Source organism: Camellia sinensis, chromosome 10 (assembly GCF_055761805.1).
Source record: "Camellia sinensis isolate YWXY chromosome 10, ASM5576180v1, whole genome shotgun sequence".
NCBI classification, from domain to species: Eukaryota; Viridiplantae; Streptophyta; class Magnoliopsida; order Ericales; family Theaceae; genus Camellia; species Camellia sinensis.
The window spans coordinates 7,149,983-7,222,071 of record NC_138970.1 but is presented as its reverse complement, the minus strand read 5'-3'; the positions used below and the strand labels follow the sequence as shown (position 1 = coordinate 7,222,071).

The window sequence follows — 72,089 nt, the reverse complement described above, 5'->3', positions numbered from 1 at the left end:
TATTAACAATAAAATCATGCTTAACTGATATGCATGATTTACAAATGATTGCGTATATTTGACAAAATAATCTCACCTTCAAAATCTTAAATTGAGAGTAGGGGCAATGAACACCCACCAAAGAAAGGTTGGCAGATACAAAACATCATCTATCAAAACATTAGGTCATTTGCTAATGCATTTGCCTCCAAAAATAAATAAATTAAAATTAAAAAAAAGAAAGAAAAAGAAGATGATTCACATTTCAAACTATGTGATAAGTATAATTAAACATCATTAAGTTGAGAGTTAATCACACAATAAACATTGGATTTTCCAGAACAATGCCCACATGAAATTTACCTAGAAAGTTATTTTCAATTTCCAAGCAATTCCATTTCTGGAAAATGGAAAGGAAAAAAGGACTGCATGGAGCCCAAAGAAAAACCCTCGTACAGCTTGAAATGTGTAAAAATTGACAAACAAATGGGAAACTTCCAAGGAACACATTGGAATGGAGCTGGAAAAATATCATAAAGGCGAGGAGGTACCAAGTGAGAATTGGACTGTGGGGTATTGTATCATGTGTATCAATTGAAGGTCCTTTCCCTGCCATCTTCAATTAATGGTCACTAATGTCTTTGCCATACACTTACATTTCCTGCATTGGGTGAAAATTTCTGGACTTTTATCCCATGTCCTATTTGCCCATGAATCCTTCTACAGTCAATTTTATCAAAGGCCATGCTAACAACACTTTTGTGAGCTGTCATCTAAGAAACATGATACTCCAAAATAGGTGTTGTGTTCATACCTAACATGTATCGAATACTAACATGTCATAGACATCCATACCAATGTGTCAAAATAAAATATACAGAAACAAAGAGGAGAAAAATGAGGAGGAAAAAAAAATAAAGAAACACACGCCTATATATACATTGATGCCTCTTATAGCTTTGTGCCCTAATATTTTTTTTTGTATTCTTGATGTATCCATATCCTAATTTTTTCCAAACCCTTGTGTCATGTGGCCATACTATTGTTGAACTAGGAATAATGTCAAAAAGTCATAATCTCAATATGTTACATGAACTCTTCAAAATAAATCAAATATCCGTGTTGGACACCCGACACCCGGACAAGAGTATGGAATATATATCGAATATTTTTTAACGGATATTTCTTATATAATTATATATAGCACAATTTTTATACACACATATTATTGTATAATTGTTATAAATACTTTTTTGACACTGTAAATTATATATAATACCATTTTATTTCACATACTTAATTAAAAATATAAAAATATGACATTTTTTTGCTGAGGCCACGTACCCTTAAATTTATGGTTTGATGAGTCCGACTTTTGGATACATATTCACACCCGACATCGGTAACCCGACTCCATGTAACATATCTGAATTTACTTTTCATATATTCTCAAACACTTTTAGCTATTTTTTATGCACTTTTTACACATATATGGAGACTAGTGACAGCCCCTTGGATGGACATTAGCATTTCCCTTTCATCAATACTGAAGAATTGAACAAACAAGCAAATGGATAACTTTTACTTCTTGAATTAAAGAGGGATTTTGTTCCCGAAAACATGAAAATCAGCAACTTCATAACCAAATAGAACAAAGCAAAACAAGATTGTACATTTCTCTTCTCACATGCATTTTGTTTGATTGATCTCAAAATTCAAATCCATAGAATCCCATCACAATAGTTTTCTCTATACCAATATTGGCTTTATGGACATTTTACGCAAGAGCAGCCGCTTGAAAGTACAATTATTTATCTATTCAATCAACAATTTACCACATGAATGCCACATTCGCAGCGCCTATTCCACTGAATTGCTAATTTGTCCCGTCTTTCAGTCGACTTTATCTTGCATTAGATGAATACATTTAGGTAAAAGACTATCACTTCACCAGAAATAGAATCAACAAGTGACAGTGATAAAAATGTAAAATCCTGTTTCCTTTTTAACTTTTTTAAAGTGGAGAGCTAGATAATATAACCTTTGTCCCTTTAAATTAAGTACTGCTCTCAATTTTCTTCCATTCAATTCCTTAAAGTCAGTATTATGTAGGGATAGTTACAAATAGCTTTTTAGTGCCATAGTTCATACATCCTTGATTTGGTTGGCCAAACCAATCAACAGATCATTCCTTGATAACATGAAAGACCAAATAGACCTTTATAGATATACCAAAGTGAATTGTACCAACAATGGCAGCATAGTCCTTTCCAGTAATACTCAAAGTGGATGAAACACTACTAAACTCTCTTTTGCTTTTAAGTGAAGTTGTCCCTATCTCTCTCTCTCTCTCTCTCTCATTTTAACTTTGAGAAAAGCAATCAAAACCTCACCTTTTTCTTAATAAAGGAAAGATATGTCAAAACAGACAACTTTAGCCTAAATGAATCTCTTTCATAGATTTATGTATCCTACATGACATGTTGTAAATTCAATTACCAAACATTTAACTGAGATATTCTCTATGGAAATGCTGTAGAAATAAATGAGAGAAAGAGAGACCTTTCAAGAACAATCTACCATTGTTGGAGATTCAGAGGGCTCCATTTGTAAGCTCTGCACCTTTAATGATCTTTTCTATTCATAGAAAATGTGGAGCTTCATGCCTTAAATGCTCAGACAGTCATGCAGGGGAGCATGTCTTCCATGTAATGTTTTTTTCCCATTGGCAGTGCCTTTCTCTGCTTCAAATCAGTAACATTGACAAGCTTCGGCATGGCACATGGAATGCAGGGAAACACATTAATCACAGGGCTACATGAATCATTTTCATCATGTTACTCTATCAACGGCTATACGCTCATTTAAGTTAAACACGTTCATATCCATTTTTATTACCACGGCTCATATCAGTTTAGGTCTTTTTCCTCCCCTAACGTTTTCATTTATGTGAACTACAATTTTGCTTTTGAAATTTGTCCTTAGATATTGCATGATAAATTCTTTTTACATGAAAAAAGAAGAAAAGGAAAATAATGAAAAAGGAGGTTCAAAACAATTTTCATTTTCCCGTTGTTAAATAATGTTAATCTTTGTATTTACTCATTTCATCCCATTCACAACCATATAATACTATAGTCAGTCAGTAGGCTTTGTTACCACTAGCCTATTTCTTATACAACTAGCAGTGAGTGTGATGCATAGTTGAGTATGGTGCTCCATTTGGAAACTGGGTGGTGTTTAAGTTGTTTTGGGTTTAGGTTTTGTGAATGGGCTGGACTGGGGTTTTTTTTTTTATTTATTTATTTAATATTGGAATGAACTGGGAACAGGTTTCGATTGGGCCTGACTGGTCATAAAGTGTGGGGCCTGGCCTGATATAATTAAGGTGCACTTTGGGACAATGGGGTATTAAATATGGGCTGGATTTATTGGGTTAAATAGGCTGGGCAGTGGGTTGTGTTGATATTTGGGCTATATTTGATAAAACCTGTCTTCCTTATCTTATCCAAATTCAGCTATATATGATTTTCATACCCACCAGCTCTGCTCTACCTGTCAAAATGGCTACTCTTGTTTGGAAACCTTTCTTTCTGGCAAGCCCTTTTGCGGTCCTCTCCCTATCGGTACATCCTTGTTAACTCCCAATGCCATAAGGATATCCTCCCCAATCCAAATAGATGGGTCACGTTTGACGTAAAATATAACCCTTTTTCCTACAACGTCGTCTTCTTCGAAGAAGATTGATCAAAACCTAAAGTGTTACCATCCTCAACTCCCACATTACCTAAATATAGGTTTGGCCATGTGAACATAAGCAATAGGGCACCCTCTCCCTACAAGCCAGTTTTTCAATGGTTTATATCATTTGGTATCAAAGCCAACCATCACATTGTTTGGGATAATCTAAATAAGTGTACTTTTTGACATTTTATGAAATATAGATTAGGTTTGAAGTGATGTATTAGAGAGGTAATGTGACTTAAATAAGATAATATAACTTAAATAGAATAGTGACTTTTTACCAAACCAAGCCTAAGTATCTTATGTCTCCCTAAGCTTTCATTGCATTCAGTAAAGACACAGATAAATCCTAAACAAATTCAACTCTCTCTAAATGAATTAACCTTGTTTGAAATCAAAATGTCCACTAAAAACTAAGGCTCTGTTTGGTAAGAGTTTCGAATTATAGTTCTATCCATTGATTTGAGTGTGTTGTTTGTTTTGAGCTTTCAAATCATAATTCTACACCCATTAATTTCTTAAAACTCAATTCAAAACATAATTATTACTTTTCAAAACTCATAACCAAACACATAATTCAAAACTCAATTCAAATCAATATTTTAATTTTCTAAATATTTTAAATATTTAAATATTTTAAAAATATTTTAATTTTGTTAAGATTTTAAATATTTTAATATATAAATATGTTACGATTTTTTTAATTTTTTGAATATTTTTAAATATTTTAATTTCAAAATATTACCATTTTAATTTTTTAAAATTTAAAATATTTTATAAAAATAAATTCAAACTTTATTTTATATAAATATTTTTAAATATTTTAATTTTGTTGTTATGTATTTGGTTACGATTTGAGTGTAGAGTTGTGAAAGTAGTATGAAGTTTCGAGTTATGTGTTTGGTTATGAGTTTTAAAAATAATTTCTTAATTTAGTTTTGTTTTATGTGTTTGATTACGATTTAAGTGTAGAGTTGTGTTTAAATTTAAAATATTAACATTTTAAATTATTCAAATGTTTTGAATATTTAAATTTTTACAATTTTAATTTTTTGAATATTTATTTTGAAAAAAAAAATTATTTCCTTTGTAGTATTTTCAATTAAAAAATTGATTAATGTTATTTTCTGTTAATAATAAAAAAATTTAATTGAATTTTAAAAAGAGTTTGGTTATGAGTGTTGAACAGAATTTTCAATAATGTGAAAGGAGTATGTTTTGTTATGAGTTGTAACAATTTGAATTAAGTTTTAAAAACTCCTTCTAGAACTCATAACCAAACAAATTTTCTTATTTCACACGTCAAATCAAACTTTTAAAGTTCAATTCCACACTCAATTCAAAACTCAATTCAACACTCTATTCAAAAACCATAACCCAACAAATTTTCTACACCCAAATCATAATTCCACAACTCACAAATTCAAAATACAACTCATACTCTCAAATCATATTTATAAAATTCTACCAAACGCAGCCTAAACTCACTAACCCGCGCTAACAATCTATCAAGTGTAGAAAAGATTTTTTTTTTTTTTCATTTTTAAAATTAATATTATGCAACTAGAAATTAGGAACAAGATGAAAACCCAAATTGGGAACATTATAGATTAAACAACCCATTAAATTCAAAAAGTGAATCTATTTGTTGGGACTTTTAAGCAAAAGACCCAAATAAAGAAAATAACATTAAACCCTAAAATTAGTTAGTGCTACATTTTAGCAAGAAACACAGACATGATATATATAGACACACACAAATTTCAAAGAAGAGAGAGAACAGTGAAGCCCTTGACAGTGATGAACATAAACCCTCAAAATGACCACATCTGAATGATAACCCATTGAAGATCAGAACAGTAGGTCGAAATTACTTTGAAGAAAAATTATAAACAGTTACAAGAATGACCTTGTTTTGGATCTTCTCTTTGCAGATCATTGTCTCTCTCTCTCTCTCTCTCTCTCTCTCGTGTATTTGATTGGCTGTTTGTGAAAAATGCTGTGTTAAATTTTTTATCAAAAATAAATGACTAAATGTTTCACAGGAATGGACCTTACACCAATGTGAGATATTTAATCATTTATTTAGTAGAAAATTTAATATTCTTAACATTATTCATTGTTCCCTAGATGGCTCCGGTTAAGGAAAAAAAAAGTCCAAGAAATAAAAAAAAAGGCTAGCGTGTGTGGTTTAGGGGTGTACACGGTCCGGATTGGTTCGATTCTGAGAAAATTCAAGAATCGAACCGATCCTAATGGTTCTGTGATTTTGAAAATCAGACCAAACCGTTACACTTGTAAAACCGGACTAGAACCAAACCGAAAAAACGGTTCGGTTTCGGTTTCGGTTTGGTTTACGGCTTCAAAATTTTCTATTTACACAAGAATAAATTGTTAATATTAGCAAAATAATTACTCAAACTAATTACATTTAACTCATGATAAAAACTAATAATATTAAGGCATTACTTAATATTACATATCTATACCATCCTAATATCATTAAAATTATAAAAAATCAATTAATAAAAATAAAACTTGATATTATATATATATATCTTTTAAAATTCGGTTCGGTTCGATTCAGTTCGAACCGCAATTTTTTTATAAAATTCATTAACCGAACCGTTTTTACAGTTCTCATATTTCTTAATCCGAAACCGAACCAATTCTTAATAGAACCGAACCAAACCGCATGATTCGGTCTGATTTGGTCCGGATTACCAGTTTGAACGGATTTTTAAACAGTTCTAGTGTGGTTGTGTTTCGAATTGTGATTTTTATAATAAAAAAAAGAAAATTAGGTTTTTCTCCGATCTGTGATTAGATTGAAATGTGTTGTTGAGATTGTAGAGGTTTATCACAGGTCTTAATTATGTTTTAATTTATTTGAAAGAGAAAAATAGAATTAAAATTTATTTTGTCCCATTATTTCTCATCTAAAACCTTTATCCTAAATGTTGTTAGAATATATTTAATATTTGATTAAATCAAGAGTTCAAACAGCCCAAAACAAAGATTCAAATAACCTAGCACAACAGCAGCCCAAAAGGTTCAAAAAGTTCAAGTGGAAGATATTCAAATTAGTAATGATGGAAGTACAACGGCTATAAAGGTTTAAAAGGCCAAAAAGTTCAAGCGGAAGATATTCAAATTTGTAATGATGGAGTGAAAGATATTTAAATTGGTAATAATAGAAGTACAACGACTATAAATTCAAATGACTACAACGGCTATAAACGGCGATAATTTTCACTATATATACCAAAGCCTCTAATGTAAACAAGTTACAAAAAACCTGAAAATATTCTTTGAACTATAATCACTCACATCTATTCTCAAAAATTATAAACTGAGCTTTATAGCATTAAACTCATCTTTCCTGTGTGAGATTTACAGAAAAATCAAAGTTTCATTTTATATATCTATCTTTGAGATATATTTATTGTAAACTTTCTTTAAAAGAAAAAATACCATTTTATCTAATAAAAGTGTTGCAAACATGTGTTCTTGAAATCTTGAGAATGATTATGAATCACCTAAGATTTGCAAGGGTTTGAACTTATAAAGTATGTGCAAAATCCGTGAAGGATTGCTCCATTTGTAAAGAGGTTACTAGTACCCCTGTGAAGCTAGAAGATGGTGGAAAATCTCATGTGAAGCTTGAGGAGTGGATGTAAGCTTGATTGAAGCCGAACCACTATAAATTTGTTTGTCTCTTCTTCCCTAATCTCTTTACTCTTCTCCTACTGCTATAGCTATCTAATATTCATGTGTTAAAGATTTGATTTACCATGTATGTAAGTTATACTTCATTGTTATTTTGTTTGATTATTTACTGCTAAGTTCATCATTGTGCTTTTAATAATTTGTTGTATTAGTAGTTAATTTTATTGGAGTATTATTAATTTTAATTTGTAGAAACTTAATTCACCCCCATCTTAGGTTGCTTTTTGGGTAACAGAATCGTTCAACGTGTAAACCTCATCAAATATTTTATCTCTATAAAAACATATTGATCTACTATCGATAGCTACTTGATCGGATCAGATTTCTGTCAACAAGAAATATAATTTTTAAAATAAATTGTTGACAAAAACTTGATCTGATTAATTAACTATTGACCCGATTAACGTGATTTTTTACAGAGATAAAATACTCAATGAACTTTACACATTGATAGTGGGCCCCACAGACCCAACAACACTGTTCAATCCAAACAAGCCTAGCCCAACAACAAATTTCAAAACTTATAACCAAACAAATTTTTTCAAAACTCAAAACTCAATTCAAAAACCATTTTCAAAATTCATAACCAAACACACAATTTAAAACTCAATTAAAAATTCTTTTCAAAATTCAAAATCAAACTCTTTTCAAAATTGTATTTAAAAAAATTCAAAAAAATATTTTTTATTTTGTTTTTTTAAATTATTTTTAGAATTATGATTTAAGTGTGGAGTCGTATTTTAGTTATGAATTTTGAAAAGAGTTTTGAGTTATATTTTGAATTTATTTTTTTAAATATTTAAAATTTTTCCTAATTTTATTTTTTTAGGGTAAATATTTTATATTTTAAATATTTATTTATTTTAAGCACTATATTTCATACATTTGTGTGGTGTATTTTTTAAAATATTTTAAATATTTTTTTGAATATTAAAAAATTCTAAAAATTTTATTTTTTATTTTAAATATTTTATTTATTTTTAAATATTTTAAATTTTTTGTTACGTGTTTGGTTATGATTTGAGTGTGAAATTTTAAAAGTAGTGTGGAGTTTTGAGTAATGTCTTTAGTTATGAGGTTTAAAAATAGTTTTTGAATTGAGTTATGTGTTTGATTACGATTTAAGTGTAGTGTTGTGTTTTGATTTTAAAATATTAAAATTTAAAAAAATTAAAAATTTTACAAAATAAAATAAAATATTTAAAATAAGAAAAATTCAAAAAATTTAAATAAAAATTATATATTAAATTTTTTTTAAAAAATCACAAACATTTTTTAATATTTTAAAAAAATAAATCCAAAAAATTTCAAAATATAACTCACAATTCAAAATACAATTCAAAAATCTTTTGAAATTCAAAACATTTTTTAAAACTCTGTTAAAAACTCATAATTAAATAAATTTTTTTCTTTTCAAAACTCAACTTACAATTTCACACTCAAATTATAATCCAAAACTAAACCAAACGGAGATGAATTTCTTACGCTCCGTTTTATTTGGACAAAAATTATTTTTTATGAAATTTTTATTTCAATAAATATTTTTTAGGAAAAATATTTTTTTATATTTGATGGTGGTGAAGGTAAAACGAAGGTAAAGGTAGAGGTGGGATAATTGCGGCAATGATGGTGGCAGTAACTGTGATGATGATGGTGTGGTAGTGGAGGTGAGAGTGGTGGTGATGTGGTGACATTGGTAAAATTTTATTTCAAAAAATATTTTTTACCTTTTAAAAATAAAAAATGTTTTCTATCTAAATAAATTTATTTTTCATTGACTTTTATTTTCTATTATACCAATCACTAGAAAAATATCTAAACACACAGAGTGTTCATTAGACAAAATCAACAATGTACATATTTTGAGTGAGGCCATTAAACTATTTGAGTGCCGTTTTGGCAACGCAGCAAAGAGCTTCGTTTTGAGCAACTTTCCAAAAATGTCAACCCTTGCAAAAACGCCACTGATTTCATTTGAGAAGATCCAAAAAAGTCATTTAAAAATTTACTAAACTACCCTCTGAAACATTATAATTAATTAATTCAAAAAATTATTGACATGCAAAAAGTAAGGATATTTTAGTCATTTTAGAATGATGTGATACTTTTAAAAAATATTAAACCAAAAAGTAAAAAAGTCAACTTTTTACCAACTTCTCAAATTACTTCTCAAAAAACCAAAAAACTTGGTAAAAAATTAATTTTTTACCAACTTAACAACTTTCCAAAAAAGCAAAACAACTTAATAAAAAATCAAAAGTCAACTTGAGTATAAGATTAACATGTCTAGACCAATTATATTTTATATATTGTTGACATACTCTTTTTAAGTATGTGAACAAATTCATTTTACATCCAACGGTTAGGTAGTGTTCGTTTTGCTCACATAGTTGGGTTAAAAAAAGTATAAAAAAATAAAATAAATTAAATAAGTTAATAAGATAAAATGTCGTATTCAAACTATAATTATTTCACTTTTTTTTTTTACAAAAATCATAAAAGTGAAACCAAACGAACTTTTTAGTCTCAAGTTAAAAAAGTCTCAACTCAAAAAAAAAAAAAAAAACTAAAAAAGCCAATGCCAAATGGTGACTAGTTGTCGTTTGGCTAAGGTTTTTTGAGTTGAATTTTTTTTTTTTTAATATGAGACTAAGGCCAAGTTTGGGAAGTGTAAAAAAAGTCAAAAAGTTATTCAAAAAGTTAAAAAGTTATCACTATTCACCAAAAATAAAAAATTACGACTGCACAACTCCCAATACTAATTTTTTCCTACACACTAATTTATACAATTTTTTAATACATATTTTTCCATAAAAAGTCAAAAAGTTAACCCAAACATCCATATTTTTTCCCTCAACTTTTTAGTCCAAAAAGACAAAAAGTACACTTATTTAGGACACCTCAAACAACCCCTAAAAAGTTTGTTTACGTTAATTTTTTAACTTTTTTATTTTTTGTTCGAGAAAAAATAAAATAATTCACTTTGCTTAGTTTCACTTTTCCAAAAACACTTTTCAGAAAGTTATACTTTCTTATTTTCTGTGTTTTTTTGTTTTTACTGAATTTTTCTAATATTTTAAGCAATTTTTTTAATTTTTAGACATACCTAACTTAGATGTATCTAAAAAGTAAAAACAAAATTGTGAAAAAAACCTTTTAAAAATTCACTAAATACCAAAAATATATTTTAAAAAAAACGAGAATTCAGTACATTTTTTTTTGTATTTTTCTGTATTTATTAATTTTTTAAAATATTTTTTCACTAATTTTTTTACTCTTTAGATACATCTAAGTAAGAGGCATCTAAAAAATTAAAAATTTTAAAAATATTCACTAAAAATAAAAATAAAAAACACGTAAACAAAAAAACTCAGTTTTCAAAAAATTTAATTCAAAAAACTCAAACCAAATACCCTGATTATGATTTGGATGTGATATTTTGCTTTATTAACTTATTTAACATATTTTATCTTTTGTGTTTTTTTAGTCCAAAATGCCCTAACCAAACAGAGCCTAAAGTTGTTTATTTTGTAAGTTTTTTTTTTTTAAAAAAGCATTTATATAAAAATTAAGTTGATCAAATATTAATAGTTACATAATCAAACATATATCTTAAGTAAAAATATATATATATATATATATATCTTAAAAAAATAAATATGATATGACTATTATGTCTGATTATCTTAGACCGTGTTTAGTAGAGCTTTGTAATCATAATTCCATCACTCTGTTTGCATGCACGGTTTGAATAGAGTTTTGAAAATGTGATTCCATCACATATTTCAAAACATATTTTTCTTTCACGTTTGATAGATTCGTGCATGTTCTCTCTCTTTCATCTTCTCCATTCTGAAAGTAGAAGAGTTTTTAAATTTGGATCTACCCAGTCATTCTCTTAGACGTCTGGCCGGTTAACTGAAACAATGAATTTTTTTTTTTTTGTTTTTTGCAATTGCCAATAGCTACTTGTTATTTGGATATATATATATATATATATTTGTTTTTAATATTTTTGAAATATAGAAATTATGGGTTCGTTTGGTTTGTATTTCTGAAAAAATTTTGGGAAATTTTTTCTACAAATAAGTTTTTAAAAGTAATCAAACCAAACAAATTTTCCCAAAAAAATTTCTCAAAACTTGTAAACCAAACAAGTTTTCCAAACAAATTTCTCTCTCACACACATCAAATCAATCACTTTTTTCAAAACTCTCTCTCAAAATAATTTTCCAAAACATCTTTTGAAAAAAACCAAACAAAACAATTTTTCGTACTTTTTATCTCTAAAACACATCTCTCAAATACAAACCAAACATACTTATTTTTAGACTAAAACAACAAATTATTTTTTTTGAATTGAATGTCAAAAAGAGTTTGGTTATGAATTTTAAATAAAATTTTTAATAGAGTTTTAAGTTGTATGTTTGGTTATAAGTTACAAGTTTTTGAATTAAATTTAAAAAATTCTTTTCAAAATTCATAATCAAATAATTTTTTTCGCTTCATATGTCACATCAAAAATTTAAAATTCTTTTCAAAACTCATAATCAAACAGATTTTCCCTTTCCAAAACTCACAAACTCAAAATACAACTCTATTTTAAAACTATAATTCTAAAATTCTACCAAACACTATCTTAATTTTTTTTGAATATTTGTTAAGATAGGTCTCGAAATGAGCATATTGAAATCAAACGTGATCTATTCAATTGGATGTCTACTGGGAGAGAATCGATTCTCAAAAATAATAATAGTAATATTTTAGATCATTTATATCGAAATAACAATTCCAAGATAATTTATCTGGATGAAGCATTTTGAAAATTTTGCAACAAAAAGTTATCTTGGGATAAGTTATCTCATCATCTCTTCTCTGAAGGTAAAATAATTTCATATATGTGAGATAACAAAAAAAAAAAAAGAAAAAAGAAAAAAAAAAAAAGGTCTTGCTAGATATAATCTTGTATTTGTCTTAAATAGTTGGATTTAATTGTTATGCGAAACTTTTTTTGAAAATTCAATATGGATTTTTTTTTTGAAAATTCTTGCAAAGAGTATTCTAAAAATATAAAATTTATTAAAAACTGATACAAAACATTAAAGAAAACATTTTAAAGTTCATACAAAATATACACACAAAAAACTAAAAAATAAACAGAATACGATATAAAATAAAAAATTGTAAAGGTGTGCGAGACAAATTTCTATATATGCAATAGATTTAACTCTTTAAACACACTTTCTCATTACACCAAATTAAAAAAATTTAAAATTTCATTTTATTTGTCTGTTTTTCATAATAAAGTACAAATTTATTTAATTTTTTCAACCATTTCAAATTCAATTCGAACTTGAATGAAGTATTTTATAAACAAATGAAAGATTTGAGGTTGAATTTTATAAATGTATAAAAAGATTAATTATTGAAAATAGATGATAACTCTAGGGCATGTTTGATTGGGTGGATTAGAGGATGAAATTGGGATTATTAATCCGTGGGCCCAATTATCCTATGTTTGTTTTAACACTTTGGTTTAGGATTATTAATCCAATGGATAATTAATTCAACAAATTTGTAGGATTATTAGTAAACAAATTTGTAGGATTATTAGTAAACAAATTTGTAGGATTATTAGTAAACAAATTTGTAGGATTATTAGTAATGGGGTAAGGGTGAGATTATTAATCCAATTGGATAGTGAATACCACGCTAATTTAATAGGATTATTAATACTTCACTATTAATCTTGTGAATCAAACATGACCCTGAAGTAGAAGATTGAATAGATGTATGTTTTATATATTTTGTTAAAATCCTTGAAATTCATGATTTTGAAACTTTCAAATTTATTCTACACCTTAGATATTAGGGCTATTTGGAAACATGAATAAAAAGTCAAAAGCCAACTTTTAACTTTTTTGAAATCACATTATTTCTCACATAAAAAAGTTAAAAGAATAAAAAAAAAAAAAATTAATTATCTTCTCAAAACATCCAGCTATAGTACTAGTCAAAATATTAATGTCAAATTATTCATTTCAATTCCATAAATTCGAATGGAACCTAAATATTTAATTATACTAAAATCTTCTTTGATAGATTTTATATTCCAAAAATGTTAAAAAATTCTAAAATTTCTATTAAATATCTCACATTGATATGAACAGACATAAAATCCACATGATATAAGATATTTGATAAAAATTTTAATAGAAGTTTTGAAATTTTTAACATTATTCTTTATATTCTTTCTCTGCGTTCTCTATATCTCCTTTTGTGTGTATATATGCATCTTAGGTCTCGTTTGGCAATCGAATTTTTTAGTTAAAAAGTTACTAAGTTAAAAAGCTAACAATCCATACTAAAAAGTCAAAAATTTTATTTTCTCTTTACTTTTTACACATCTTTTCGTAAAAAATTAAAAAAATCATCCCAAATATACTAATTTTTTTTAACTCATATTTTAACCAAATAACTAAAAAATTATTAAATTAGCATGTTCCCAAACGGACTTAATATAATTTTGTTTTCATCTTCTATGGAGGTATGTGATCACTTTTAAATCATGAGGATCATTCTACAGAAAATCAAACTAATAACAGAAAAAGAAAAATGGTGGATTAACTTTAACATATCTCTAAATATAATTTAGACATTCAAATGAAAATTAAGTTGTAATTTTGTTAAGATTTCAACTCAAAATTATCCCCGAGTCAAAATCCCATATTCCGGCTAACAAATTTTTGGTGTTCATCTATTATATTAATAAATAAAAAAAAAACAGAGGAAAGTGATTAACATATTTGCAATCAATTTAAATACTGAAAATGGGATTAACAAATAAAATAAATGAATATAGAAATTTTATTGCATCATAATATATTTTATTTACTGTATATACAACAACCAACTCTCATCAAAAAAAAAAAAAAAAAACCCTCACAAAACAACTAAAAATTTCTCACATCAAAATTCACTCAATGCCTCAAGAAAGCGAGAAAAGAGATGACGAGAGAGTAACCAACAATGGCGCCGGAAACCGGCACTAAGAACGCCGCACCGGCGTCCGGCGACGGTGCCGGAGTCATCGCGGTATCCTGAGCCGAGACGACGGTGGCGGCGGCCATGAAGAAGACGGCGAGGACGAAGGCGAGGACGAAGCTAACTTGCGCCATGAGTGATTGCAAAAGAGAGATAAGAAAGGAGGGGCTTGTAGAAGAGTGAAATTCAAACGTTGAAGAACAGAGAGAGAAAGCCGAGGTGTTTGTTTCTTGAGAAAGTTGCGAGTGAAGAGAAAGAGGATGGGTTCGGTATTTATAGGGATGGGGTTTGAGAGCGTGTGTATCCCGCAATTAAGAGTGTGATAGGTGGCAGTGTCTGATTGGTTCACGGAACAGCTGTCACACAGCACCGCATAGGAGTGCGACACGTTGTATGAATCGGACTGGCAGCGGCTGGCAGTTCGCTGGCCGTCCAGCCGTTATAAAAAAGTGTATCTTTTTAAAAAAAATAAAATAAAATAATTTGTTTCAACTTATTTTATTTTATTTTTTTCCATCAATCTAAACACCTAGATCATAAAATTAAATTAAATAATTTATACTGGAATTACAATTCTGATATAATTTAAGTAGAGGAATGCATTTTATTTCGGAACAAGTGGTATCACGTCTCTCTCTTGAGACAAAATATATATATATATATATATATCATAGAAAATGAGGGAAATGTTAAATTTAATGAGATATAGGTTATGTTTGGCATTATTTTTTTTGGTTATTTTAGTTATAAAAAGATAAAATAGGCAAAAAAAACTAATAAAATAAAATGTTATATTCAAACTATAATTATTTTTTTTTTCCTTACAAAAGTCAAAAAAATGAAAAAGTCCATCCCAAATAAGACTTTTTAGCCTCGAGTTAAAACAATCAAAAGGCTAAAAAACCAACGCATATCCCAAATGAAAACGTAATCTTGTATGTGTCCTGAACAATTTATATATAATTGTTACTAATTTTTTTATTTTTAAAATTTTATATTCAATATAGATCTTATTTTAAATGTTTTAGAAAGATAATTCTAAAAATACAAAACTTGAGAGGCCCACACAACTTGCTTTTATTTATACCATATATTTAACTTTTTAAAATCATTTCAGAGTTAATGTATTTAGTAATTCATGTGCAGTCTCAACTAAGAGGTCAAGAGGTTAATGCTTATCATATGTAAAAATTTATTATTTACTATTAGAGGGTTTAGGAGATCAATCCTTATCATATCTAAACTATTAGAGGAGATTTTTCTTATCATTAGCTCTTCCTTGTAATTCTCTTATAGTTGCTCACCCAAATTAATGTAATTATATTGATATTTGTAAATACTTTTCTAATTGAAAAATAAAATGAAATAAAAAATCTTTTTCTCATAACATTTTAATTTTATCTTTGTACATCTTTTGTAATTTCAAACATATCCCAATCTCTAATCTTAAACTCTCTCTCTCTTCTTCTATCCATCTTCCTCCACTACAAAAAAATTGACTTTTTGCGACGGTAAAATACCGTCGCTAATACTCCTACTGCCGTCGCTAATACTTTTTGCGACGGCAAAATAACTTTTTGCGACGGCAAGAGGGGGGTCGCAACTGCAGGGGTTGCAAAAGAGTTTTTGCGACGGTAAGTGCCGTCGCTAATATTTTGCGACGGCATTTTTACCTTTTTGCGACGGTACCATGCAGTCGCTAATAACGTTTGAAATTTCTTGACTTTTTTGCGACGGCTCTATTTTACCGTCGCTAAAAAGGTTATTTGAGACGGCAAAAAACACCGTCGCCAATAGTCTTTTTTTTAAAAAAAAACACTGTTTTTTGCGACGGGTGGTGCCGTCGCAAAAAGTATAAAAAATGAAATTTTCTATTTTTTGCGACAGTGTAATACCGTCGCAAAAATATTAAAAAATAATAAAATTTCTATTTTTTACGACATATAATATCGTCGCAAAAAGTAAACCTGTAACAAAATTAATAAAAATATTAAAATTTTTTATTTTTTCCGACGGTGGTACCGTCTCTCTCTAAGAGCTAATTATTTACATTCCATTCACAAAAACATCATAACAGAAAATAAAAATAAAAATTAATCAAACCATCAAATTCAATATTTTACAAAGAACAATTAAATTGTAAATGTTCATAAAAACATATTTAAATTATAAAATTCACCCAAATCCTAAAAAAAATAAAATAATAAAATAAAATCTAAAAGAAACATATTTAATTGAATGTCAGACTCTCTAAGTGACTGAGAATCTACAGGAGGATTTGATTTTGCTGTTGCTGTGAGATTAATCCTGGGGGATCCAACATCTGAATCATCACCTCCAAAAGCCTAAATGAACAAAAAAACAAACATTATAATGAGGAAATAACAATGTCAGACCTGGTTAAATGTCAAAATAATAAAGAACAAATCACATTTTTTAAAGAAATAAACGAATGTTAAAAACAAATTATTACATTTTAAATAATTGTTGTTTCTATTCTTTGATCTGTGAAACTATTCAGCTAATCATTCAGCTCATATAATCTCTAAAGTGAGCACTAAATCCCTAGTCTTCCTCTTATTTAGTTTCTCAACCAAACCTGATCTTAAGGTACTGTTCTGAAGACACTGTTCACAGCATCCCAAAGGACCCAAACAGTCCTTTCCTTCTTTGTTCAATTAATTCTCCAACCCTTGACCTTATGATATACTCTTAACCCCCACCCACCCCACCCCCCAACATCCCTTCAAATATATTTCTTAAGAAATCATCATTCTCTTATTTTCTTTTCTTCTTTTCTTATTTTTATTTTTATGTTTTCAATCTATGTAAAGGACGTCAAAAAAAGGTTCTTAATTTAAAGAGAGAGTTTTTAACTTACAGATGAAAAGAGAATCTATTAACAACACAATCTGCTTAAAGGATTAAGACTTGCCTTAGAACAGAAAACCTCAATCCATATCCATTCAAAGCTTCATGGGTTTCAGATCACAAGTCTCAGAGCACATAAGGAAGTACAGAAATGAATCTAAAAAAGCAATCAGAGAACATTTCCTTGGGTGACTTTGTGTTTCATAGTTTTCAATATATTATAAACTAAAGTAACATTTATTCTCTATCTCACTGTGTATGTGTGACAAGCACATGTGGCTGGGCTATGTCCAAGTGAATCCAAAATGTTGCCCCCTTTATCCTTGATTAATGATTGGGTAATGAAATAAACATAGAATTTAACTTTTCATCATTTAATTTTTCTTCAGCTCTACCCAATTATTTATTACTTGTTCTGTTTGGACTCTTGAGGTTCCTCACTGAATAGGAGCACCATAAAATTTTTACTTCTTGAGGTTCCTCACTATAAAAGTATAGGTTATGGTTCAATTTGCACCAACTTCACAAAAGTGTCTTTCTGATTCTCTTTCAAGCCTCTTTCCAAATAAGACACTTTCGCATGTTCTACCATTGATTTCCATTTGTCTCCACTAACTTTTTCAACATCATATTTAACTAAAAAAAAAATTAAAACTATAAACAGCATTATAAGCTACACCAAACGACACATATATCTCATATAAAATGGGACTAGTGAGAAAATGGGCACATGCACATGCCCCAAGACCCATGATGTATGAAATAGAAATAGAAATCACAAAGAAGGTATTTAAACAGCTGCACCTTTATTAAACAAAATAAAAAATCACATTAAGAGCAACTTACATCAAAAATGTTCTCATACTCCTCCAAAAGTGTTGTGATGATGGCTTGAGCATTATTAGCAGCATTTGCGGCTGCAAGAAGCTCTTTGGAACAAAATCAAATGCAAAATTGTTGTATAGCATAATGGTAAAACTTGAACTCAAATATCTAATAAGAGACCATCTTATTCACTAAATCAATCTCTTAAAATTGTTAAAATAATAATAATAAAAAAAATTAAACAAACAAGAAAATAATGTGGCTCCAACAATAAAAGAAAACGATTCAATATTCTTAGAGTACCATCATAACATGTGCACGAGTTACTCCCAATTAATGAGGTTGTATAAAAGATAGATAAAATTGACTTTATTTATCAACGAACAGACCAACGTGGGCCAGGTCGGCAGGTTATACTCATCCTATTATTTGGTGCTCTTATTAGTTTGAAAGCACCATATCAACATGGTGAGTAGTAAGTAATTGCTTAATAGTTAGCGGGTAGTTTTTATGGTAATAGATTGTTCAAATCTAATTTAAAAACATAATCAAGTTTTAAATTTTTCTTGAAGTTTGAATTATTTACATTCAAACGAGTTTTTCTTTTATTACCTGAATTGAATTCTTGTTGAAGTGACCCAAATCAGCAAACATAGCCTCAGCCCCTGTCCCATTAAATTAACAACTTTTCAAATCAAAATCAAACTTATTTATATATTTAATAAAACCCAAAACAATAAGATTACATACAAGTGTTGACCATAGAGAAACAAACAAACATACCAGTTATGCACAAAAATATAGCACCAAGGAGAGTCCATCCAGTGACTCCATTTCTTGAAAAAAATATGATGATATAGTGAGGAGACAAGGCCTTGAAAACAGAGGGTTCATACTTAACAATGTTGTATACTCCAATGGCGATGTTTGAGCCTTATTTTCCTGCAAACAGAGGGCCTTATTTTCCTGCAAACAAGAACACAAATGATGTGTTTCAGTTAAGACATCAATAACGAACTATATATATATATGAATAAATTTACGAATACATAAATAGGTCACAAAATCGGATTTACAATAATAAACTTTGTAAATTTTTTGTCTATTTGTATTCTGAATTCGATTCTATGATAAGTTTCTGCGGTATTAGCAGAAGAGATAATAATTAAAAGATGCCCTTTCAAGAACAAGTGCGAATGGAGCAATAACGAGAGTGGCAACAGCATGACGATACTCTATGAGTACAAAATTGCTCACTCATTCCACGCTTCAAAGAAACCAAGGTGATGATGAACATGCCTGCATATCCAAACTGCAGGGTGATCATAGCCAAGTAAGGTTTTAGCTTTGTGAATATGAGGCTCAACATCCTTGGCTTTTGGCCTCCCATTTTCCTCTCCTTTTCTTTGTATATATAATCAAAAAGACTAAAATTTCCACAGTGAAAAGCACAATTTGAACGCAAATAGGATACGAACACAGAATCAAGCAAAATGAATATAATAGAGACCAAAATTGAGAAGAAGACTCGCAGCTTGTAATTTAATTCCAAAACACACAAACCACACAAACATTCAAATTTAATTTTCAAGTTTTATAAAATTAAATCCTAATCATTTAAAAAATCACTGTAAAGAATCTAGAATCATAACACACAGAACACAGATTCGATCGAGGCAAGAGAGAGAGAGACAGAGATTGAGAGAGATAGAAGCTTACCCGTGAGTAGATCGGTGCGATGAGAGAGTGAGACGATCGGTGTGATGCGATTCAGACCAAAACAAACACACAGAACACAGATTCAGATCTGTTGGTCCAACAAACACACAGAACACAGATTCAGATTCGATCGAGGCAAGAGAGAGAGACAGAGATTGAGAGAGATAGAAGCTTACCCGTGAGTAGATCGGTGCGATGAGAGAGTGAGACGATCGGTGTGATGCGATTCAGACCAAAACAAACACACAAAACACAGATTCAGATTCGATCGGGGCGAGAGAGAGAGAGAGACAAAGATTAAGAGAGATAGAGGCTTACCCGTGAGTAGATCGGTGCGATGAGAGAGTGAGACGATCGGTGCGATGAGATGAACAACGAGAGAGTGAGAGAGAGACAGTGATAAGATGAGAGTGATCGCCGATCGGTGCAAAACATGAAGATTAACAACGAAACGAGAGAGTGAGAGAGACAGTGATGAGATGAGATGAGACTGAGAGAGTGAGGTACAGCAATTAGGGTTTTTTCTTTTGTTTGTCATAGATGAGGTGAGTGAGATGGTGAGAAATGAACGGTTAGATTTGAAAGCGGGGGAACAAAAAAAAAAAAAAAAAAAAGTAGGAATTATATTAGATTTAAAATAATTTTTATAGTTGATGAATTTTTTTTTTTATTTGGTAAAGTTAAAAATTTATTTGTTTTATATTTATTTTAATGAATAAAAAATTATTATTATTTTTTTATTTGGTAAAAGTAGGAATAATATTTTCTATTAAAAAAAAGTTAATTTTTTGTGGTCAATGAAAAAGAGAGAAGATAGATGAGAGAAGAGATAAATGAATGAGAGACACAGAGAGAGAGAGAGAGTCAAATAGACAGAGAGAGAGAGAAGAGTGATGAATAAGAGAGAGAAAGAAAAGAGAGAGAAGAAGATGAAAAAATGGGTGAAAAGATATAGACAAAGAGAGAGACAGAGAGAGAGAAAAAAAAAGAGCGAAAATAGATAAATAAGAGAGAGAGAGAGAGAGAAAGAGATGAGCGAGAGAGCGAGAGAAAAAAATAAGAGAGAGAGAAGAGAGACAGAGAGAGAAGATATATGAAAGAGATAGAGAGAAGAGAGATGGACGAGAGACATAGAGAAAAAGAGAGAGATAGACAGATAGAGAAGACGACTTTTCTAAATTTTTGCTGATATTTCTTCACCATACCCTCCATCCTCACCTACCCAAGAGACGACGGGTGTCGGAGGGAAAGTCGGAGGGAGGGAAGAGAGGGTAGTCGAAGTTGAGAGAGGAGAGAGAGAACCAGAGGTTTCGCCATTTGTGAGAGAGACAGGTGGTTCGAATGGCATCAAGAGTGGGGAGAAATGAGAGAATGAGGAGGAGGATGAGGTCCGGGAAGTCATTTAGGTTAGGAACGGTGGTGGAGTCACCGGTTGTCTCCGCCGTCGCCGTCTATCTCTCGAGAGGGGGGTAAGAACAGAGAGAGACAAAGTGGTCGCTAAAAGTGCATTTTCTTGTAGTGGAAGAGCTCAGTAAATAGAGAAACGATGAGGGAGAGAGTGAGTAATGTGAACACAATGGAGGAGAGAGACAAACAGACAGACAGACACATAGAGAGAAAGAGAGAGAAACAAAAGAGTGAGAGACAAACAAACAGACACAGAGAAACAAAGAAAGAGAGAAAAGTGATAAGTGAGAGAGAGATAAAGAGAGAAAGAGATATAGAGAGACAGAGAGACAAAGAGAGAAAGAGATAGAGAGAGACATATAGAAAGAAAGCGAAAAGAGATGAACGAGAGAGAGAATAGAAAAATAGAGAGATAGAGAGAAAAGAGATGAGCGAGAGAAACAGAGAGAGAAAAAAGAGATGAGCGAGAGAGACAGAGAGAGAAAAGAGACGAGAGAGATAGAGAGAAGAGAGATGAGCGAGAGAGACATAGAGAGAAAACAAATGAGAGAGATAGAAAGAAGAAAGATGAACGAAAGACACACAGACAGACAGACAAACAGACAGATAGACAAACAGACAGAGAAAGAAGAGTGATGAGTGAAAGAGAGAAAGAGAAGAGTGGTGGTAGTTAAATGGCATTTGCAGTAGTGGTAAATGTAGTAGAGAAGATGGGTGGTGAGAAAGAGAGATGAGTGAGAGATGAATAGAGAAAAGAGATAGAGAGACAGAGAAAGAGACAGAATGATGAGCAAGAAAGAGACAAAGTGGTCGCTAAAAATGCATTTTCTTGTAGTGGATCGATAAATCGAAAGGGAGCTCAATAAATAAAGAAGACAGATAATTCAAAACTCTTTTCAAAATTTAATTCAAATCAATTTTTTAAATATTTTAAAAATATTTTAATTTTGTGAGAGACAGATAAAGAAGAAAGATAGAGAGACAGAGATAGAGTGATGAGCGAGAGAGAGAAAGATAGACAAAGTGGTTGCTAAAAGTGTATTTTCTTATAGTGGATCGATAAATCGAGAATGAGCTCGATAAATAGAGAAGATGAGAGTAAGAGAGTGAACAAGGCGAACATAGTGAGGGAGAAATAGACAAATAGACAAGTAGACAGAGAGAGAGTGAGAGGAGGGTGATGAGTGAGAGAGAGACAGGAAGAAAGAGATAGACAGAAAAAGAGATAGAGAGAGAGAGAGATGGAGAGATAGAAAAAGAGAGAGAAACAAGAGATAAGCGAGAGATAGACAAAAAGAAAGAGAAATAGAGCGAAAAGAGATGAGCGAGAGAGAGACACAGAAAAAGAGAGAGACAGAAAGAGAAGAAAAATGAGCGAGAGAGATAGAGAGAGAGAGAAAAAAGAAATGAGAGAGATAGAGATAAGAGATATAGGCGAGAGACACAGAGAGAATAAGAGAGAGAAACAGGCAGACATAGAAAGAAGAGTGATAAGTGAAAGAGATAAAGAGAAGAGAGAGAGAGAGATAGAGACAGAGAGACGGGAAGATGAAAAAATGAATGAAAAGAGAAATGGTATATCAAAAGAGTAAGACGACATTGTTTTTTTAAATTTTTTTTGCGACAGAAAAATACCGTTGAATTTATTCAAACCATTTTGTGACTGCATATATATGAAGCTATCTCAAAACCACAATCACTATGCTAGGTTAGAGTTTTCCAAAAACTCTTTTGAGAAAATTAAACTTTCTTGTTTTCCGTGTTATATTGTTTTTACTGAATTTTTTAAATATTTTAAGTATTTTTTAAAATTTTTAGACACACCTAACATAAATACACCTAAAAATTAAAAAAATTGTAAAAAAAATCTTTTAAAAATTCACTAAATACCAAAAATACAATAATTCAATACATTTTTTTGTATTTTTATGTATTTATTAATTTTTAAAAATATTTTTTCATAATTTTTTTATTTTGTAGATACATCTAAGTAAGGTACATCTAAAAAAAATATTTAAAATTTTAAAAATATTCACTAAAAAAAAACACGAAAGTCACTTTTTGCGACGGCAGAAAATGCCGTCTCAAAAAAGCAGAGTATTTGCGACGGCACCATTTACCGTCTCAAAAAAGCAGAGCATTTGCGACGGCACTATTTGCCGTCTCAAAAAATGAGAGTATTTGCGACGGTATTTAGTGCCGTCGCAAATGCTCTGCTTTTTTGAGACGGCAAATGATGCCGTCGCAAATACTCTGCTTTTTTGAGACGGCATTTTCTGCCGTCGCAAAAAGTGACTTTTTGAGACGGCAAGTGTGCCGTCGCAAATAGTCCCGTCTCATATACCCACTTTTCTTGTAGTGCTCACTCCCTTCTCATTCAATTTTCCATTAGTTCCGCTACCCCAAATGAGGACCGCAGAGGGTCGGAGGAAGAAGCCACAGGTGACGACATTGGGCGGGGAAGGGATGAATTGGGGGTGTGACAGTGGCATGTAAAAGATTTATTTATTTATTTATTTGCATTTAAATTTTGTTCAGTGCCTTAATTATTTGAACAATCTCAAACTATTCGATGAACAATCGTCAAACAATCTCATTTTGTTCAGGAATTAGGAACAAATTGAATTTCGATTCTAATTTTTCAAATAACTAATATCTACATTAAAATCATACAAAATACAACCAAATAACTATTATAACAAATGTGAATCAATAGTATCCCACTTGCAAAGTTTTTTACTACATTATTGATTGAGAACATATCGTAAACAATATCTTATGATACTTCAAGAGTAAAGAATAATTAGATAAATAGTAAAAGTTTATTTATAGTAATCAATCAGATCAATACAATAGATAATCATTCCCTCTAACTATCATCATGAGTCATGACAAAAGATCATGACCAATACTATCATGAAGAAGATCATCTCCATCACCACAAAACACACTCTTTGCAAGAAACAATGGTGTACCCAACGGCAATAAAACAACTTATCCAAAAACAAAATCAGTGCAAGAAAACAGCAACAAGAGAGAACAACAGAGAAGAACAAATCAATGTCTCGGAGACCGGCAACGCAAAGCCGACACCGGCATCCATCGGAGGTGACGGAGCAATGGTCTGAGCCATGGCGGCCGATGCACAGAACAACATTGCCATTGCCATGGCAATAAGGATATGAATTGCAGAGCTGCCAAAATTTGCCATTTCTATGTTTTTGTTTTGAGGTGAAAATAGAGAAAAAGTTGAGAGATGAATGGATAGGCTTTGAAGTGTTTGAATAGTTTTTGGTTTGTGTTTTGGGACATAGGATGAGTCTCAATTTATAGAGGCCTTTTTGGTGTGTGAAACCTTCAAGTAGGTAACTTGCACGTTTTTTTTTGACTCTTGAATTTTCATTTGGAAATTTAGTTTAATCCCCCAAATTCTAATTGTAACAATAAGGTTGTTAAAATTCAATTCATGTTTCAATGCATGACTAGTTTAGTCGCTCACTGTTAAATACATTGACAAAAAATTTCATACAATGAATAAATTAGTTCAGCCTTTGTTCTAATTCCATTTGATATCTTAAAATACAATTAAAGTTAAGAGACCAAAATAAAAATTAGAAAAAGTTGGAGAGTAAATTATTATGTACGTGTTTGTTTGAGTTTAAAAAATATAAGTAATGTTAGAAATTTACATATTTATGTTTATAAATTCACTCATAATAATGTGACATAAGAGTTAAGTTTATTATAATTAAGTGTGTAACAAATAAAAAATTGACACATATCCTGCTACATTATTGTGGGTAGAACTGTAAGTATTTTTTTAAGATCTCAAACAATTTTCAAAAAATATATTCTTAAAATTTTAAAAATTATTTCCATTCCCAAAAAAAATATGTAAAAATTATAAAAACTAACCCAATCAAAATAATTTACTCCATTAAAATTTAAGAGAAATTACAATTCAATGTAAACTTTTGTGAATACTTTCAGATATGTGGTAAATTTTATAAACATTTCAACTTTTAAATTTTTTCATAAATTCATTATTTTTTTTAAAAAAAATTACAGTATTGTAATTTTTTTCAAAATTTTTTTCTTTTGTGTTTTGTTTTGTTAAAAAAAAAAAAAAAAAATCAATTCTAAAGATATGCCTTTTCTGTAAAGGCTTATGCGACCCAGAAAAGCAAAGCCAACAGGTTGGCCACGTGTTCACATCATGGGTTCCACAAACGGTTTTACTCACCTGAATACTTCCCATACAGCAAAGCACACAGCAAGAAAATGTTTATCTCCAATCATTTACTGCCACGTCATCATTCATTGGTTATGAACGACGTGTCTTCAGCTGATTAGTTGGTTTAGCTTCTTCCTGTACACCTAAACGCTGTTGATTTTCTCTGCAAACATTTCTGGTGCGCTTGCCAAATCACGTAGTAGCTATTTTGGCGTGACGTAAGTGCAATGGTGTCCATTGGATTGTGGAGAAGTTACTGGTTGGTCAGGGTCAGGGCAGTGGTAGAACATCTCTAACAGTGCGTTAAATATTTTATTAAAGTCTCATTTTAAGGAGTCATTAGTTTAAAAGTTAAGAAATTATTTAAAAAATTATTTTTTTAATATTTTTTAATAAAATATCAAAAAAATATTTCGAACATAAATTTTTTTACCTCATATTTTAGTTAAAAAAATATTAAAATAACTTGTTTCCAAACGAGACCTAAATCTGAGTAAAAAAATCAATTTGATATCAAGTGCTCTAATGGAGGTTTGTGAAGCTTCATTAGTACACCGATCGACCTAGCGGATGTTCGGCCGGTAGACCGATCAGTGTAAATTTTTTATAAATTTTTATCTTAAGATGGTCATCCAGAAAGTCGACTGGCAGATGTACAGCCGATCGACCGATCAATGTAAGTTTTTTATAAATTTTTTCCTTGAGGTGGTTATTCGGTGATAAAAATCTAACAATATTGAACTGTGATTTGATGAAAGGCACATTGGTCCTTAATTTGATAAAAAAAAAGTGAAATCCTAAATTTGATGAAATCATTAGAACCAAAAAATGAGCTATTTTTTATCAAATTTAAATTTGATAACAGATTTGAATAATCATTATAGATGATCTTACGTGCCGCACTACATGTATTGTGATTGATAGAATAGATAAAATTATAATTTTGTATTAAATAATTAATAAATATGAAAAGATATAGGGTATGTTTGGTTTGAGTTCGGAAGATGAGTTTTAGAGATAAAAAGTACGAAAAGTTGTTTAGTTTGATTTTTGTAAAAGATGTTTTAAAAAATTATTTTGAGAGAGAGTTTTAGAAAAAGTGTTTGATTTGATGTGCATGAGAGAGATATTTGTTTGAAAAACTTATAAACCAAACAAGTTTTAATTAGGAAAATTTATTTGGTTTGATTACTTTTAAAAACTTATTTATAGAGAATTTTTTCTAAAAATTTTTGAGAAACACAAACCAAATAAGGTCATAGGGTTCGTTTGGTTTGTATTTCTGAAAAATTTTTGGGAAATTTTCTCTACAAATAAGTTTTTAAAAGTAATCAAACCAAACAAATTTTTCCAAAAAAATTTCTCAAAACTTGTAAACCAAACAAGTTTTCCAAACAAATCTCTCTCTCACACACATCAAATCAATCACTTTTTCCAAAACTCTCTCTCAAAATAATTTTCCAAAACATCTTTTGAAAAAAACCAAACCAAACAATTTTTCGTACTTTTTATCTCTAAAACACATCTCTCAAACACAAACCAAACATACCCCTAACATTTGTGATTAATTTGGGAACGATGACGTATACTCTGGATAAATCAATAATTATGAGTCGAGGGGGACAGCACGGAACGTTCCGTAGTCCACATCACATCAAATCATCACAGCTAAAATAAATAAATTAATTAATTAAATAAACGGAGAAGGGCAAGATCGTCTTTTTGTAATTAAACAGTGTTCTAGATTGGCGCCGATCATGGAGACGATGATTGATAAAATCGCGGAAAGGTTGTATCTTTACATCTTCCCCTAAATCATGTCTATTTAGGTGGGAATATAGCCGTTTTTTTTAAAAAAAAAAAAATTAAAAAAGATTTGGGGAATATAGCAGTTAAATGCCTCGAAAAAAATTTAATTTTTTTTTGAAAAAAAAAGGGAAAATTGGTCTAGGGTCCCTCTCCCACTTTTCATAATGGAAGAGATCCACAATATTATTTTATGATGTCTAAGGTCCCTCAACTCCCACACCCATATATCACAGAGAAATTTGACTGAAATCAAACCTCAACTTCCCACTTTTCTCTCTCTCTCTCTAGAATACATACACAAATATATATATATATATATATAGCTTCAATGGCGGTGATACAGAAAGGATTTGTCAAAACTTCCTCCATGCACTCAGCAACCGAGATTGGCCCACCACAAAACTAAGCATATACCACTGCCAATCATGACTTCAACTTCCCAGCTTATTCAAAATAAAAAAATAAATAAATAAGTTGCAACAAGAAACTATTTAAACATTTTGGGACATTTATGGAAATTGAATTGGCCATTCTCTTTTCTTAAAATTTCTATAAACAAAGACGTGCATATTAAAATCTAAAGCAAAACACTCGCTTTCATGGACACACATACGCATATATTTCCGCAAACACTGAATCGACATTACGACAGCAACAGCAAATCCAAAACCAAACGAGGACAAAGTGGAAGCAAGGTTAAAAATATATATATATATATATATATATATATAATTGTAGACCTTGATGATGCCTTTGAGGTGCTTAACAAGTTCAGAATCCGAAGAAGGCTCGTGAGAATGCTCTGAATCAATTGCTTTGGAAATTAGAGAATTTCTCTGGACCAACCCAATTTTCTCTGAAGCAGAGCACTAGTCCTCATTGTTGTCCAGAGAAATTTGGAATTTTCTCTGTGATGGTCCAGAGAAATTTAGAATTTTCTCTGTGATGGTCCAGAGAAATTTGGAATTTTCTCTGTGATGGTGCAGAGAAATTTGGAATTTTCTCTGTGATTTGTCCAGAGAAATTCTCTGGATCGAATTTTCTCTGGATTGAATTTTCTCTGAATTGATGTTGAGGGACCTTAGACATCATGAAAATATTGAGTGTCCTTTATACTATAAAATCTTAATACCAAGGACCTTAAAAAAAATTCCCCAAAAAAAAACTTGGGTAAATATTAATAAAATGGAAATGTTACCAGTGATTACATTTTAAAATTTTCAATATATATACCGAATGAGAAAAAAATAATTTTAAAATCATAAAATAATTTAATTAGTCCCTATCTTTTCTAACACCACGATTCTCCACCGTTCTATTTTGAAACAAGATCAATTTTAGTAAAACTTGTAAAATATTCATAATTTTTATTTGCACTTAACATAGTTTACAGTATAGCTGTCAAATCAGAATAGTGAGAGGGAGATTTGTCAAGTGTAAGACCAACGTCAATTCGATTTTTTGATGCGCAAAAAATATCTTTTTTTGGTTAAGTTGCAAGATGTTATTAAAGACAAAATCTCGAGCTTTTTTGTCTCGTAAAATTATCAGTTTAGCATTGTTTTTGCTATTTTTTTCATCTACCAAAAAGATAAAAACATGACCCTTCTACGAGTTCATCAAATATTCATGTTGGCATTGTTCAAGATTTGGTAAAATGTAAACTCACTTTTAGGTAGAGAAACGAAATTGTTTCCCCTTTTCACTTGGTCTGATGAAAGTTTTATGATAATTGGCCAGTAAGGAACAATGTTCATATTTGTTTCTGGCTTTCTCATTTCTAAAAATGATTTAAACAATTGTATTTGGAGAAAAATGAATGATGTGAAATGATCAATATATCTAAAGACTCCATTATCTATATACACAACATTGGCCTTGTTTGGTACAGCTTAATTTCAGCTTATTTCAGCTTTCAGCTTAATTTAAGCTATTTTGATGTGTTTGGTTTAGCTTATAGCTTATAGCTTATAGCTTTGTGGAAGTCAGAAAACAGCTTATTCTTTAAGTGGGGCAGGAGATGCTTTAAGAATAAGCTGGAAATCAGCTTAAGCTGAAAGTTATAAGCTATAAGCTGTTTAGCCATAAGCTATAAGCACTTTCCCACAGCTCTACCAAACAGGGCCATTAGAGAAGTGAGAGAGAGATTTATGACCAGACATGGGCCAAGCTAGTTTGGGTTTTGGTCGAGGTTTTAATTCGGGCAAAGTGGGGCCGTATGCTCGACCGATGTCTTAGCACGGTCAAATGTTGGATACGCGTTGGATTCTTCACCTGGTCAAGTTAAGAACAGATGTTGAGATGTTAGCTTGGTCTAGAGATAAACATTTCATCAAGAGTTGGCCGAGACTTGTCGCCGGTAGACTTGGTAGGCCAGGATCAGCCGTGCAAGAGCTCGTTGTGAATTGACGAGACTGGTTGAGCCGACGTTCAGGCTTATCTGTTAAGACTGGACAAGTAGTGCGGTCCTGAGGGAAGATTGTGGCGTTGTGCTGAGTACAACTCGGTAGGAAGTGCTACGTAGCATGATTGGATTGCAGGAAAGAGATTCCGTCATCCGTATGCGTCAATACCGTTAGGCAGTTTCACCATTGGTGTTTGGATGTATTTGTGCCTACACGTGGAGAGAGACAAGAGGGTAGTGCATCCATATGTCTAGTTAATGACGAGTAGGATGGTGCGCGCACAAACTATATAAACGACACGGCGCCTCCATGCACAAGTCTAGAACCCTTACATACTGAGACATTCTAAGTTATCAGAGCACTCTCTTTTTTGTCCTCTCTCTCTCTCTAAAACTATGCTAATTTAATCGTTGGGAGGGGTGTTCCGGCCACCACCCGCTGGGTAGCTCACCATCGTTGTGTTCTAAGGTTATTTGGAGTAAAGTGAAACCTGGACACGAGGAGTACGGAGAGCGAAGAATATTTGCTTCCCGTACAAGGAGCATCAAGTATTGATTTTAGTTTTAAATATAATTTTTAAAGCATGACATGTTTTGTGATTAATCTTACCTTAGTGCATGTTTATTTGTGATATTAAATGAGGGATACAAGGTAGAAAAGCAAGTGAGTGCCACTTAGAAAATATCTCGTATTTAATTGCAAGGTAATGAAGAGATTATCAGTATTTAGTGACAAAGATTGGACCTTATATTTTTTTTAGTTTGATGTTTGTTTAGCATGGTGTTCGTTTCAATTAATTCCTTATCGTGATCTACTACCATTTTTTTCTTTCAATTAATTCCTTATCTTTTGTCATGCTTGCTTGATAATAAATTTAAAGGAGATCAAAATCCCTCTCTCTCTCTCTCTCTCTCTCTCAATAAGATACCCTGTAATGTCTCCTACCTTTATGATTGGTACAGCTTCTTACATTGTGCACCATGTGATTGGTTCTGATATACAAGAAACTAATTATTTATCATATAATAAATCAAAAAACTAAAATCTATATTTACAAAATTACAAAAGAGGACAACCCTTTTCATTTGAAACAAATGAGATAAATTGTGAATATACCCTACTTAGGTTGTACAACAAGACTACGCATCCACGTTCATTAATTTACATTATGAAATTATAGACCCCTTCATCTTCCTTGAATTTGAATTGGTCCATTTACCACTTATATTGTCTTAATTTCAATATATAATTCAACACCTTGAATGGATTTTGTATTTCACCACGTCTCTCCTCATGTCAATATTTTTAAGTTTCTTTGACATATTCAAAAATTCAAAGTATTTAAAAATGGCTCATTCAAACAAATAGACAACGTGGAATATGGGCTCATTCAAATAACTAGGTTGTTGTTTCAAGTTGTTACAATTAATCAAATGGTTTCCTAATCATTATAACTAATTATTATATTTTATAAGTCAAGTAATATTCAATTGCTTTGTCAATTTTCAACTACTTGAGGGAAAGAGAGAGAGAGGAGTTACTTCCCCTATAGATATCTCTGTAATGGTTTTATTGGGATGAATTCAATGATCTATATGTTTAATACTAAACAAAATTGTGACTTTTAGTGGTTTTAAAAAATATGTGATATTTTATTACATTATTTTATTTTAATTTCAAATTACAATCATTGAATTATATATTTGATTGTCGTGACTTGAAGTAATAAAAAAATACAAGATCATTGCAGAAAAAACATTGTAGAAGGTCCTTATCATGTTACATATTATCAAAAGTATTTGAAAAATGTTATGGACCCCAAGTAATCTACCAAATTTTACACCAAATCTTTCACATGGGGTGTGGAATCTGTTAGAAATAGCTTTGGAAGTTTTGAAAAAATCTTATTTTTTCTTAATTTTGGTCTAATTTTTAGGTGTGACTCATGCGCCAAAGTTGGCAGGTCTAAGTGGTAACGCGTTCTATGCCATGTTGTGATTCACGTGATATATTTGGTTACTCAAAACCATTATCGGGTGAATGGAAAATTGAAGCCAAAGTGAGCTTCATGAAATGGAGTTTTTTGTGAAATTTCCTAAAGGTTTGGTTTAAGGTTTGTCTCACATTGATTTGATGGTGTGACAACCCGCACCTCTGATCAGTGTTAACTGTGATTGAGCATGATAAGTAACTGATTAGAATGAAATCCTGATCTGTTTGTATGAGTGTATTGTTTTAAATGTATTTCTATCTGTTTGATTACTGAATGATCTGTTTGTGTTTTTATTTCAAATTGCGAATTGAAAGCCTTATCGGCGACCGATTCAGAAATTGATTAATGTTATATGCTAATTAGGTTTTATAGGATTTTATGGTAGGTTTAATTAAAATATAATTTGGATTGATTAAATTAGTTTAAATAATGTTAAATTACATTAGTTTGAAATTATTACCTTATTGCCATTAAGTGGTTTAATTCAAGGCCACTACTACCCTCACCGTTTTACACTTGTTTAGCATCAACCTTCACTTCATCTCCTAGACCAAACGTGAGAGAGAGAAAATTGGGAGAAAAATTGAGCTCAACAAGGAACCTTGCTTGAACTTGGAAGAAATTGAAGGAAAATTGCATAATTAGGCTTCTGCATTGGGAATTTAAGACTTAAGGTAGGAAACTCACCCTCCTAATTATGAAATTGAGTTGTCACATGCATGGTTCATGAGAAATTAGTAATTTGAGTCAAGAATTAGCTTAATGTGTTAAATTAAGAGTCCATTCATGCATGCATGTCCTTATGTTGGGATTTTGAGGTTGTTTTCATAAAAATTCTTACATGCAAGTTCATATTTTAGTTGTAGTTCAAGAACTCACCATGTTTTAAAGTTCAAGCTTGCATTTGATTATGTTTTAGAGCATTAGAGTTCATAGGAACTCATGTAAGTTATGTTCTTGCATTATTCTTCAAGTTTCATTCAAAATTGTGTTCAATTGTCACACCTTTGGGCTTGATTTTGTAAAATGATCTTTGAAGCATGTTGTACTATGGGTTTCTAAGTGTTTTCTAGAAAATTAGCCCAAAAGAATTGAGTTTGAAGCTTTAGAAGTTGAGTTTTGTGCTTGAGGATCAATCTGGAAATTCCAGATTTTGGATCCATGCTCGAGCAGAGGACTTCACGCTCGAGCGTACACTCTGAGTACATGCACTTGAGCGTAGAAAGTCACGTTCGAGCGTGAAATACATATGCCCAGAAGTTCATATGTTTTGCAGTCCGTTCGAGCGAGAGAATTCACGCTCGAGCGAGGGTCTGAGTCTCACGCTCGAGAGGAAATCGAGTGTCCGTGTAGACACCCCATTTTTGACTGACCTTAAGACTCAGACGTCACCAATTGAGCGCTTGGTGATGTTGCATATCGCGCTCGTTCAGAAGTCTCAGAGTCGCGGCCGTGAGCCCTGCCTCCGGATTTTCGAACCCTCTTCTGTGTCTTGCCTCGGTTTGCGAACCAGAATCGGTTTTCTCTGTTTCTTTTCCTGAGGGGAGGGAGAGGTCCCGTAGACCATCTCTCAGTGGCCGTGGGCTACATTTTGTGGCTGTAGGCCATTTTTCCCATTTCGGAGCCCGGTTCCCGGTTTTCGGAACCGTCAGGCCGTGTGCCTCGGTTCGGGACCGCTTAACCATCTCCATTTGTTCTGATTTTTGGCATACATCTTATTTTCTCCCTTTCAAGGGACACTGGGGCCTGAGAAACCCACTTCGTGGCCGAACGCCACTTTCGGTGCTTGGCAGCCCATTTTCGGGACCCCGAACTGCGTGTTTTGGCCCCCGAGCATTCGTTTTGCATTGCTTTTCGTTCATTTTTGGCAGGTGCCTCTGTTTCATCACCAAGAAGGTCACTGGAGGGTGGGAGGCCAGCAATTATCTTGGCAACCACTTATATTCCATTTTCGCCCTCCGACGCCCGTTTTTCGCGCTTCCGAGCCAATGTTGAACACCTTGGGGCCACTTTCTTCAACCACAAACCACATATTTGTGATGTACACACATGGGAGGACCCTAAAAGTTGGTGGCCGGCCACTAATGTTGCCTGACCCTTTTGAACCCCTCCTTCCGGGCTAATGTTGAACAACCTGGGCCATTTTTCTTGAACTTTGAACCACATATTTGTGATGTACACACATGGGAGGACCCTAAAAGTTTATGGCCGGCCATTAATTCCATTTGAACCTTTTGAACCCCTCCTCAAAATGGCTTGTTCTCTCTCCTGTTTCAGAGTTTCCAAATTCGAACCACAGGGTTGTGAAGAGGAGACCTGGGAGGCCACCTTTTTGTGGTGGCCGGCCACTATTTAAACTTGACCCTTTTGACCTTTGGCCGGCCGGCTAGGGGGGGTGGCCGGCCGGCCACCTGCAACAAAAATACTTGGCCGGCCATGTTCCTCACAAAACATACTTTACAGCTGTATAGCTGTTTCCCCCAGAAAATATCCCAATCCGGGGGATATTTTGTGGGGGAAAGCTTGCCTACATTTCCCCTACCTTTGCCCCTCCTTGACTCCCCTTTTTTGGTCCATATAACCAGCTGGTGGCATCACATTTAGGGGTTAGAAAATTTGTTCTTCAAGCCTCAAGACACAAAGCTCCCTCCATCTCTCTCATTTTCCTAAAAATCCCTAAGTCCTACACCTTGTTTTCTTCATCACCACCAAGCTCTACCACCACCACTCCATTTCGGCAGCAAGAGGAGGAATTCCAGCAGCTAAAAGGCAACAAATTTGGTCCAAGAAGCAACAAAAGCTTTGGTCTTCAAGGGTGAGTGACATTTCTCCTCTTTTGACCCTTTTTCTTGATCCATTTGTAAGCCCTATATGCTTATTGCTTCAAGCTCCGACCCTAACTGAAAGTGGCCTTCTTTTGAGCTCATTTTCACTTTTCATTAAGGACTCAACCCTGTTTGAGCCCTCCATGATGCACTTGCTTCATTGATCCTCTTATATGTCATAATCTTGCATGCTATTTTTGGCCCATGAGTAATCTGTTTTTGAGCATGATGTAATCTGTGAATGTGCTTATTTTTGGCCCTTCTTCAACATTGTAGAAGGACCCCTCACCATTTGATGCCTCCATGTGCCACTTGTAGTTATATCCCTTATTTGGCCCCCATTTTTGCATAAATTGGCAGCCCCCCTTGCTTCTGTTTTTGGCTTTTTCACAGAACTGAAAGTGGCCTTATTTTGGCCTATACTTCATGTTTCATTAACATTTTTTTTTTCTGTTTGGTGATTATTTTGTATACTTCATGTTATAGCACCTTTTGAGCCTCAATCTTGTGCCGTTTTTTTAGCATGTTTGTATATTGATTTGAGGCTTGCCATATACTGTAAACATTCATATTTTTGGTCCCTCTTCAATGTTGTAGAAGGAATTTTTCAGTTTGGATTTTGCTTATATCACTTGCTTCATTACCCCTCTCTTGGCCCCTATTCTTGCATGCCATTTTTGCCCTACCTATGCTTGCTGTTTGGCCATGTTTATAACTGTGAAAGTGCCTTTTCTGGGACTGCCTAGCTTCTGTCTTTGCATTACATGTCCATATCGTGCATGTTTGGCATAGCTATAGGCCATTTCGGGTGCCTAAATTCGCATTTCGGGACTATTCCATGTATTTGGTGTCATTTCGCCTCATTTCGGGACTGTTTTCCCCCATATTTTAGTGCTAAAATTCCATTAGAATGATTGCTTTCCGTTTCTATGTCATTTGCATTGCATATATCATCGCCTCGGTTTGCGTGCCCGTGTGCACGCATTTCGAGGCGCTTCATTTTCATCCTTCGGCATCTTATGTGAGTGTGGCTGAGGCTCACTCATGTTGGTATAAGCCCATATCATTTCCAAGCTATTGCATTGCGTATGCCATTGCCTCGGTTTGTGTGCCCGTGTGCACGCATTTCGAGGCACTTCATTTTCATCCATCGACTTCTTATGTGAGTGTGGCTGAGGCTCTCTCATGTTACTATAAGTCCATGTTGCATTCTATATGCCATTTTAGCCATATTGCATTGCGTATGCCATTGCCTCGGTTTGCGTGCCCGTGTGCACGCATTTCGAGGCACTTCATTTTCATCCATCGGCATCTTATGTGAGTGTGGCTGAGGCTCACTCATGTTGGTATAAGCCCATATCATTTCCATGCTATTGCATTGCGTATGCCATTGTCTCGGTTTGCGTGCCCGTGTGCACGCATTTCGAGGCACTTCATTTTCATCCATCGGCTTCTTATGTGAGTGTGGCTGAGGCTCTCTCATGTTAGTATAAGTCCATGTTGCATTCTATATGTCATTTTAGCCATATTGCATTGCGTATGCCATTGCCTCGGTTTGCGTGCCCGTGTGCACGCATTTCGAGGCACTTCATTTTCATCCACCGGCCTCTTATGTGAGTGTGGCTGAGGCTCTCTCATGTTAGTATAAGTCCATGTTGCATTCTATATGCCATTTCATGTCATTTGCATTGCGTATGCCATTGCCTCGGTTTGCGTGCCCGTGTGCACGCATTTCGAGGCACTTCATTTTCATCCATCGGCCTCTTATGTGAGTGTGGCTGAGTCTCTCTCATGTTAGTGTAAGCCCATATCATATTTCTCTGTCATTTGCATTGCGTATGCCATTGCCTCGGTTTGCGTGCCCGTGTGCACGCATTTCGAGGCATCTCATTTTTACAGCATAGTGCATACTAGGTTGTATCTTAGATCACATTCTGTCATTTTCTCGGTTTGCGTGCCCGTGTGCACGTATTTCGAGGCATGTCATTCCATAGCATTGTGTATGTTAGGATTGTATCTTAGTTGCATTTCATGCATGTCATGCATATTGCATCGTGTTCGGAATAAGAGTTAGCCCGGGCGCGGGAAACGAGATGCGTTTCGTACTCCGAGTGACGGAACGCGTCTCAATTCCCCAGTCACCGATACTCCGGATCATCTATGATGGAGTTAGGTTTTGTTGTGTTTTCATGTGCATTCATTCTACATTGAATTGCGCAATTCGGCTCCTCGGCCATCATGCATCGATATGCGTGATTGGTGGCACGAGGATCGAGGCATGCATATATTTGTGAAATACATTGCTATGCCCCGTTCCTGCTCTCTGTTGCAGCAAAAATCAAGAATCAGCAACTTTCCGGAGTTTGGCGCGCATTTCAAGAAAAAGGCAAACAGAGGCTAATTGGGGCATCCCGGTGGATTTTCGCGCAAGACAACCCGGACATGTATCATCCATCAGAAGCAAGGCAGTCCCTGGCTTGCATGCCAGTTTTATTTATTTTCTTAGTTAATTTGATTAATTAGGAATTGGTATATTATTTGGACTGTAATATTTGGACTGTAATATTCTTTCATTTGGGGCTGTATATTTATTTGGACCCTCTGCGCGAGGGTAATGCTGTAATAAGTGTGCGTGTGTGTGTTGTATGTCTTCCAACCCCACGTCTTTCTTCCCTTTTATTTACCTGCTTATGATGGTTAGATTAGGGCATATTTCAATTAGCATATAGTATGACAGCATGTTTGCATTCATTCATCTGTATTGCATGCACCGGGCTCGGCGCATCATACTAACTGCATTGTATTTTCAATTCCAAGTTGAATACATGTTAGCTGTAGCATTCCATATGCCATGTTTAGAATAGCCGAGCCTACTATAGTTGCATTTTGCATGTGTTGCATTAGGCATTTCTGTATGTTTAGGACCATGCATGATTTCTAACATAGTTTCTGTTTTGACTTGGAGTACTCGGTAAGTTTTATGCTTTAGCATCCTTGCATGCATGTGAGTGACTGCCATGAATAGCATGCTTACCATGAGGCTATTTGCTTATGTGATATAACTGCCTGAATGCCTGTGGGTGAAGGTTGGGTTATTTGGATTGGAACAAATCATCAAATATGTGTTATAAGCCCACCTGATGGTGGCAAAATCTGCATTTTAAGCCTACCTGCGAGTAGCAAACCATCTTTCAAACAAACAAACATGAAATGTTTTGTTCCAATTCAGGCGACTCAGTCTATACTTGTATGCTGTTCGCATCACATAGTAACCTGGGCTAATAACCGGAATAAGAACATACAATGTTTTCAAAAATAGATATCATGGTTAGTAGAGGCCGGTCTATGACCGGGCGAGCGGGGGTGCTCACGAAGTGACCTTCCCCAATTGTACCCAAGTTCCCGAGCCGAGGCAACTTTGGTGATGACGGACACGTGGCTTTTTGGCACCGAGTTAGGGTTTCCTAAATTTCCCAAAATAAAATATTTAGGTGGCGACTCTGTATCTGGCAAAGCAGTCCATGTTTGGCACTTCTTTCAAAAATCTGTTTTCTCAAAAACGATTTGCCGGATTTGGACTCTTTGGTTCAGATTTAGAACCGTGACTACAAATCGAGTCCGAGCTGTAGTGAGGTCCCCCGCGGGCTTGTTACAGTCCGTCGAGCGTGAATATCATGCAACTAGTACTTTTCATGAGTTTACAGCCCGCTCGAGCGAAGGAAGTCACGCTCGAGCGGAGCTTCGTTGTCTGTATGTCCGCTCGAGCGTAGAAAGCCACGCTCGAGCGTGGACCCCTGTTTCAGCAAATTTTGAAAAGTGTTTTAAAGTACATTTTTGCATCCTCATTTCATCCTAGGCATTCCTAGGTCAAGTTTAAGGCATCTTAATGAGGATAATGTTATAGAACCGCACCAAGTCAAGTTTAGGGGCTAAGCTATTAATTCTAAGTGTGTAACTTAGTGTGTGTTCATTCTGCAACTGTGTAGGGTTGGCACCCGAGGACGCTGACTAGCCTGTCTTTAATCCAGTACTCTGTGAGTAACAATGTTGTAAAGATACGTTCAATTATAATTATTTCTGAACAATTGACTGTACCGCTTTCTAAATGATATTACTTACTGAATGAATGTTTGTTCTATTTGTAAATTGTATTCATGACATCCATAGGAACTTACTGCTACTGTACTGTTACTGCTACTGTTACAGAGATCTCTGTCAGTTCCTATCCTTGGAACTACTATTACTGTATTGATAGCCATCAATTGACTGTTCGGTCTATTAAGACCTACGGTACTGTTTTGCTATTGGATGTACCACGTATGACTATTATGATTTCTAAATGACTGATATGGCATGAAATATGAGCCACTGATTAAATAACTGATTTACTGATGCAAATGACTATTTTAATTAATGAAAGGACATTCATTCTTAACCTCTTTACGCATTTGTTATTCACTGGACTTTAACTCACAGTTTATATTTATATGTAGGTGTCCAGGCACCAGACCGAAGCTAGGAGCGTCAAGTTAAGCTCCTGTTTTGTCAAGCCAACCATCGCGCCTCACTTCGAGGTTCCCAGTCCATTCAAGCTAAGGCTGTTTTGGGGTGTTTCAGAATCACCATTTTGTCTCTGTTTTGTATTGACTGAATAAGACTTGACTGTATAGGCAGGGTGATGGGATTGGATCCCTAACCTGGATGTTATGTATATATGTTGTATGTATATATGCTTTGACTATGAATGTGGCTCTGTTCATATAAGTCTTTTTCCATTCAGATTTTTACAGCTCATTGGACATCTTTTTATTTACTGTTTGGCTTCCGCCAGCCCCTTACTCTGTATTACTGTCTTTACTGTTAAGCAGGCCTTTGGTAATCACGTATTACTGACCGGTTACGATGCTAAACTCATAGGGACGGGTTTGGGTCGTAACAAATTAGGGGTGAGCATGGTCTGGATTGGAGTAAAACCAGGACCAATTCATTATCTACGGATCCTGAAAAATTGGAACCAATTCAATCCATTTAAATCGTGGAACCAATCCAAACCAATCCATTTAAACACGGATTGGATCGATTTAAGACTGCGGATTTATATAATTAAATAACAAAAAAATATATATAACACTTTAATTTCATAAAAATATAAATATAATATCATATTAGTTTCACAATAGCAATATGTCTTTTCATAATAGCGACAAACTATTCTAGAATTTAAACAACTAGTTCCACCATAAGTATTTAGACCATTACAAATTAACACTAAAAACTAGCAAACAAAAATAATAAAAGAATATACTATGCAAGTTTAGGTTTGGATTTAAGTTTTATATGAAATAAGAGAAGACACTATGCAGGAGAGTGTATAATAAAAATATAGACTATTTCTATATGATCCGGATAGGTTCTAATCCGAAACCGTGGGGTTCAATCCGAAATCAATCCGTGAACTATGAATTTTTAATTTTTCAATCTGGAACCAAACCACGGATTCAAAAAATCAATCCAAACCTACTAGATTGGACTGGACTGGATCGGATTACGGATTTCACGGATTTCTTGCTCAGCCCTATGACAAATGGGTATACTTTGAGTGGGTTTATAAGGCTTGAGTTTGGAACTTGGGGTAGACCCCAAGGGGCACCCAAGTTTTGTAGAGAGGGAGGTTATGGGTAAAAGTGGACTAGACCCATTGGACCCAAAAATAAACAAATGCGTGCCCCGCCGTCCGTTCGGTTGGTCGGGCTAAGTTTGGGTGCTAGTGTGAGGTTAGGTTGGGCTTGTCCGACTCAATACTAATTATTTTTTGGGCCAAAAACTTTTCAATTTTATTTTTCTAAAATTAAATTTTAATTTTTTGGAATTTGAATTTCGAAAATTAATTCCAAAAATTCTACCTGGTTTTTCCTCCACCAAAATTTTGCCTGGTTTTTATTTGTTTGAATTTAAACTGAAACAGATTCAGTATCTGTTCAAATTCATACCCAAACAATGCCTTAACTGTTTAAATTTAAACCATACCTGTTCAAACAGGTTTGCACCTGTTTAATTTAAACCTAACAGCCACAATTTCTCCTATAAATAGACTAGCCCCTCATTTGATTTTTTCATTTACAATTTTCGTACTTCTCCTCTGTAATAATTCTCTGTATTTTGCTGCATTAAATTTCTGTGAGAAAGAGTGTAAACACTTAGTGTGTTCGTTGTGCAAACAATTTATAGTACTGTTATTGTTTGATGTTAATTATTTTATCCTAGGAGATAGACGTCCACAATCTAAAATTACCATGGAGATGACGAATCTGTTTTAAGAATACAGTATCAAACACTAGACTTGATCAGAAAATTTGTTCAACATATTAATTTGGTAAGTAATTAATTATTTTTTGTTTTATTATTTTTTCTGTTTCAGATTTTCATTTTGTTTTTGTAACAAAATAAAAATATGTTTTATTTATTTTATTTTATTTTCTGGTTTGATTTTTGTAATCAAACAAATTCTCTCATTTTCTTTATTTCTTCCGTATTCCGTTTGTTGTTAAGTACACGAACAGAATTTATTTATTTTTCAAATACCGCGAAAATTGTCCAACAGAATCCACACAAATCTACATGACACATGTGGGAGATTTGGTAGAAAAATTGATAAATTATTTAGAGTCCCTAACATCACTTAAAGTATTTTGCAAGATTTTGTCCTGTTCTAGGTGGCTATTTATGAGGCATAATAAGTTGGGAGAATTACAAATTAGTGGAGTCGGAAAATATTTATAAAAAAGTGATAAATATTCTAATTATTAATAATTAAAATTATAAAAATTTTCATTAATGTTGGCTATTTATGAGGCATAATAAGTTGGGGGAATTACAAATAAGTGGGGTCAGAAAAATATTTACAAAAAAGTGATAACATTACAAATATTAATAATTAAAATCATTAACATGCATAATAATTTTTACAAACTTCTCGTGATTGGTAATTTTCCCTAATAAGTTCCATTATAATGAATTATACATGTATATGATGTTTGTAGTATGAATTTCAATAAATAAATATATAAAGAAAAAAAAAAAAAAACTTCAACGTATGGGTTTGACAATGTCAAGCACTTCTCCAAAATTGTGGTCCATAGAAATTATTCAGCATAATTGCACCATACATTTTGCATGGCCAACCCTAACACCACGCAAAACCATATAAAACACTGCACAAACTAATTATAAACTAATTAATAACTAAAAATAGCTCCTAATTCCTGTATAAAATCCTCTCCACCATCTCCATTATCCCTCAGGCCAGCATCAAGAGCATTTGTATATTTCTTCATCTACAAATCGAGTTTCGGTGAAAATTATTCTCACTTTTTTCTCACAATTTTCACCGAAAGATCATGGACATGAAGAAGATCGCCTGTGCCGTCCTCATCTCTGCTGCCTCCATGAGCGCAGTCTTTGCTGAGGTTTCATCTCCTGCTCCCGCACCCACCAGCGATGCCACCTTGGCCTTGCCTGTTGTTGGTTCTTTGGTTGGAGCCTCAGTTTTGTCATTCTTTGCCATGTACTTGAATTAAGCTATCAAAAAAGGGAAAAGCAATAAAGGAAAAAAAAAATGGATCAAAAAGAGAAAATCAAGATCAAGACAAATGGTAGTCGATTATTTTAGGAAAATGATTTACAAATATAAGTTTCGTATAGAAAGTTTTACTAGAATGATGTGGCACTGACAATTACAAGCCACGATGATTATGTTTGTATTTCTTCGTAACTCATTGCAATAAAAGAAGATTATTTCTTCTATTCCTTTCTTTATTTTGGATATATATTTGCATGTGTGTGAGATAGCCATTTCATTACATTTTTATGAGCTCAATGGGTGTGTCATATTGCTCAAACTTTTTTCATACATAGATTCAAGTATAAAATTAGATATAGAGCAAAATTACAGCTGCAAAACATTGTTTGGAAACAATTAAGAAAATTAATTTTGTGTGAAAATTTTAAAATTTTCAAAAAAATTACTTTCCAAATCCTTATAATCTATAAAGTATAAAAATAAATAAAGCCAAAAATAATAAATTTTTAATATTGAAAAAAAAAAAATCTGTCTAGTCTAGTATAACATAAAAGTGAAAGATCTTTGTGAATTTTTTTTTTTTTAATAAAAAGATTAACTAAAAATGAAAAAAAAAAAAGAGAAAAAAAAAATCAACAAAAATAACTTCTAAGAAAATAGTTGCCAACTACAACCACAATGTATACATATAAATTACATAATGTGCATAATGTAAATCAACCCAAAGTAGTTGCATACTCTGTTTTATAAAGGAAGACACTTAACAGATTAGGTAAATTTTTCACAAGAAAAACACAACAGAGATGAGAATGCCTTTAAGATACTATTGCCTAGTTACTTCGGCCACGATTTTTGAACACCTTCCTGCTTTCGAGTTTCTTTTTTGCAGCTTCAAATTCTTCTTCAGAGGGTTCTGAAGGTGACTCCCCTCCACCATATTTTGTCACCAAAGATGAGAATAATGAATCAAATTGCTCTTTCCTCTGGTTTCGACGCTGAGAAATAATTGCATATAAATCTTCAGACTCTTTCTTCTTCGACCTGTGAAGGATTTTTACATTTGGTAAAAGGTTGAGTCCAGCAGGGAAAGGGGAAAACTTTCTTGAAGCAATCAAAATCTGAAACAGATGACTTACTTCTCTCTGCGTCTTAAAGGACTAGTAGGAGGCTTTGTTTCGGATAGTTGCTTAGCCCATTTCTGATATGCTTTTGTTGGTTTGAGAACTTCTGCAGAGAGAGAGAGAGAGAGAGAGAGAGAGCACATTCAGAGTCATAAAAACATTGGAGTCCAAAGAAAAAAGAAAGAAAGAATGTAAGGCTTGTTGACAGCGTCCCTGGTGGAGTGAATTTGAGTCACAAAAACAACCTCTGTTTCTCAAAAAATAGGAATAAGGCTGCATACATGATTCCCTTTCCAAACCCCTTTTTAGCAGTAGTCTCGTGTACTAAATCGCCTTGTAGTAGTAGCAGTAATAATAATAATAATAATAACAATAATAATAATAATAATAACTGTGAAAAAAAGAGAGGCTAATCACTGGATGGGCCTAAGCAATTATCACTGAAAGGAAAAGAGGGTATATTTTTATAATGATTCAATTTGATATTTAAAAACAAAATTTTCATTTAACATCCTTCATTTTTACTATTGTACAAAAACAGTTTTCCAAAACTTGAAAACAACCTTTTATGTTTCCTAAAAACTTGGTTGTTTTTGAAGGAAAAAAAAATCAAAAATAATTTTTGGAAACAGTTTGTCAAACAATTATTTTTTTTATAAATGAAAAAAAAAAAGAAAAAGAAAATACCAAATACGCCTTTAGATGTTCAAAAATGTGGACCTGAATGAGGGTATCAATCAAGCAACTGAATCCTGATCCCCCTCTTTCAAGCCTTCCAACTCACGATTTTCACCATTTCATATTTGTTGAACCAAAACTCATAATAGAAATCCTCCTCACCTGCAGCTATTGCCTCGTCAAGAATATCCTTGAATCGATGTGAATCCAGCTTAGGATCCGAGCAGAGCATCGAACAAAATAGCCTGTTAAGAAAAGAAGTTTAGAAAGCAAAATGGAAAGCCTACAGGAAGGAAACGCATTACTAATTCGCTCATAGACAGACATACCTGTTCATATTACCTTTGTACTTCTTGTACAGGTCAATCAAATCATTCTTCTCCGATTCAGACCCTCTATAGTTTGCTTCAAATTCTTCAATATCAGCCTCAGTGACCTGCAAACAATGCATATGTTGTCTCATCAAGATATAGATTTAAAAAAAAATATTATCACACACAAATGTAATAAAATGCAATCTGAAAACTAACACGATATATTTATTTTAAATACAGCAACCTTCTTGTACATAGTTCGGAAAAACTCCTTCAAATTGTTAACAACCTCTCCTGCAAGGTCCTGCTCTTCAGGAAAATAAATAAATAAATAAGAAAGAAAAAAATGAGATGAGATGAAATGCATACCTCTCAATCAACAATAACTGCAAAAAATTGTTGCGTAGTGTTCTTACAGAGCACTTGAATTGACTACATTTTGTCCCTCAGCTTCTAAAATGGGACTTCTCATATTTTAAATATCATTTTTAGGAATTCAAGGACTGTAACCATAATAATTTTCCTTCTAATTTCTGGTATGACAAATTTTATGCAACGAGGCAATTTTGTCCTTGAATCATGCATGATACAAAAAAGGATTGGTGCCATCAAAATGCTATAAAAATCAGATATATCCATGTAGTGTCCAAACACACCCTAATGTAATTCTTTTAACATAGAAATGCAGCAGAAAATGATATGAAAATTACTCACAGCATCATCAACACAACCAGTCTGATCATAGAGTGCCCTCTTCTCCTCATCACCAAGAATTGATATCACCTTCTGCAACTGCTGAAATTTCTCTTTTGCCTCCTAAAAATAAAAAAATGAAGGGTTAGTACTACAATATATATATATATATATATATGGTGAAAATTTTCATGGAGGACGGAAGTCAGTGCAATGGGAAATCAATTTTCACCTCATCACCAGGATTCTTATCAGGATGTAATCGCAATGCCAACTTATAATATGCTTTCTTTATTTCTTGTTGAGATGCTGTCTTCTCCACTCCAAGAACCTGCAAGGCATTCGATACTTTTTGGGTTAATGAAAAATGAAAAGTTCTTAAAATGATCCAATATCCCAATCTTAACACACTTCACGGATGAGATGAGTGCAATTATATAGACCTGGGGCTCATTTCAATTTAAACCACTCCCCATCCACGTGTCGCCAAGCCAATCATCTTGGCTTCACACATATAGGACACTCTAGCACTACTCCTACCCTCTGTGTTGTGTGTCTCACAACTAAAAGCATAGAGAGTAGAGAAATAGCTAATTAACTCCTATATGATCCAAGTCACATCTTCATTAATATCATTTTGCTATAAAATAACATAATTTGTATTTCACTATTTCTTGATCCTATTGGCAAGTATAAAGCTCAATAATTTTGATAATCTCGTGTTTCCTTCAAATAACATATTTTCATATCCCATTTCTGGTCTCCATCAAGAATAATTTATATTTCTTTCAACAAAAAAAAATGTAGATAACCATTCAAAATTCATCTTAATTGTCCATCACTGACACTTGAAAACTCCCATCTTCATTCATCTATTAGCCCATTTTTAAGTTTGGTTTTGTTAATGTTAAGTTTACAAGATGAAAACATAATTAAAAAATAAATATCAAAAACAAGAAAGAAGAAACGGGTGCACTTGAATCTAAATCCTAAGACTTGTACAAGCTCTGAAATCTTGATGTATACTACATAGGAAGAGCTTCAGTGTACATGGGCGTGCATGCAATGTGAGTGGAGGAGGTAGAACAATCCCCTTTTTCAAGCTTTAATACAGTTCAAAGTCAAAGTCATCCAAAAAAGGTCAAAATAATTAATGGAATAAATAAAAATATCAAATTTCAAAAGCATCACAAAAGCCTAAAACCTATGTTGTTCCTAAAATATACAAAGGCACCAGCATAAGCATTATTGGCATGGAAATTACCAGCCAATGCTCACTGCCAATACCATTCCAGTTGATATATATGTATGAATTTGATGTACGAATTTTGAGCAACATAATTATTAGCTTTTGCTTAAAGCATCATGGTTTGTATTATGTCAGACATATTATTCAGGCACTGTTCTTCAATTAAAGACAAAAATTTAGCAACAAGGATATTAGGCCTGAATGCTCTTGTGATAATAATAATATAGCTGCAATATATTAAGTGTGGTCTCACTTTTTTTCTTTTATCAAAGTGACATTTAACAAGAAGCCGCCTCTTAGACATAATAAAAAGTTACAAATCTTGTTGAATATTTCGATAAACAAGAAAAAAGGCGGGCCTTCCTTGATTCGATGGAATTGGAATGAGGAATAATCTTTCTTCTTAGCTAAGCAGTTTTTGTTTTCTTCAGGCAACTCCCAGGTGCCAATCCTTGCTTTGTACTAGCAAAGATTACAAAATTACAACAGTATCTAACCTAAGCTTATGAAACGAGTTATCCAAACTGCTATTGCATCTAACAGGATACAAAATTGTTTACCATTTCTTGAGGCAATGTAAGGTATCTTAGCTTCTCCTTATCAAGGACTTGCTCAATTTAAAGGGTTGGTATATTTTGCTGAAGAGAACAAGAAAGTGGTTACAGCAAGCAACCAAATAATTAGAAAATCGACAAAGATCGTAATAATATCATCTTCAAAGGAAGAGATATCTTGCAATTGAGAATGAAATATGTCATAAAGTCATCTTTGTTTTTACCATTACATTAATCAAGTAATTTTGTCCACACTTATTGTTGATTTTGGGGTGAAAAATTCCTTGATGAGGTGTTTGCTTCTTTCTTTTTGTTGTCCTGTCCGTTGTATATAATTAAATGTAACTAGATTAAGTGAATTTTATGTATTTACTACTACAAAAGAAAACAATTAAAACCCATCAAGGTTGAAACTTTCTTCTATATCAAGAACTCTTTACTTTTGTATTAACCTAAATTTGTCAAATCCTCCTCAATTTACTAGAATAACTTAATTGAACTCTAAATAAAGCCCAATTTAGACACCAAAGCATCAAAAGTAATCAAATTTTTCAAAGCATATTTAAGAAGAAAAGAAAAAAAGAAAGAATTTTTTTAGAAAAGCAATGAATTATCAATTTCAAGTCTTGCAGTGTATTTCATAGATCACTCAATCAATCAAAACTAACAAACATTTTGAAGAAGTGTCTAAAAATACAAGATTTTCATCTCCTTAAAAACCCTTTTCTATATACATAAAATTAGCCTTAATAAGCAAAATTTATGAAAAAAGTCTCAGAAACAAGAACAATTATCAAATTTACCTCGTACAAGCTCTCAATTGAAGAAGAAGAAGAAGCAGATGATTGGTTGAGATCGTCTTGATTTTGTTGCTCTTCTCGTGGATCTTGTTCCGAAACCCTAGTTTTCTTCTTTCCCTTCCCCGTCATCTTTAGTAGAGAGACGTGAAAATGAAGAAACTGAGAAGAGAGAGACAGAGAGAGGGAGAGTTGTATAAGCTTTTGATGATGATGAGTTTTGCCAATTGCGTAGCCTTTTGGTTTGTGTGAATTCATCGAACACGCATTTTCCCGCCAAATCATTGCTCTAACTTTACAGGGTTTCCCAGCCACCCGATGATGATGATCACCGCCGCCGAGTACGGCGGTTCATCTAGGGTGGAGATTTTGCCACGTCATCTTGGGGTCCACAAATTTTATTTATTTATTTATTTTTATGTTTGAAAAATGTTAGGAAATATTTTGAGGCAATTTGGAAACTTGCTTAAAAAAATTAATTTTTTTACTTTTTAATTTTACGAAAAAACCACTAAAAATTAAAAAAGTCAAAAAAATAATTTTTTATTAACTTTTTAAAACCCCACTTTATCAAATGCTTTATTCTATCAAATATCTCGACCCTACCAAGTGGATCTTATATCGATATAAAACATTTAATAAAATATTTGAGATTCCTAACCTTAGTCTCTATGTATGACTTCTTTTTTTTCTTTTTTTTTTCGATTCTTGAATAAGTTTTTCCTTATTTTACCACAGTCAAGTTTTTTTTTAATTTACTTTTAAAATTAATTTTTATTTAAAATTTAAAAAAAATCACATTATTTACATAAAAAATATATTATTATATTAGAGTTTGGTTCTGTGTAAGAGATAAAAGTTATATATAATAAAATATTTTTATATTACATGATTGTTAATATGTCATTTTTTATTCAATTTTAGGCATAAGTTAATTTTTGAAGTAAATTAAAAAAAAATTAAAAGAAGAATGATCAAAATGAGAAAAGATAAACTTTAGCCTCTGTTTGGCAACTTAGGTTTTGGGCTTTTTTGGCTATTTTAGCTACAAAAGACAAAATAGGCTATTTTAACCACAAAAAACAAAACATCACATCCAATCCATAATCATTACACTCTTTTCTCACAAAAAAAGTCAAAAAAGCCAAAAGTCAAATAGTCCTTCCCAAACCAAGCTTTTTAGCCCAGGCCAAAATAGCCAAAAAAGTCAAAAAACTAAAAAGCCAACCCACTTCCCAAACCAAGCCTTAATAGCCAAAATAAGAAAATGACCAAGCATAAAAAGGCCAGGTGTAATTTATCCTTTATATATATATTTTTAAATATAAATTAGTTTAATAAAAATAAATACTAAGAACATGTTTTTTAATTTTTAAAACTTGTTTGGGATGTTCTAAATACGTGTACTTTTTGACTTTTTATGAAATAAGTGTTGAGTTTGAAATGATGTGGTAGAGAGTTGATGCGACTTAAATAAAATAGCGTCTGTTTGGGAAGACAATTGAGGCTAAATTAGCCAAAAAACGACAAAAAAGGCTAATTAGCCAAGTGACGACAAACACGCCATTGAGCGGGTGTTGGGCGAGGCTGTCTCGCGCGATTTTACCGAATTGCCCCGAGAGGCTAAAGTCTGTCCCTCTGCAAACAGACGCTCAGATTAGAGCTCATACACACCCATTTCGGAGCAGAGGAGAAGAAGAACGGAGGCAGTGGAGGCGGTCGGATCGACCTTGGCAGACCAAATCGCAACCGGAGATTGAACTAGCGGCCGCGAACAACAACCATCTCTTGCACACTCAAACCGATCTGCAAGTGAGAATCTGTGGCCTATTTGATTTGTTGTTTGTTCTTCCCATCTGCGTAGTGTATGTTCATAACAGCATCGGTTCATGGCCGATCTGTTGGCTCACGGTCGTTATTGGGTTGATTACACTGATATTATACACAGACCGGCCACCGATCTGTGTCATCCCTAAATCTCCTCTTTGAGATCTGTTCTGATGTTCGAAATCTGTTCGCGTCCACCAAATTTGGGGCAGATTTGTATATATACATATATATATAAATATAATATATGATCTGATTCAAATTGGTGGTCTGATATATATATATAATATATGATCTGTTGAAGAAATTGTTGGTCTGATTTGTATATATACAAGTTCGGAAATGCAAATCTGGTGTTGAATTCGAAATATCTGTTCGGATAGTTTGAAATGCAGATCTTCCATATTTTTTTTTTTTTTTTTTTTATCAGAAATGTTGTTCCCATTTCTGAGTGGCTCCCATTTGTGCTTAACAGAAATTAGAAATTCCCATTTGTGAAATGCTCTATTGCCCTGATTGTTGCGTAATGCTGAAATTCCATTTGTGAAATTTTTTGTAATTACATAAAAAAAATAATTCCAACTCTGGGTTACAAGTTACAGATATTAACAACAACTTCTGAAAAAATATATATCACTTGTGGTCCAAAAAGAAAAAAATTGAGAACCGGGATCAATTTCGCAATATATTAAAAATATATTACGAAGATATTAAAAAAATATATGTCAAATGTTTATTACAAATTTTGATTTACAAGGTAAAGACTGTAAAAATTTTATTACACATATATGTAAAAATTTAATTATGAAAAACTTTATCATGAATATATGAATAAATGTTTTGAAAAGAGACAAAAAATATGTTGAACATATATTACAAATTAGATGTATTAATTTGCGTATATTTTTTACTGAAGACGAAATGGTCAATTCTCAATTCAAGAAAATCAATTAATTACATAAAAATTATTTTCCAACTAAATTTGGGAAGGAAGGTTCATATATTATCTACAGCTATTAACACCAAATTACAAAATTTATTATATTTATATTACAAATATATTAAACAAACAGTTTATTAAAAATACATTACAGTTAAAAATAAATGCGTGTAAAACTTTTATTACACAGATATGACAAAATTTAATTATGAAAAACTATATCATACATATTTTCAAAAAATATTTTCAAAATATGAAAAAAAAAAAATTGTTGAAAATAAATTACAAATTAGATGTCTTTAATTTGCATATATGTTTTACTCAGGACGAACTGCTCATTTCTCATTTCTAAAAAATAAATTAATTAGCACCGTAAATATTTTTATTACTACATTAGGGAAGGAAGGTAGATATATGTACATATATTAACAACAAATTACAAAATATTTGAAATTTATGTTACAAATATAGAAAAATAACAGTTGACTAAAAATATATTACGAAAATGTTTGACAGATATTAATAATGTATTAATATTATATATTACAAATTTAGAGGTAAACAATAAAGCGTGTAAAAGTTTTATTAAACATATATGACTACATTTAATTCTGAAAAACTATATCGTTAATATATTCCAAAATGTTTTCTAAATAAAGAAAATATATATATTGAAAATATATTACAGATTAGATGTATTAATTTGCGTTTATTTTTTAAATATACACGAAAGGGTCAATTCTCATTTCCTAAAAATAAATTAATTAGCACCATAACTATTTTCGAACTACATTTGGTAAGGAAGCTACATACATTATGTACATATATTACCAACAAATTACAAAAAATATATAAAATTTATATTAAAAATATATTAAAAAAATAGTTTATGTCCAATATATCTTAAACAAATGTTAGACAGATATTACTAATGTATTAATATTATATATTACAAATTTAGAGGAAAACAATAAAGAGTGTAAAATTCTTATTAAACAGATATGACTACATGTAAGTATAAAAAATTTTATCATAAATATATTAAAAAACGTAAATATAGTACAAATATATGCTCACCAATCCATTTTGCTGCCTAGCATAAAATATATTATCAAAATATATTACAACATAGATTTCTTAATTTGAGTACGTAATCGTGTTCATGTTCATTCATGTCAATTTACTTTATATTAAATCGTAGCATGGCGTCGTTCACCTCAACTGCAACTTCCAGTACATGGCCAGGACGAATGTGTGCCTGTGGATATGGCCCGTGTATTGTTAGGATTTCCAGGTCCACCAAGAATCCAGGGCGTTCGTACTTTGTATGTCCCCGCCCTGTGGTGAGTGACCCAATCTTTACCGGTCATAACTTAATGAACATTAACAACCCATGAAACTAATAGTTGCATACTTTTCACTCATCAGCCTTGTGTCAGTTGGATTGGTTGGTGTGAAGAACGAAGCCATGAGAACCAAGGCTATGCGTCACCCGGAGATGAAATTGCCATGCAATTGCGGGCTGATGTCATAGACATTCAACAATCCTTGCGTGTGCTTAAGACCATTGTGTATGTGCTCTGCATTGTCGTTGTTATTTTGTTGTGCCGTATGTAAGCACCGTTACCATGTTCTTAGTATGTACAAAGACATTAGTATGTCTTCAATATGTTGTTAGTATGTAGTTAGTATGTTTGTAGTACGATGGTATTATGTTGTCGCATATGGGAGCCGTAATACTAACTATCATGTTTTTGTCCACTACTAACTCCCATGGAACCTGTGTACGTACGTAAAAAATGTTTTCAATGGGTATATGCAAATTTCATCTTCAGCATCATATATCTGCGTTTGTTGTTTTTAATGTCTCATCTGTTGTGTGTGTGTATGTAACAACCAAATTTGTGATGTATATCTTTTGTAACCGTACATTAGTAATGGCTTCCACACGTACTTCGCCTCGTAACCACTCGAAAAGCAAAGGCGTTGTCAGTGACAAGTCAACCAGTCTTGAAGAGACACAAACTCAGCTAAGTCACAAGGCCTCATGGGACAGTAAGTCAGTCCGAGTTTTCCTCCAGTTGATTGCAAATGAGATTAGTAAAGGAAATCGACCATTCTTAGTCCTCAGCCAGGCAGGGTACAAGTCCTTGTCAAGGAAATTTCAGAGAAAAACAGGAAAAAAACATGGACTTAAACAGTTGAAGAATAAGTACATGAGCTTGAAGAAAGAGTGGCAAGCGTGGATGAAGTTGATGGATTCAAGCAAGGGAGTGTCCGGGATAGGCTTTGACTATGACACCGGTTTGTTTCAGGCACCTGACGAGTGGTGGGACAAGATGGAATCAGTAAGTACATGTACCAACAAGTTTTATATTTCTCATTTACCAGTACATTTTTTACTTCTTAGTTCAACTTGAATAAAATTTATGAATATGAAATATAACGTCAACCTCTTTTACACATGTACATGTCTGCAGATCAACAAGGTGTGTGCGAAGTTCAGGAAGAAAACGTTGGAACACCGTGACTTGCTGGAGACGGTTTTCATGGGGGCAGCAGCTACTGGGAAGCACCATTGGACCCCGGGAGAGAACATTCCTGAACCTGCTACGGACTCATCTGATTCAGTGCGTAGTTTGGGAGCCCAGCCATTCGCTGATCCGATACCCACAGGAGTACAGGACGTGGATTCCGATCCTTCACTGGAGCATGTGTCGATTGAAAAGGCAAAACGGAGAAAGACGCCATCAACAAGTGTTTCAAAGTCGAAGAAGGCAACAAGTGGTGCGTCTATTATTGCGGAGAGCATGAACAGAATGACAGATGTGGTCCGTTCGAAGAATCAGCAGGTCACGGTCAGGCACCTGACAGGCAACGAAGCACTGTACACTATTTCCGAGTGCATGCATAAACTGAGCAGTATTCCGTCTCTGATTGGTACACCGTTATTCCACTTCGCCTCTACACTTATGGATAACGCTGATTACCGGGAGGTCATGATGTGCCAGCCTGATGACGACCACATCATTGGCTGGCTTACACAGAAGCAGCTCCAGTGTACTGCGTCGGGGCCATTTGCAAACCTGTTTGGGGGTAGGCGGATGTGATGCTACGGTCTTACGAGTGTTGCAGATGCATGTCTTTTTCTTCCTTTTTAAAACTTAGACTTATGGTACTTTTGGTATGTACTAAAACAGGATGGTGGTGTGTGCATGTTTTGCATTATGTCTATTTTTTTTTTTCTTGCTAGCTACGGGCAGTGACAAGTTGTAGGTAAGTCCATGGGTTGACGGACCGGAAGCATGGTTGTGCTTCGTTTTTGGGAAATGAATGGGATGTTTACGGTTTAATATTTTGTGGCGCTACGTTTAAGACAGGGAAATACGTTTTCGATGCATGCTTCTGAATGCCTATATGTCGCAAGTTATTTTCTTAGTTTTGTGGTTGTTACAACCATGGCCCCCCTGTGAAGCATACGTTGAACAGCTTTTTTTATTTTTTGCAAATCATATGATCATGCCTTCCAAAGGACATTGGTGACAGCATTGCGTTCATTACAAACAATGTCGACATTGTAAAATTGCAAAATTCAATATAATTTAACTCAATGAATCACGTGCAAACTAATTGAAAGCCTGCCACTTTTGTAGGTTTTGCATCAACGAAAACGCGATGAATCCCTGGGATGGAAGCAACCATGATGAAATAATGGAAATGCTGAATCAAATGGCGGTCCAGCTGCAACAAGAACAGAACTGCACATTTCTACAAGCATGCCAGTTGGCGACAGAATGGTACCAAAAACACATGCATAAAACGCCATGTCGCACTTCTATACTAACCGGGAATACATGGATATGCGAACTATATGCGGGGCATATGGGTCGCTTTGAGGAAAATGTTTGCATGCCGAAGGAAGTGTTTGCCGCCTTGTGTGAGACATTAGTAAATGATTTTGGGTTACAAGTCCCGCAACGTCCACATGGGTTAGCTGTTGAAGAAAGCGTTGCGATGTTTATCCATGTCTTGAAAGGGAAGCAAAATCGGGAAATCCAGGAACGCTTCCAACATTCTGGGGAGACTGTGTCGAGGCACGTGCATAACGTATTAAATTCCATGAAAGAGTTCACTGTTGTCCATTGCCGGCCCACATACAGTCAGCATCGTATACATCCATACGTGAGGTCTAGACGGAAATACCTACCGTTCAAGGTACTTCAGCAAAACATGATTGACATATAAGTGAAGAAAATATATATGTTTTTTGTTATTAACTGCACGTGACAAATGTGAAACACTTGTAACAAAGTTACGACTCAAAAACATATGATCCATGTTGACAGGACTGCATTGGCGCAATAGACGGAACACATGTCAGTGCATGGGTTACGGGGCCAGATGCGGCAACATATTTCGGTAGGAAATACTGTCACACACAAAATATAATGGCCGCTGTCGATTTTGACATGTGTTTCATATTCATTTCTTGCGGATGGGAAGGAAGTATGCATGATAGTCGCATATTCAACGAGATACTAACAAATGACAACGTCCCATTCCCACATCCTGACGAAGGTAACACATGGCCATGTTATTAGATTTGTTAACAAATATTTATTTGCTGAAAAAGCGTTATATGAAAATGACGCAGAATGTTGGTTTTGGTGTCATACATTGTCGTCATGTCTGCAGGCAAATATTATCTTGTCGATTCTGGCTATGCAAACCGGATTGGTTACTTAGCACCATTCAAAGGCTACCGTTACCACCAACAAGAATTCCGGCGTATTGCAAGAAACGCGATGGCAAACACGCCAAGGGAATTATTTAACAAAGTCCACTCGTCCTTACGCAGTGTCGTGGAACGCACTTTCGGTACCTGGAAAAATCGATGGGGGTTTATTCGAGACATGCCTCGGTATGACTTTGCAAATGTGCAAGTTCAGTTAGTAGGTGCGTCAATGGCATTACATAATTATATACGGCGAAACACAGGTAACCCAACAACTGTTCAGCCAATCTGTGACGAGGAAGAGGCTATGACAATAGTAAATGCCATACCAGAAGTTGAACATGACGAGGATGGTTTAATGGTTGGAGATGAGGACCCCCATATGGCATTGGTCCGCCTTCACATACGTGACAAATTATGTTACATGCGTAATAACGGAATGTTAGGAAATATATAGTACTCGAAATAATGTTCGTATGGTCGTCACGTAATGACACACGTGGAACAGACTGTATTCAAATATATTATTATGTATAATATGTATGAGTTGCCAGGGGAATGTAACCCCTTCCAGTTGCTGACGTGCCTAAATTAAAAAAACAACAATCCATATGCATTTTGGTTTTGGAAAAATAAAAAGAAGGTGAAACAAATAAAAACAAATTAAAAAGAAAACTAATACACAAATTGTAAAGTGCGACGAGAATTACAAATAAATGAAACACTTAAATATATTAAAAAAAAGTTATTGTATACCAATTAAAAAAAACAAGACTTAGTTCAAAATAAAAATCGAAGACAAAAAAAAAAACATAGTTAAAAAAAAAACATAGTTATAGTAAAAAAATAAAAATTTAAAAAGACAAAAACATAAATTCCCAAATAAAAACCGAAAAATTTAAGCACAAGACCCCAAATCCAAACCGAAAATGAAAAAAAGTAACAGGAAAAAAAAATTAAGCATAATATGAAAAATCCAAGCGCAAAATAAAAAAATGTCAAAGAAAAAAAACAAGTTAACTCAAAATCCGCCAAACTACAAAAAAAAAAATAAAAAAAATAAAAAAGACAATTTGGAGTTGCAAAATTCGGGAGATCGAAACACAACATACAAAAATTGTCCAAAAAAAAACTGTAAAGCAAAAAATGCCAAAGCGAAACCCCCCTCAAAAAAAACAAAACAACAAAAAAGGCAAAATCGAAACCCCAACATAACAAAATTAAAATAAAAAAGAAGAACCAAAATATGGCAAATTCAATTCCAAAAAAAAAAAAAAAAAATTAACAAATTAATCAAAAGTCGGCAGATCGACACCCAAAATGAAAAAAAAGAAAAAGAAAATAAACACAAAAAAAAAAGACAAATCCAACTTGTGAAAAAAAAAAATTAGCAAAATACGTGAAATCGAAAGATAACATCAAAAATTTTTTAAAAAAATATAACAAAAAAATGCCAAATCCAAAAATAAATAAATAAATAAATTTAAACAAAAATCAAAAATTGGAAAAAAAAATACCAAAACAAAATAACAAAAAAATGCCAAATCCAAAAATAAATAAATAATTAAATTTAAACAGAAATCAAAAAATGGAAAAACAAATACCAAAAGAAAAAAACCAAATTTTTGTTCCCAACAAAAAGGCAAATTTGTATAAACAAAAAAAAAAAAAAAAAAAAAAAAAAAAAAAACCGAAAATATGCTAAATCCAAACCCAAATAAAAAAATCAAAAAAAATGGAAAAGGGCAATTTCGTCATTTAACAACATCACACCTCACAAAAAAGCCTAAAAGCCAAAAAAGCCAAAAAAGCCAAAAAGCCCTTCCCAAACCAGGCTTTTTAGCCCCAGGCTAAAATAGCCAAAAAAGCCAAAAAGCCAAAAAGCCAACCCACTTCCCAAACGGAGGCATAGTGACTTTTTGACTTTTTAACTTTTTTAGGCATGGTTTGGCATAATAAAAAAAAGTCAAAAAGTAAAAAAGATACTATCTTATTTAAGTCACATCATCTTATTTAAGTCATATTATCTCTCTACCACATCACTTCAAATTTAACTCATACTCAACTCATATTTCATAAAAAGTAAAAAAGTACACTTATTTTGTTTATCTCAAACAACTCCTTAGGGGATGCCAAACATAGCCTTAATTTCACTGCACGTAAAAATATATAAATAATTATATGAAAATGATAAGTGTTTTATTTTTTAACAATTCAATGTTAAATTTACTTTATTTTTTTTAAAATAAAAATTGATTTAAGTCAAACTGATGAAGAAGAAAGGGGTTAGAAAATATAATCTCAAGGTATAAATTCTTAGGTAGTGTTTGGTAACGTTTATGTTTATAAAAATTTTATAAATTGGTTTTTATTTATTTTTAAAAAAATATAAATTACAAACACGTTTGGTTTGAACAAAATGTTTAAAATTTTTAAAATAAACTAAAAAATATGTTTGTTCAGGCATAAAATATTTATATTTATTTTTATTATTTAAGACAATGGAATCACACATATTATAATTGAAAAAAAATTAATTGAAAAAAAAATTAATTAAAAAAATAATTGAAAAAAAATATTGGGAAAAAAATATTTGAAAAAAAAATAATTGGAAAAAAAATTAATTGGGAAAAAAAATATTTGGAAAAAAAATTAATTGAAAAAAAAATTGAAAACTGAAAACGTAAACTCATTTTTTGAGTTTACGTTTTTTCCTCAAATTTATAAACTGAGACAACCATTTATAAACCAAAAAGATTATCAAACAAGTTTTTATGACAGTTTTTAAAATTTTTATAAATATAAACTGAAAACGAAATGGTTACCAAACAGGCCCTTATAAATCATAAAATAATAATATGTGATACATCAAAATACTTTCATAATGAATTAAGATTTTGATATATTTAGAGAAACTTGTAAAAGCAATTGCATACAATTGGCTCGTTTGAAAAATTAGCTATTTTAGTAAAATATTTTAATTTTTGATTATTTTAATAAGTTAAAATATTTGTATTTGTAAAGAGAGTTAAATTTTTTTGTGGTTGAACGTAATGTTTGTGAGAAAAAAAATGAAATGATAATGAATTTGATGTAACATTTTATCTTATCAGTTATTTTAACTAATTTTATCTTTTTGTGAATTTTAACCCAAAAAAAAAAACTTAAAATTGGCTTCCCAAACACTCCCAATTGTTTAAGCTTAGGGGTATGAAAAAAAGAGGATAAATTACACATACACCCATTAAGATTTGATTAAAATACGAATTGCTTCATGTGGTTTTAAAAATTACATTTCACCCCTGAGACTTCTAATTTTATAACAAATTGTCCATTTTATTAATAAATCATCAAACAAATTAGCTATTTTTAATGATGTTAAAAATATGTTTCAATTAATAATTTAAGTTATTTTATTATTGTATAGGAGAACATTTATGAATTTCATTTTTTTAGTTAATACTTAATTCTGTTAAATAAAAAATTATAATAAGAGGATATTTGTAATTTTTTAAACTATATGAGGTAATCTATATTTTAAACAAAACTCAAAAAATATATTTGTAATTTATCAAAAAAAAAAAATAGTAAAAATTATTATAAATGTGTGCATTTCAACAATACCTTTTACTTTTATGAGTGGTTTATCTAGCTTTTAAGATTATCCGCATGGGGGTGTTTGGGAAGAAAAAAAATAGTCTAATTTAGGCTAAAATTCACAAAAAGACAAAATAGGTTAAAATAGCTAATAAGACAAAATATTACATCAAACCCATAATCATTTCACTTTTTCTCTCACAAACATCACATCCAACCACAAAAAAATCCAATCATCTTCCAAAACACAAAAATTTTAACCTACTAAGGGCAAGTTTGGGATCTTTCAAAAAAGATAAAAAGACAAAAAGTTACTTAAAAAGTTAAAAAGTTAACACTATTCACCAAAAGTCAACAATTACGGCTGCACAACTCCCAATTCGAATTTTTCCCTACAAATCATTTTTTACAATTTTTTATTACATATTTTTCCATAAAAAGTCAAAAAGTTAACCCAAACATCTATATTTTCAACCTCAACTTTTTAGTCCAAAAAGACAAAAAGTGCACTTATTTAGGACACCCCAAACAACCCCTAAAATAGCCAAAAACTAAAACAGCCTACTAAAATAGTCATTTCCCAAACGAGGCCAGCTAGCAAAAGGTACAACAAAAAAAGAAGCTGATTGCATTGTCTACTCCATTGAAAATTCCATTTATAATGAGATTAGATAAAATACTTAAAATACTGGTCTGTCCTCTTATTGGAGATATTTGGCATATTTTATTACTTACAACTTTACAATAGTCCAAATACTTGTGAGCCATTTGAAAAATAATTAATATACTTCTAACATTGTTTATGTTTTCATTATACAAAAAGAAATAAACTCTTGATGGTATTAAATATCCGTGTTAATCATAATTAGACAAAAGAAAAAAAAAAGGACCTATTTTTATATTATTTTCACATAAAAGATAATATTTTCCAATATAAATAAAAAAAAATTATTCACATCACTTTAAAAAAAAAAAGGAATTTATTTTGTTTTAGGATTGGTTTGGAATTAATTGATTATTTTTTAAAAAAAGAAAAGTTGAAAGAGATAATGAAGCTCAAGCCCACATGTGTATCCACTACTATTGGGCTAGACCCATCCCAATCTGAACCTGTTGGGCCACATAAACAATTTATTAATTTTGCCAAAAATGGCAAAACTGTAAATAAGTAGTTTAATGAGGGCAAATATACAGACCTCACCGACTAGGTGTGCTAAGCGTTCGTTGGCAGAGAGAAAAAGTAAAGTCTTAAATAGGATGGAAATGGGATCATAATTCAACCCTTTCTCTCTCCTCTATTTCTTTCTCTCTCTATATTGACGCTTATATACATCTCTCTCTCTATATCTCACCTATATACCCCTCGATTTCTCCGATCATCGCACTATTAAACCTCGATTAAGGTACTACTCATCTCTCTCCCGATGTTAATTTTGTATTTTTTTATTCTAATTTTGGTTTCGATTTAGGGATTTCTCGCCCAATTTTGTTTTCGATTTTTGACTTTTAATTCGATTCAGGAACAACCTGGTTCGATTTTGCGAGTCAAGATCGACCAAAAGCTCTCGTTTTGAAAACAGGTGAGGGGTTTCTTCATATTTATCTATCTATGTATCGATTTCTCTTCGTATCCATACATATATCACCGTATGTTCATAAAGCTGATTGCTTTTTGTACTTGTTTATGTATATTATTATTGGGTTTATTGGGTTTTTTTTTTTTGTTTTTGGGTTGATTAGAGATAGGTACAGTGTTTAAGGGTTAATTTTTGAATTTGTTATATTTCCTAAGTTTTATGGGAAGAAGGTGGTGAGACTTCATTGAGTTATACATAGTATTTTTAGTTAACCCATATAAAATTTGTAAATATAGTCATAGTATTCAGGATATTTTTCATGTGTTATGGACTGAATTCTTACCTTATGGCTTGCTGCTTTTTCTTATGCCTATCGATTGACTGTTTAAAAAGTCTACTTCTGCATAATCTGGATGTTACCTAAGGGTTTTATCGATTTGGTAATATGGCTATTCATGGAACATTTAAAGTGTTATGTGCTGGGCTAAGATGTTTATATAGGTTGCCCTGCCACTTCAAAATTTTGAGAATAGTGTGTGTTGTGGTGTGAGTTGTCCTCTGACATTTCATGGTCCTCGTGTAATTGGCCTCCTAAACATATCCTCCTCGCATGGGCGGGTGAAATTTTGAAAGAATCTTCACCTTCTATATGTTTCTGTTTTGTACTTATATTACTTGACATATGGTCCTCCACCACCTTTCAACTCAGAATGTTGTCACAATTATTGAATATTTGGAGCAAACTGAATGTAAAGGGCTTTTGGATTGTTACCATTATATGATGGGAATATGTTGTATACGATTCTATATAAAAGTAAGGAAATTGTTACTAACTCCTTAAACGATTCATTGTTTTTCCGTTTTTTCAAACCAGCTTGCTTGAACAATTTATTATTTTCTTTCAATCAGATTTTCTACTTTTCCCCCTCAAATTATTGATTCTTTCCTTCTCAGCTTTGTCTATCACATTATCCTCTTTCCTCTTTCATTCAGCGGACTAAGACAACTCTTCCATCCAAATTTTGTCTCTTTTTATCACCCATATTCCTCTCTAGTCTTCCCTTCCCTGCTTCACTCAACAACACACATCTTGACCTTGCACTAAGGGTGGAGGTTGCCATCCTTTTGGCCCCTCCAATGGAGTCCCAACTCCACCTTGCTCCCCGACCATATTTCCTTTGAAGAATTTTGGACAGGTTGGAATTTTTTTTTGGGCTAGTGGGGGGTTATTGGGAAATTGATAGTCTTTGTTATCGGTCGTTTTTGTAGGAAATGATTTGAAGAAAAGGAACACTAAGAATTGTTCATTATTGGATAACTGAAATTTTTTGAGTCTTGCTGGTTCAGTCTGACTTGCACTTGTTTATTTATTTTTGTCATTAGAAAGTTGTGCCTTTTTAGTTCTTGCATCCTTGGTGTGACTTAGAGCTGCTTTTCTTTTTTTTTTTTGGCATTTCTGTTCATGTGTGGTGGTTTGTAGAGAAAATGGTGTATGACTAAATAGTATACTGATGCGGACATATATGATGGGGTTGTAACTACAATTAGACCATTGCGGCAAGAGAAACTAATGAATTTTCAATCATCGTAGGATTGCATTTAGATTCAGTTTGAGCACTTACCTATTTGTCTTAATCATGGATGAATTAATTAAACACATTTGGGATGATGTCTAATGGTGTATGTTGATCGCAGAAGATATGCTCGACTGGATGAAACTAAGGGAGTAATTAGTGCTAAAATAGAAATTTGGAGAGAAGTACTTGAGTCAAATCGATTTAAAATAACTAGAATTAAAATTGAATATGTGGACTGTAATATTAGTAACAATAAAAGTAAAAATAATGGAGAAGTGAAGATAAAAAAACTATGAGATAACAAAGTGAATATTTTTGTTACCCAAGTTCAATTAGTACTAAGGATGGAGAGGTTGGAGATTATGTGATATGTATAATCAAAATTAATTTATTCAAGTGGATTATGTGATCAGCGAATGCCAACAAAATTCAAAAAAGAAAAAAAAAAGAAAAGAAGATTATAGAACTTTAAGGCAACAGGATGAAATTTTAAGCAACTGAATAAAATAAGCATACCTGAGGTGAAGATGCTTAGAGGATGTGTGGTAAAATTAAGAAAGACAAAATTAGAATTAAATATATTCGTGAAATGGTAACAATAGCACCAATTGAAAATAGAGAACATGCTAAGATGGTTTGGTTATGTACAACAAAAACTTGCAGATGAACAAAATGGCGAAAAAAGATTCATGTAGCTGACCTCACCTGATATTCTTGAAATGGTAACAATAGCACCAATTGAAAATAGAGAACATGCTAAGATGGTTTGGTTACGTACAACAAAAACTTGCTGATGAACAAAATGGCGAAAAAAGATTCATGTAGCTGACCTCACCTGATAAAACACAAATCTTAGTTTGGTTTGGTTTCATTTGTGTTCGTGTGTGGTGAGTTGAGGTGCGGGTATTTGTTTCTATTTGATGTATTTGTTGTTGACAGAATTTTACTGCAGGACATTTGAATAAATGGAGTCTTCCGATGAGACAGGATGCCAAGCTCCAGAAGGACCCATCCTTTGCATCAACAACTGTGGCTTCTTTGGCAGTGCAGCCACCATGAACATGTGTTCCAAGTGCCACAAGGACATGATCTTGAAGCAGGAGCAGGCCAAACTTGCAGCTACCTCCTTCGACAATATTGTGAATGGTGGCTCAGGCAACAATGGGAAGGAACCTGTAGTTGGTGTTGCTGTAGATGTGCAAGCTGGACCAGTGGAAGCGAAGGTTCTTTCTACACAAGCATTGTGTGATTCATCCTCAAGCCAGAGTTCAGAGGTGAAAGTAAAAGAGGGTCCAAACAGGTGCAACACTTGCCGCAAGCGTGTGGGTTTAACAGGTTTCAGTTGCAGGTGTGGAAATCTTTTCTGTGCAGTTCATCGCTACTCTGATAAACATGAGTGTCCATTTGATTATCGGACTGCTGCTCGGGATGCTATAGCAAAAGCCAATCCTGTTGTGAAGGCAGAAAAGCTGGATAAGATCTAGAGCCATGGACTGAAGGTTTATGTACTGAAGTATTGATGCTTTCTCTTTACATCCATCCGTCTTCATATAAATTGGTTGCTTGTCATGTTAGGTGTCCTTTAGTGATATAAATGGGTTAAGGCATGAGAATGAGGGCATCTATGCAGTCTAATGAACTCTATCATCGTTGGTTACCAAGGATTACTTGGTTGCTGCAGTGTGTAAGTCTTTATTTGTGCTGGCTTGATGACATCTTTGTGGTTTATTTGTAATTTGCCCTTCTGGTTCTTTTGCATTTTCTTTGGTATTTATATCTCATAATGGTGTGTGCAGCTTGGCTATAATTAAAAAATCTGTGTTGCTAATTGTCTCTTGGTTACTTTCTATGAGTGGTATATGCTTTACTTCAAGCAGCTATGCATTTTTCATGTAATTGCAGTTATGTAGCTGACATATAACTGATATAGTTGTGTATTTACTTTGGTTCATCTGTTCTTACACCCATCTATCACTTATTTGTTTTCTTCAGTTAGGTTTCGTGAATTGGCGTTCTAATGGCATTGATGGTTGGTGTTTCTTATTTCACCCACATTTTTATTTAGGGAGGGGGTGGTTTGTTCCCTCCTTTTCTTTTCTTTTTCATTAGATGTATAAGGGCTTTATGTTATGGAAACATGTGACTTGTTGATGCTAGAATGTGTTTGTGATTCTCTTTTCTGATTACAGATATAGAGCTCTTCTTTGGGCTTCACCGCTGGGGTTGGGTTCTTGTACATTGTTTCTTTGTAGGTAGACCAAGAAAAGAATTGCAGAAGGCTAGGAAATGTCATCATGCATCTTAGAAAATGCTAGGGGCTGCTTGGTTGGTTTCTATGAAGCACGGATACTTCAAAATGGGTGATGTATCCGTATTGGATACCAATACTTGTTGGATACTTACAGATATCTGATACTTATTAAAAGTATCGGATATTTCTTAATTAATTTTTCATTAATTTTGGAGTATTAAATACTTAATTTTGAAGTATTGGATACTCCCAAGTCATAGATTACTTCTTTTACAAAATTAGAATTGTAGTATTTTTTTGCATATCATTATAATATAATATAATTTCAAAGATAAATACAAGAATATGCAAGGATTACTAAGAGAATAAAACAATAGTAAAATTAAATATCAATAAATAAATAAGCAAGTAAACTTGAATACAACAATTTTTACTTGTGCCAAGGAAAAAACCTATGGACAAATTATGGATTGTTCTATTATTGTAATATAAACATATTAAATTTGATATTGAAATTAAATATTTGTACGGCCTATTGAAAATTTAAAAAGTAAACAAGCTAGTAATTTAAATTAATACATAATTCTTAAAGATTAGTATTTTGCATTATAAACTTACAGTGTGGTCCAAATCTTATTTTTTTAAGTTTTGTTATATCAGCTTATCCGTATCGTATACGTATCTATGCTTCCTAGATTGGTTTTCTTTTTCTTTTCTGTTTTTTGGGGGGGGGGGGGGGGGGGGGTGGGGGTGGGGGTGGGTGGGTGTGCGTGCATCAGTAGATATCTTGTTTTGGGGGAAATCTTTTGCACCATTGAGTTTTCATTTTCATTTATCTATCTCTTTGCAGAAACATTACCTTGGAAATGCCCGTGTGAATGAGAACCACACTTTTCTTTCATGAATGGATCATTGCGGGTGTATGTAGAATTGATACTACTTGTCAGGAATCATAAACGTTTATTGATATCAGATGGTTTTATGTCATTTAGCATGGTTTATTTTTGCATTTCATTGTTCCTTTCTCTACAGATGTAGGGATGAAGGAACTTGGGTTTGGGATGGTGGTTAGTATATGTCAGCAGAATCAGATGGAATTGGAGTCGAGTTGATCACTTAATGTTTGTATGGCATTGACTGATTCTTTTTGCATTCTTTGTACTAATAATTTTTTAGTTTCTGAAAATTATTTGATGCTCTTTTTGGAAGGGAAATTTTCAGTATCTGCATAGAAGATGATTTTCTCTTACTGGGAGGAGGATCTTGGTCAGTCCATGTAACATTAAGAGCATGTGGTCAATGCACTTGTTTGGGGCTATAGTTGAGGGAGCAATTGGGAGTTGGGTATTGTGTTGGCATGAATTCTGTGTGCTGTATGTAACTACATGTATTTGTTGTGTTCATAGGTGTATGTAAGAGATAGAAGCCAAATGTATGCATATTAGAATCTTCAGTGCTGATAATACATCCTCCCCCTATTTTTTTCCTTTTCTATTTTTATTCCCATATATTGAGAGTAACGGAATGTCCAGCCTTTGTTAGCCCAATTCTTGAGAATCGTCCAATGGATATTAGATTTTGTCAGAACTTAGTTTAGTGCGTTTAGGTGTAATACAATCATTAACAATTAAAGAATATGTAGACGTTCTGAGCTAGTCAAGAGGATGACATTGTTGACTGTTGGAGAGGTGTCTGGTGGATTGCATGATATCTCAGGGTGATGTCAATTACTTCATCCAATCATTAGCAATTGAAGAATATGTAGATGTTCTGAACTAGTCAAGAGGATGACATTGTTGACTGTCGGAGAGCTGTCTGGTGGATTGCATGATATCTCAGGGTAGATGTCAATTACTTCATCCAGTGGCTGGTCCGGATTGTCATGGACATTATTCTTTCAATGAGTGGTATGAATTGTTAAATGAAAGGAGTGAAGAAACTCACCTGGCACTTAGTAGGTGGTTCACAAATCCTTTTGACTCTACTGTTGAAGAGTTGAATTATTTGGTGATTGCACTTCATCCATTGGTATTTGGCTTTAGATAGATAAGTCATCTTCTCTCCAACTACTGTGTAGCAGTGAGTGTGTAAGAGTGAGTGAATGAGCAATGACACGTTTTGGTATATATCTGCAGATGTTTGGCTCAATTGTGAACAAATTGTAGTCTTTATTGTTGATTTGTTGACATGAAAGAGGTTTCCTCACGAAATCCGTTGATTCTGTGTGACGGTCTCTTACCTGACCGGTCCCCTGAAATATGCTTCTTTGTCAAAGCTTACTCTGTTAATTATTCTCTTCCCATCTGAAGTCCATTGTTAATGAGGATTGAGGTTGTTTAAAACTATAATGAAAACCCAGAGTATTTTTAGCTTGTGAGGGGAATTCGAAAGCAGTAGTTCCACTAAGGTCACATGTAATATTAGAAACGAGAAGTGTTGTTATTTTATTTTATTTCTACTTTTATTTTGGCGAGGTTCAAAATATATCTTACTCTTAAGGATATGGGGGAAGGGGAGCACTTAGTGACGGGTAAACTTACAACAGGTGACGGGTGCCCAACCTCGCCTTTGGCAGGATTTGAACCGCAACCTCTCATATGAGAGTGTTGGTGCCATCGGGCTACAAGCCATCAACAGGTGTAGAGATCTAGAAGGCTTGATTTTTTGGATGCAACTTTATGGACCTGTTTTGCCTTCTGTTTTTTATTTGGAAATACAAATTCCAATTTATATCATCTAATCTGTAATCTAACCTGACCTAAAGGGAAAGAGATCTCAACCTTGATGTCTATTGGAGTACTGTAATAATGCCATTTTCTTAAATTGGTTCTATCAAAAAGTTGCACTTGTAAATTTGAGGCATCATCACTTTTGCTCACTCTCACTTTCGCTTGGTTGTTTGGTATCTTGAAATCTATTTTCTTGCAAAGAACAGGAGTGAAAATGTAAGAGAAAGAACTGTGTAGCGCAGTGAAAGGTTTTCTATTGGGGTTTCTCGACCGCATGGTCTTCACCTGAATTTCAACTCTCTCTTTCTCTCCGTCATTATTTAGCTTGTTTTCTATTCGTCTATTTAGGATGGGACAGGCAGTCCACACACACACAAAGGGTAAATTATAAACGTATTTTTTTAAATTAGTTTAAAATGTAAATTGTCTTTTGTGATTTTAGAAATTATATTCTATTTTTTCAAGTTTTTAAACAAATAATAAATGACTCATTTTGTTAAAAAATCATTAAGTCATTTTACAGTTTATAATGACACTAAAAATATATTTCAATTTACAATTTAGGTAAATATATTGCTGTATAGAATAGTAGTGACAAAATTTATTTTGTCTGTTAATTTTGTTAAATAAAAAATTTTAATAAAAGAATTTTGTAATTTTTAAAATTATATAGAATAATTTATATTTTAAATAAATTTATAAAATATATTTTTAATTTATCCAAAGAATAATGGTATCTCCATGACCAAACTAATACTTGTAATTTACTGATGGTTACTTCCGGATAGACTCTGAAGAGTGATCCTAAAAGGTCTTATCTGGAGAAGTTTCTTAGGAATGTAATTGGTTGGGTACCACCAGTATTTAGGTAAAATAAATTATCAAATTGATAATATTGGTTTTATTATTTTGAATGTTAGTATAGATCACTTCTCTCATAATACCGAACCAATGGAAATGGTTTAATTCGGCGTGGTTTTATCGGTTTAGAACTTTTCAAACTTAAGCTACTTTTTACTATAGTCACTAATAAACTTAAGCTACTTTTTACTATAGTCACTAATATATATAAAAATATTAAATTAGTTATTTGTCTACAATTTCAAATATATTCAATCAATCCATTTAATAAATATTTTTCAATTCCTAGATTAACAAAAATACAAACAAAAAAAAGGTTATAAAATACTAAGATTTTAAAAATAATGAGTTTTTTTTTTTTTGGATCAGAAAATAGAAATATCCATTAAAATAGCTCAACAACAGTTACAAGGAGAGTAATCCATCCAAAACAACAACTTACACCATCAAAGGTAAGATGAAAAATCAAATAAAATACAGGAGTAAATCCATGAAGAATGCCTAGCTACACAACCAGTGCTTGTGCTCGTACTGCAAGCAGAGGTCGACAGGCGACCGTAGAGCATGCCGAGGATAAATCATAGAAAACATCCACAAAGTGGGTAAGCAACACTACGCACAGATGAATTCCTAATACAAAACCAAACTAAAATAAAACAATAACAAAAGAAAGCCCAGACTCAACTGCCGACCGAATCGGTAGCAGATCTGTAGCAGATTTTCACCAAACAGGTTGAAGGAGGAGAACCCAGGAGGCCAATGGTGGAGGCAGCAGATCCGGCAAGAGGAGGTAGATATGGTGTCGATGTGGTGGTGGCGACGCCGGCGTGAAGCTAAGAGAATGGAGCAGACGGATCTAGTGAAGGCTTCGACTAGGATAAGGCAGAGTGAAGGAGGAGTGAAGAAAACCAGACTAAATCCACCGAAAGGGGAAGAAACACCTCACAAGGAGGGAGAAGATGGAAAGCTAAGCTTCCAAGGCTTATTGCCCAAAAAAGGCCGTGGGAAACTGAAGAAAAAAGGGGTAGAGAGGAGGAGAGATGCGGCCGAAGGCCAGAGCCCCTCTCCCCCATCCCAACGGCGCTCTGAAACGAAAACCCTAGAAGCAGAAAGGATTAGAGAGAGAAGCTCTGGGTTTTAGAGAGAGAGAGGGTTTTGAAAGTATCCTAAGTTATAAATAATGAGTTAGAATTAAGATTATATATAGTACTCGATGAGTTCTACATGATTTTTTACATGTATATAGTACTCAACGAGTTTTACACATTTAACGGTTCAAATTATCAAAACGGGACTCCTGGTGGATCCCACGAGCCTAACAATACCCTCATGTCTGATTAAGGTCTGGAGAGAAGCCAAACCCTATTATATATATATATATATATAATCTAATAATATAATGATATTAATAAATATAATAAATTATTAACCTTAATTAATTAAATAAGATTTTACAAATTTAGATTATAGAGATGATAAAATTAATTAATTAAGGTTAATAATTTATTATATTATTAGATTATATATATATATATATATATAATAGGGTTTGGCTTCCCTTCAGACCGTGATCAGACATGAGGGTATTGTTAGGCTCGTGGGATTCACCACGAGTCTCGTTTTGATAATCTGAACCGTTAAATGTGTAGAACTCGTCGAGTATTATATACTTGTAAAAAATAATGTTGATCGAATATTGATAGTTACGTGATCAAATTAGTTTTGTATATAAAAAAAATGGGCGGTGAAAAAATAAACGGTTGACAGAAATCTAATCCGATGAAATAGTTATACATATCCGATCAACATGATTTTTTACAGGTATATAATACTCGACGAGTTCTACACATTGAATGGTTTAGATTATGGAAACGGGACCCGTGGTAGCCCCTAAGGTGGGAAGCCAATCCCTATATTATAAATACAATATATGTTGAATCGGTCGGTTTCGGTTTAGTTCGTGCATAATGTGCTTAAAACCAATATTGAACCGAAAATTAAAAAAATCAAACTTAAAAAATGAACAGACCGATTCTTATTAAAAAGTAAACCAAATATAGCTGATTCGGTCTAGTTCAATATTTTTACGATTTTTCTTACATCCCTATTTCTCACCATAAAAATAAGAAGAGCAAATTAAATTAACGGTCCTTGTAGTTTGGAATTTGTGTCACTTTGGTTATCGATCTTTCCACTGTAATACATTTGATCTTAAATTTTGAATTTCGTTTCAAATAAGGACAATTGAAGACACCGTGTCTCCATTTTAAAGACAAAGTCGTCAATTTGATAAAATATAAATTAATTTGACAAAAATAAATATCAAAAAATTATTTTTAAATTTTTTAAAATTATTTCTATCCACTAAAGATAAAATTATATAAAAATGATAAATTTTTACATTTTTTTATTTTTTTTACTAAATTAATTTTTAGTATGTGTTTAGACAATGATCATATAATGAGTGATTATTTTTATTGATGTTTTGGATGGTTATCATGTAATGGTTGTATTTATTATTAACAGATATTTTTTGATGGTTATTAGGCTTTTAATGTGTAATCGATCTGTTTAACATATGAAATATTTTTAGTTTTGAATTTTTTTATTTAATGGATTGGTTGAATAATGATATCAAAATTGTCGTCATGTATGATTTTTGAAAAAAAAAAAAAAACTAATTTAATGAAAATAAATATAAAAAAAATTATTTCTACCCTCTCAAAAGATAAAATTATATAAAAATGATGTGTTTTTAATTTTTTTCACCAATTTAATTTTTAGTTTTTTAATTTTTTTCTGAAAATAAATTCTAAAAATCAAATCAAACAGAACTTTATAACCAAGAAGGTTATAACATTATTCATTAAAAAAAAAACTAATTACATTTCAAACAACATATAAATTAACTAACACAAAATAAATTATATGACGACTTTATCCTTAAAATGACTTGTTTGTAAAAGGAAACATTATTTGGAATAAAATTCAAAATTCATGATTAAATGTATCACAATTGAAAATCATGGATAAAAATGACACAAATCCCAAATTACAGAGACTGTTTGTGCGATTCGCCCAAATAAAAATTAAGCCACATCTAGGGCCTCGTTTGGGAACAAGTTATTTTATAACTTTTTGATTGTTTAGCTAAAATATGATGTAAAAAAAATTAGTATGTTTGGAATGATTTTTTGATTTTTTTTACCAAAAGATGTATAAAAATTAAAGAGAAAAGAAAATTTTTGACTTAGTAATATAGGTTATAAGCTTTTTGATTTTTTTAAAATTTTTTTAACTTTTAAGCTGACCTAAATTCATATTTAAATGATTTAATGGAGCGCAAGGATGGACTCGTTTAGATCTTAATTTTTTTAATAATTTTTAAATTTTTTACAAAAATATATATAAAAAAAATAATGAGAGAATAAATTAATAATTTATAATAATTTTATGATTTTTTTAACTGAAAAGCCTATATAAATCCGTACATCATATGCATCCTAATCGTCAAGGTCGCCATAGTAGCTTCATACTTTAGTAGGTAAGTTTTACAGACAAAAACACCATTATTATCATAGCTTTTCAATTAATGTCAACCCCGAAGTTGGTGACAACTTTCAGAGCTAGCTATTTTGTAGTAAAAAAGCAAAAACAAGATTCCTAACAATGTAAAGAAATCATTTTATGAGGCTAACCAAAAAGTTCAATTTTACAAATCACTTCAAGAAATTAGATTAAATTTGGAAAGGTTAAATAAGTGTATTTTTTGATTTTTTATGAAATATGAGTTGGATTTGGGTTGGGTTTGACATGATGTGTTTGAGAGGTGGTGTGACTTAAATAAGATGATGTGACTTAAATAAGATAGTGACTTTTTGACTTTTTAAATTTTTTAAAAGATGCCAAACTTGACTTAATATGCTTTTGTAACCAAACAATGCCAAGTGAAGAAAGCAAGCATTATTGACCAACATGGCAAGCAAAATCAAATCCTTTGTATGGTTTTAGTTTTTCAAATTTATTTTAAAAATTTTATTTTATTTTTTTAGATGCATGAAATCTAAATATATTTCAAAAATAAAATATTTATGAAGAAATATAAAAAAAGTTAACTAAAAATATAAAGGTCTTTAACAAGTGTCCGACAGGCACAGGAAAAGAGAAAATAATAGTAGAACCCAATAGACTTTTCATTAATTTTTTTAACACTTTTTACTCATTTTAAAACACTTTTTTGATTTTTTTTACCATTTCCAAAATACTTTTTGCACTAATCTTAACATTAAACAATGCATAGGGACATTTGTTAACATTTACCAAACATAAAAACACATAAATGTAATGTATTTTTTATTCATAAGTGAAATTCTATAAGTGGCTTTTGAAACCAAACAATGGCAAATGGAGAGAGAGAGAGAGAGAG

General features: G+C 32.5%; 3 protein-coding genes and 2 long non-coding RNA genes across 8 annotated transcripts; 3 read left to right on the top strand and 2 right to left on the bottom strand.

The window, feature by feature from the left end:
* Positions 1–16,567: 16,567 nt before the first annotated feature.
* LOC145800953 (uncharacterized) lies at positions 16,568–20,457 on the bottom strand. Of its 2 annotated transcripts, none has more exons than XR_014341586.1 (6): positions 20,088–20,457; positions 19,912–19,999; positions 18,976–19,158; positions 18,805–18,857; positions 18,214–18,284; positions 16,568–16,841 (listed from the first exon to the last, which is right to left on the bottom strand). It is a non-coding gene; the product is annotated as an uncharacterized LOC145800953 (long non-coding RNA). The 2 variants fall into 2 exon arrangements; XR_014341587.1 differs by having other exon boundaries at positions 20,230–20,446.
* Positions 20,458–42,809: 22,352 nt separating this feature from the next.
* LOC114312759 (chaperone protein dnaJ 6) lies at positions 42,810–48,009 on the bottom strand. Of its 2 annotated transcripts, XM_028259052.2 has the most exons (8): positions 47,576–47,890; positions 45,202–45,300; positions 44,991–45,092; positions 44,521–44,580; positions 44,292–44,398; positions 44,125–44,207; positions 43,300–43,390; positions 42,810–43,204 (listed from the first exon to the last, which is right to left on the bottom strand). In XM_028259052.2, the coding sequence occupies exons 1-8, from the start codon at positions 47,852–47,854 to the stop codon at positions 42,994–42,996; spliced, it is 1,032 nt and encodes a 343-aa protein (XP_028114853.2). In that variant the 5' UTR covers positions 47,855–47,890; the 3' UTR covers positions 42,810–42,993. The 2 variants fall into 2 exon arrangements, with proteins under 2 accessions (XP_028114853.2, XP_082746938.1); XM_082890812.1 differs by lacking the exon at positions 44,521–44,580 and having other exon boundaries at positions 47,576–48,009.
* Positions 48,010–52,273: 4,264 nt separating this feature from the next.
* Positions 52,274–53,446, top strand: LOC145800110 (L10-interacting MYB domain-containing protein-like). Its single transcript, XM_082889754.1, has 2 exons — positions 52,274–52,684; positions 52,817–53,446. The coding sequence occupies exons 1-2, from the start codon at positions 52,274–52,276 to the stop codon at positions 53,444–53,446; spliced, it is 1,041 nt and encodes a 346-aa protein (XP_082745880.1).
* A 6,415-nt stretch (positions 53,447–59,861) lies between these two features.
* On the top strand, positions 59,862–63,650 carry LOC114312760 (zinc finger A20 and AN1 domain-containing stress-associated protein 8). 2 transcript variants are annotated; one of them, XM_028259053.2, is made up of 3 exons: positions 59,862–60,071; positions 60,189–60,248; positions 62,775–63,650. In XM_028259053.2, exon 3 carries the CDS (start codon positions 62,788–62,790, stop codon positions 63,304–63,306), a length of 519 nt encoding a protein of 172 aa, XP_028114854.1. In that variant the 5' UTR covers positions 59,862–60,071; positions 60,189–60,248; positions 62,775–62,787; the 3' UTR covers positions 63,307–63,650. The 2 variants fall into 2 exon arrangements, with proteins under 2 accessions (XP_028114854.1, XP_028114855.1); XM_028259054.2 differs by having other exon boundaries at positions 59,863–60,071; positions 62,762–63,650.
* Positions 63,651–64,923: 1,273 nt separating this feature from the next.
* LOC145800955 (uncharacterized) lies at positions 64,924–65,560 on the top strand. Its single transcript, XR_014341591.1, has 2 exons — positions 64,924–65,198; positions 65,283–65,560. It is a non-coding gene; the product is annotated as an uncharacterized LOC145800955 (long non-coding RNA).
* Positions 65,561–72,089: the final 6,529 nt, after the last annotated feature.

What these genes read in the sequence shown, in the direction of transcription:
- LOC114312759 (XM_028259052.2), bottom strand. Translation starts at nt 47,854, where the DNA reads ATGATTTGGCGGGAAAATGCGTGTTCGATGAATTCACACAAACCAAAA. An exon ending in CAATTGAGAGCTTGTACGAG is followed by an intron (nt 45,301 to 47,575) that starts GTAAATTTGATA and finishes AATGCCTTGCAG; the next exon opens with GTTCTTGGAGTGGAGAAGAC. An exon ending in CCTTTAAGACGCAGAGAGAA is followed by an intron (nt 43,205 to 43,299) that starts GTAAGTCATCTG and finishes AATCCTTCACAG; the next exon opens with GTCGAAGAAGAAAGAGTCTG.
- LOC145800110 (XM_082889754.1), top strand. Translation starts at nt 52,274, where the DNA reads ATGGCTTCCACACGTACTTCGCCTCGTAACCACTCGAAAAGCAAAGGC. An exon ending in GGTGGGACAAGATGGAATCA is followed by an intron (nt 52,685 to 52,816) that starts GTAAGTACATGT and finishes ACATGTCTGCAG; the next exon opens with ATCAACAAGGTGTGTGCGAA.
- LOC114312760 (XM_028259053.2), top strand. Translation starts at nt 62,788, where the DNA reads ATGGAGTCTTCCGATGAGACAGGATGCCAAGCTCCAGAAGGACCCATC.